Genomic DNA, 72089 nt, shown 5'->3' on the forward strand with positions numbered 1-72089 from the left:
ACAATAATAATAATAATTTATATATATATATACATATATATACATATATATATATATATATATATATATATATATATTCTTGTGACTGTAAAACCATTCTAAATAATAAACTAAAAAAATTTTAGGGGTGTCTTGGTGGCTCAGTAGGTTGAACACAGACTCTTGATTTCAGCTCAGGTCATGATCCCAGGGTGATGTGATCCAGCCCTGCGTAAGGCTCTGTGCTGACCATGAAGCCTGCTTAAGAGTCTCACTCTCTCTCTCTCCCTCTCTCTCTCTCTCCCCACCTCCCAGCCCCTCTCCCTGGCCTTTGTTTTCTCTCTCTCTCAAATTAAAAGAGAAATTATATATCTTTAAAATGTATGTATCTGTAGAAATTTTCATAATATGTTGATATATCTACAGATATACTTTAAAATTTATGTATCGGTAGAAATTTTCACAATATATTATTAGATGAATTAAAAACAAGTACCAAACATTATGTATGTTATGATCCCAACAGTATGAAATTAAAAATAGAGAGACAGAAAATATTATAAGGATACAATAACAGTAGCATTGTTTATTCATAGTGTTGCAAGTGCTTTGAGTTGTGTCACAGGACATCTGAACAACTCCATGAGGCAGATACTAAATCCCTAATCCCATTTGATTCGTGAGACTCAGGCTCATACACAGTAACTCATTTACCAAAGACCAGACAATTACTGTCATCTCTAAAACAAAATAAAATAATATATTGAGGATACTTTTCTCTTCCTAGCTTATATTACTAAACATTTCCAGCCTGTATTACTAAACTCACCAAAGAGAACTCGTATTGTTTTGACAATTAGGCAAAAACTGCTTTATAAATAAGCATATATGTTTTAAAAACTGATGTCTGGGGGCACCTGCATGGCTCACTTAGTTAAGTGTCTGACTCTTGATTTTGGCTCAGGTCATGATCTCACAGTTCGTGAGTTCAGACTCCACATCCGGCTTTCTGCTGACAGTGTGGGGCTTGCTTGGGTTTCTCCCTCTCTCTGCCCCCCCTCATACTCTCTCTCAAAAAATAAATAATCTTTAAAAAAAATAAGAAAACTGGTGTCTGACACTGGAAATGTGCAGGCATTTTCACAACACCAATTATCTTCACCTACAGATTTTCAATAGTGCTGGCATGTTAGCTAAATTTTCAAGGATATTATTATAAAATTGTGATTGTGCCTACTGTTAATAAAGAAAAGTTAAAGTTAAGAATATTTTTATTTTAATTAATAGTTGGATTCTTAGATATTTAATTAAGATGATTAGGGAGAACCATAACCTCGGAAATAAATGTATTTTTAAATATAAGTCATATTTCATACACATTGTAAAACTTTGTATCTGTCAAGTTAGTACTCTAAATATTTGCCACAGGCAACTACATTTATGCCCAGGGATAAATTCCAGGGTTTGGCTGATAGGCCTATACACCAGTTTCTACACATCAAGATAGCAAATCATAGAGAAGGTATTTGGGATAGGTGTTTAGGGTAAGTTTCAGAATCTTCCATTAAATATAAGTAGGGGGAAACCAACAATCAAAGACAAGATAAAAATCCATTTTGGGATGCTCAGTGGCTCAGTCGGGTTAAGACTTAGACTCTTGATTTTGGCTCAGGTCACGATCTCAAGGTTTGTGAGACAGAGCTCTGCCTAGACAGCGTGGAGCCTGCTTGGGATTCTCTCTCTCCCTCTCTTTGTCCCCCTTCTCCGCTTGTGCTCTCACTCTCTCAAAATAAATAATTTAATTTAAAAAAATTTGTTTTTCCTCTGAGAAGGGATCAGAGTTCTCTGTGGTCTTGATAATTTTCGTCTTTAAGAACAGATATAATTTTCAGTATTTTATATATTGTCTGTAGTCTTCATTAACTTTTAACCACAGGGAAGTGATTTTTAACTCTTCCCTGTCACAGTTTAGTACAAAATCATCCAAGAAACATCATCAATTCAGTGCACTGGAATGGTTCAATAATGTGTCAGGGAACAAATGGACCTGAAACAGCCCCCCCCCCAACTTTCCTATTTCAGAGTTTCTTTCCCAGCCTTCCTCCCTTCCCACCTCCCTCCTTTTATATTTTCTCCCTTTTCACTATAGTTAACCATTTTAATAGCACTGTTTATTATTCTAATGTTTCTGTTAAAAGTATCTTTTTAATTATGTATGTATTATGCCAATGTTAAATTCTTACTTTTGATAAGTATCCTATGACTATGAATGATATTAATGTTAGGAAAAGTTAGATGATACAGATACACATATATATACACAGTCTCTCTATATAGATATTATATACAATGTATAAAATATATATACATATATAAATACAAAATAAAGAGAAAACATGTCTGTTTCTTCAACTTTCTTGCCAGTGATCCAGCAAGGCTCAAAAAGCAACTAACTCCAGTTTTCTATCATCTACCTACCTACTGACCTACCTATGTAGTAAAGAGAAACTAAAGTTACTTTTTTCACTGGACAAAATTTTGGCAACCACTCCATATCACTACTTAGATGTATTTTCTATTTCTTTTTGTGTGTGTACATATGTGTCATTGTTAATTCAACCAATCTTTGATGCATATGTAAATTATTTCTAATATTTGCTATTATTTATCTGTTATTCATTGTACCTATCAATGAATGTACCTCAATGATGTACCTCACAGTATGCCCTATCAATATGTTTCTGAAATACAGGAAGTTTTCCTAATTTAGGCCTATATATTTATTCTGATTTTTTTTCACATTTAAGGGAAGGGAGGGTGGTTTATTGGGGCAGAGAGGTGGCTGGAATTAAACATATGCTAAATAACTTTACGTTTTTATATAATTTTCCTGTGAAATCTTTTCATTTTCTCTAGATGTCTAACTTGTTATTATTTTTCCACATGCTAGTGTCATTGTTTTTTACATTGCTTTCGGATGTTTGTTCTGTTGATTCTCGTTTAGTCTTCATTTCTGAATTTCTTTCTTTTTGAACACTTTTCTTGAGTTCTAATGTTCTTATTATTCTTATTCTTAACATTCTGTTACTGGTACCTTGTTCTGGGTGTATGTGATTTGTGCTGTTTTCCAAACTTTTATTTTCTTTATTAATTAATTTTATTCATTTAAAAATATTAGGGACTACAATTATCATGTGCTTTATAGTCATATTATAGAAATGCTTTCAATATGTCTAACAAAATTATTTGGCACATTGACATCTTTTTTCTTATAGTATCTGTATGGTGTTTGATTTCATTCCTTTTTGGAGTTTTTGTTTTGTTTTGTTTATGTTTGTTTGCTCAGTGTTTAAAAGAGTCTGGTTTTCCTGAAGAAACGAAGATTGTGGACCAGGCTAGTTTTCTTGTCTCATCTCTCTCCTCCCACTCCTCCTTCTCCACCTTCTCCTTCTCCCTTTCCTTCTTCAAAGATTTCTTCTTTTATTACCCTGAAGCCTTCTTTGTGTAGCCCCCACTCTCTTTCAGAGATAAACCTTGCAATTAGCCATCTGTCTTCAGCTTTATTACCTTCTGGTCTTGCCTTCCATATTAGTGTTTACACTTTCATACACTTTGTATTGTGATTACAGTTTTTTCTGGAATCTACATCTTCTGAGCCTCTTTCTGTTCCCTGCTATCTGAACTTTCTCTTCCTTATCCCTGGCTATCCTTCCATGCTCAATTGTGGTTCATTCGCCCAGGAGTTTTCTCACAACAGAAAGCTCTATCTTTCTGGAAGGAAATATTTGTTGAATATCTCTGAGATCCTCAAAGTTGTAGGCAACATCAATATTGTTTTATCCATCCATGGCCACTTAATAACAACAGACGTGGTTTGTGTGTGTGTGTGGGGGGGGAAGGGGGGTGGAGAGAGAGAGAGAGAGAGAGAGAGAGAGAGAGAGAGACTAATTCTCAAATCAGACCATGGAAGGATTTCTGTCAATGTTACCTATCATTCTAAGTTTAACCGAGTAAGTTTACCCACTCAGAATTGGGTCTTCTTCATTATAGATATTTGATGATAATATTGTAGTCTTTGTTTCATTGAATTTGTCAGTAATCTCTTTTAATGCCTCACTATTTTCATCACACAGATGCTGATCCTGAGTTAGTCCTACCCATACTGGTGTTTTGGTAACATCCACCCACATTCTCAGGTACCTGGGTATCATCTATCAGCTCACTTTGTCGATGATATGCTTACTTGGTTTTCCTCATTGAGTTACTTCTACAATTTTTTCAAGAAAAACTGGGCCACTGAAATTATCTTTTTGAAACTGGACTTCTATAGGTTGTATTATGGAACCCCTCTATTTTAAAAACTAATCAATTTTATGAGGATGCAATGTGGGTTCTTTTTTTTTTTTTAATCACTTTTGGGTATGTGACTCATTATTGAGAAACAGAATTCTCTTTTGAGTTACAGATAGTCAAGTCTTCAGGATTTTTAATGTCCCACTGAGAAAAATACACATATTACCCACAAATACCATTTTTTAGAAGAACTAGAACTTGTTCTTCCCTGTTTCTTTTTTTTTTTCTTTCCATTTGTTCCATTCTTCTCCTCCCATAGGGATCAATATTAGCTAACAGATTCTCATGGACTATGAAAATGCACGATTTCTCTCTTTTTTTCCCCCGAGGAGTTATCTTGCCTATCACAGATGCACTAAAGGTAACGAGGTCAACTTATTCCTATATAATAAGCACATTCTCAATCTTTGACACTTAAAATATATCTATTTTGTTTTGAAAATTGGAAAAATTCAAGTACAAAATCTTCACTTTAAGAATGTTTCTAGCGGTAACATAGCTAATATTCATTTTGATAAAGTTATAAAGGTTTTAGAGAACATATCATTTTGTCATGAAGCAAAAATGTGATTCAGCACAGGTCAACCTATCGCTCCACAGTCCCACTAAGACTGACGTTGTGCCAGACATAGACAGATTTAGATAATTTGAGACAGGTGCAAGAGTGTGTGTATAATAAATCTCTTCTATAGAGACAATGATGTGGATCGGATGAGCCAGGTGTCAAGAACAGAACAGCTAGCATCAACTAAGAAGACAGGTTTGGAGCTGATACTGTTTGAACAGGTGCAGGATATCTACAAGTATAAAAAATGTCCATCTATTGAATGGAACATGTCCAGTTGGAATCAGTACTGATTTGTAACAGATGAAGAAAATCTACCAAACACCTGTTAGGTTTTCAGGACTGAAAATATGTTGGTGGTGTTAACTAACTAGGTTGTCAGATGATTCTGAAAAACTATTATGAGACAACTGAAATTTAATTTTACTTTTGTCATAATGCATCACCACTCTGAACTAATTCCCCTGGAGACACGAGTGATACTAACTTGCCATCAGCAAAGAAATTTCTCTATGGGAAATGCTTGAGATAGAATTAAATGTAAATTGGAAACTTCAGATTTATAGGCAAAATCATAAATTATTTCACCAATACAGTTGAATTGACTGATTTGACTAAATTCTTATAACGACTATTCAATTTAACTGTAGAATTGATTTATCCCACCCACTTATGGAGGGATATAAATTGGATGTAATATTTTCATTTTAAACAAGATGTGTTGTTTGTTTTAGTCAGATCATTTGTCAATACAAGAGAAAGAGAGATAAATACTAGTTTTAGGTATCATAAGTCAAAACTATTCTAAAAATTGGAGAAAAAACATAATTATGCTTGGAGGTACTCTGAAATATTGTCAACTATGGAAACTGATGTTTAATTTGAAGATAATATCAAATGTTTTATATTCAATCTAATATATTATAATGTCTCAGTGTTATATGCATGTGATCTACAAAACAAAATATATAATACCTACCAATAAAGAACTCTTATTAGTGCTTATAGTGCACTAAAAAGTAGAAGACAGCACTCTCCCTCCAACATTATATGACAAATATGTATGCAATTATATTTGAAGTGATATTGAAAAATTTCCCAAAGCATTTCATTTACATTTTGCAAAAATGTAAAAATTTCTAGAATGTTATAATAGCAATGTGATTATTTAGAATCTTTATTCTAAAATAAACACTGAGATCATAACTTTTCAGAACTATATCAAATGTTTATAAGAATGTTTTAATTTTTTATTAAATATAATTTATTGTCAAATTGGTTTCCATACAACATCCAGTGCTCATCCCAACAGGTGCCGTCCTCAATACCCATCACCCACTTTCCCCTTTCCCCCACCCCCCATCAACGTTCAGTTTGTTCTAAGTATTTAAGAGTCTCTTATGGTTTGCTTCCTTCCCTCTCCGCAATTTTTTTTTCCCCTTCCCCTCCCCCCTGGTCTTCTATTAAGTTTCTCAGGATCCACATAAGAGTGAAAACATATGATATCTGTCTTTCTCTGCCTAACTTATTTCGTTTAACATAATACTCTCCAGTTCCATTCACGTTGCTACAAATGGCCAGATTTCATTCTTTCTCATTGCCAAGAAGGATTCCATTGTATATATAAACCGCATCTTCTTTTTTTTTTTCTTTTTTTTTTAACGTTTATTTATTTTTGAGACAGAGAGAGACAGAGCATGAATAGGGGAGGGTCAGAGAGAGGGAGACACAGAATCCGAAACAGGCTCCAGGCTCTGAGCTGTCAGCACAGAGCCTGACGCGGGGCTCGAACCCACGGACCGCGAGATCATGACCTGAGCCGAAGTCGGCTGCTCAACCGACTGAGCCACCCAGGCGCCCCTAAACCGCATCTTCTTTATCCATTCGTCAGTAGACAGACATTTAGGCTCTTTCCATAATTTGGCTATTCTTGAAAGTGCTGCTATAAACATTGGGGTACAAGTGCCCCTATGCATCAGCACTCCTGTATCCCTTGAGTAAATTCCTAGCAGTACTATTGCTGGGTCATAGGGTAGATCTATTTTTAATTTTTTGAGGAACCTCCACACTGTTTTCCTGAGTGGCTGCACCAGTTTGCATTCCCACCAACAGTGCAAGAGGGTTCCCGTTTCTCCACATCCTCTCCAGCATCTATAGTCTCTTGATCTGTTCATTTCAGCCACTCTGACCGGCATGAGGTGGTGTCTCAGTGTGGTTTTGATTTGTATTTCCCTGATGAGGAGTGATGTTGAACATCTTTTCGTGTGTCTGTTGGCCATCTGAATGTCTTCTTTAAAAAAGGGTCTATTCGGGGCGCCTGGGTGGCTCAGTTGGTTGAGTGTCCGACTTCAGCTCAGGTCATGATCTCACAGTCTGTGAGTTCGAGCCCCGCGTCGGGCTCTGTGCTGACAGCTCAGAGCCTGGAGCCTGTTTCAGATTCTATGTCTCCCTCTCTCTGTGACCCTCCCCCGTTCATGCTCTGTCTCTCTCTGTCTCAAAAATAAATAAAAACGTTTAAAAAAATTAAAAAAAAATAAAAATAAAAAAAATAATAAAAAAGGGTCTATTCATGTCTTCTGCCCATTTCTTCACTGTATTATTTGTTTTTCAGGTGTGGAGTTTGGTGAGTTCTTTATATATTTTGGAGACTAACCCTTTATCCGATATGTCATTTGCAAATATCTTTTCCTTTTCTGTCGGTTGCTTTTAGTTTTGTTGTTTCCTTTGCAGTACAGAAGGTTTTTATCTTGATGAAGTCCCAATAGTTCAGTTGTGCTTTTAATTCCCTTGCCTTTGGAGATGGGTCAAGTAAGAAATTGTTGTGGCTGAGGTCAAAGAGGTTTTTCCCTGCTTTCTCCTCTAGGGTTTTGATGGTTTCCTGTCTCACATTCAGGTCCTTCATCCATTTTGAGTGAATTTTTGTGAATATAAGAATTGTTTAATACTTGGCAGGCAAGGTTATGCCCACACTTAAAATAGACAATGTAATTAAATGCCTATGAAGTTATCATACACATCAATTTGTGACAGACATCTACAATATAATTTCTTTAACACATATAGTCTTCAAATCTTTTCCCCTCCAGAATTAATCACAAGGTCAACCAATTCAAGTCAAGTCATAACTCTTGCAAACATTAAAGACTATATCTATGGAAGAAAGTTTGGTATCTCAGAGTATCTTAGATGTAATTTTTCTTAAGCTAACCATCTTATGAATTGGTTATACAAATTAGAAGATGAAGATCAAAACTTTATAGGAAAGAAGTCAGAAATTTAGCACAGAACCAGGATTAGTAGCTAAAACATTGCATCACAGACCATTGCTTTTAGAAGTTTCAGAATATATCAAAGTAAAACAACAAACATAATTATAAATAAATTAGCAACAAAAACACAGACATAATAAGATGTTATATTTTTCGACATTTTAAAATCTGTACACAATTTCACATATATGCTTTATTTGCAGTTTGTTGGAAAATATGCATTTCTCAAGGAAGGAATAAAATATTCTGTTTTAAATACACTGAAAACTCTTTGAGATTTGTGGCCTTAACTTTATTTTGAATCTTCTATCTCTTTGTATTTGAACACCTACCACCAAACTATTGTTTCAAGCTACCTTTTTAGAAATGATTTACTCACTTAGCTAGCTACATTGAGTGCCTTAATTAATTTTTAAATGTTAATTATAAAGATTTCAATTTTCAGTCCCAAGAATTCTCAGAATAAGATGAGTTGGACAAAGACTATGGCCAGAGCTATTTATGAGATGGTCAGTGCCTAATACCTGCCTGATTTTCAAGAATATATTCAGCACAACAAATGTAAATGACACACTCACTTTATGCACATACATTCCCAAGCTAAGAGTATGACTTACTTCTAGAGACCATACTGACATTGAATATACATCACTTGGGCAAGGATTCCAGCAAATGGCTCTCCCTCCTCCTGTACCTAGAGACGAATAATAATTGGAGTCAGCCAATCAGAGTGATTTCATTCCCTTTGAGAGTGACTACTTAACATAGTCATTTATCCCTTCCTGACAATGGGGCATGAGATAAATTCTGTTGGGAGTCATGAGTAACATTTGCCTGTCTCATCAAAGAAAGAAATTAGAAGTAATTGACTGTCTTTGCTGCGTCACAGAATTGCACGGGATGCCCTGGGATTACTCAGCAATTCCTAACTATGAGGAGAGGCATGGAGGAGAAATTATTAATGCTTGTGGCAATGACAGAACTAGTTAATGAAAAGCACGAGGTACTCAATGATCTATATCATTAAGCCAGCAGCTCTCAAATTCCAAAGACTCAGGACTTCTTTATACTCTTAAAATTATTAAGGACTCCAAGGAGCTTTTGTTTATGTGGGCTATATCTACCAATATTTCCTGTATTAGAATTTTAAAATGAGAAGTTTTAAAAAATATATTAGTAATTAATTTTTTCAAAATGAATATAGTACAATCACTACATGTTACCACAAATAGCATGTTTTTATGTGTCATAACTGTATTTTCTAAAATAAAATAATTGTGTGAGAAATATCATTACTTTACATTTTTACAAATCTTGTCAGAATTTGCTTGATGGAAGATGGCTGAATTTTCATATATTTTTGTGCATTTGGCCTAGTTGTGATATCATACATAATGTAGACCCTGGTAAATTCATTCTCTTCTTGTGAGAGAAAGAGTGTGAAATAGGCAAATAATATCTGGGTATTATTACTAAAAATTTTAGATGTCATGGCTACCTGGACATTTTTCTGAGATTCCCAGGTATCTGTGATCCAGGCTAGGAGACTTGCTTTATCAAACTACTCCAAATTAAGCACTTTTAACTTAATATTGTGAAATAATATACCTTATATTATTTAAGATACTTTTAGTAGCCTTTTCTGTTATTTGTGGCTAAAATAAGTTTAAGTTAAACAATAGTCAATAATATTTCCAATCATGAGTTACGAGTGTCCAGGTTCTAAAAGTTACTAAAACTCTATGCCAAGAAGCCCCTAGGATTAAAAATAAAAGGTAAAATAATTTTATTACAAAATACCTATTAGCCCTTGAAGGAAAAGTTAGAATTGTAATCTAGAAGAGGATCAAAAAAGGCTTTAATCTGAATATGTAGCTCATATACATATTTATACATATATATGCCATTATTTAAGAATAATCATTATATAATATTTAAATTATCACATAATGATAATAATTATTAATGCACATGTTATAATATGGTTTAGCTGCTCAACTGGGGAAAATAAATTGTGCAGATAGAGATATCGAATCTCAATAAACCTCTAATGAAAGACAAACTTATGATATGTTTTCAAACTTTTATTTTTTATTTATTTATTTTTTAATTTTTTAAGTGTTTATTTATTTTAGAGACACAGAGACAGAGCACAAGCCGGGAAGGGCAGAGAGAGGCAGAGACAGAATCTGAAGCAGGCTGCAGGCTCTGAGCTGTCAGTACAGAGCCTGACGCGGGGCCTGAACTCATGAGCTGTGAGATCATGACCTGAGCCGAAGTCAGACACTTAACCAACTGAACCACCCAAGCACCCCAATATTTTCAAACTTTTAAAATAAATTATGCAAAAATAGGAGTTAAAAATTATTTACATGTGAATAAGCTCACTTAAATGAAAGATTCTAGTCTGAATTTTACTATTTTAAAAATTCGTATTAAAAACGCTAAATCGACACAGCAGACAGTAGAAAAACATGATTTGAAGTAGAAAGTGTGATTATCACACAAATTTTGTAGGTGAACTTTCCTAGTGTTAGAGTCCCTTATACTGCAACAGTAGGCTTACTGTTTTAAATTGTGTAAGGCTACATTTTAAAATAGTTTATTCATTATTGAATAATAAATTAAAGTTATACCCTGATGTAAGTATACAATCAGATTTCAGGACATGTAGTTTACTTTATTGGAATGGAGAACTCATAAAGAGGTAATGTTGAATATTTGTGGGGTCATAAAATTAATTACATTATAATTTGAAGTTCAACCTAGTCTTCCCAGGTTAAAAAAAAAGCCTTAGTTAAAATAAGAGAATAAATATTTGGATATCAGGGACATTAAATGCATTAGATTTATGATTATAATTTTTTTAAATTTATTTTTGAGAGAGAGACAGCATGGTGAGGGAGGGAAAGAGAGAGAGGGAGAGAGAGTGCAAAGCCCGATGTGGGGACACGGGGCTCAGACTCATGAACTGTGAGATCATGACCTGAGCAGAGTGGGATGCTTACCCCATTGTGCCACCCAGGCGCTCCTATGATTATGCATTTTAAATGGATTTGAGCTATACAAAAATGGTAGGTAACTTAGAGACACAATGTTGTTTAAATATCTCTTTGAAAGCGCCCTTTTTAGAAATACAAATTTAGTTTCTTATAAAAAAAAAAAAAATGAAACAGGGGAGCCTGGGTGGCTCAGTCGGTTGAGTGGCTGACTTCGGCTCAGGTCATGATCTCGTGGTCCGGGAGTTCCAGCCCCGCGTCGGGCTCTGTGCTGACAGCTCAGAGCCTGGAGCCTGTTTCAGATTCTGTGTCTCCCTCTCTTTGACCCTCCCCTGTTCATGCTCTGTCTCTCCCTGTCTCAAAAATAAATAAAAGGTTAAAAAAAAATTTTTTTTAAATGAAACATACATAGAAAATTGACCTCTGAAACATGTCTCTAGTATAATTTTGAAAATTTATGATGAGGTATATAATTAAAATACCACTACTGTTTCAAATTTTTGTGAAATTAATTCTGAATTATGGAAAAATCAATATTTTCTGTCTTTTCCTGATTTGACATGCAACAAATATAAACAAATGGAGAAAAATTGCTGGCAGCTGAAGTGAGCTTTAAACTGGTTTATCTTGAGTAGTGACAGCTCAGAAAATCATTGAAACATTTAATGAGTAACCAAAACAATTTTTACTCTATATTAAATAAAGTTTATTTTAAAAGTTAATTTATTTCCCAATAAAATTTTGGATTAAATATTTATGAAAAGATTTTAGTGGAAAGTCCATTTATATAGTCACAAAATATATGAAGGTTTACAATGCTCTGAAATTTGGGCTATTTTAAATTATTTCTATGATAAACTGTGATAATTATTTCTATGTAAAACTACATAATGATGATGGTTTTTTAAAACTTCACATGTTTGTTATGTTATCTCCTTTTATCTTGTCCTTGTATTGTGTGTTAAACTTCAGTCAGAATCGCCAAGTTTTTGTTTTTGCCATCTGCCCCGAAACTAAAATCCTGTTGCCAGATTTGGTGGCTGCTTCCCTAGTTTGGCCAAGTAGTATGTTCTATTTTCTGGAATGTTTTCATGTAGGACACAGGTTATTTGATTCCATTTAAAAGTACATTTTCCTCTTTACCTTTTTATATCCTTCCCCCACATCTATAACACCAAAACAACCTAAATGTTTAATAAGAAAATATTGAAAGAACCCTGAATGAAGAACATTCTACAAAACAAAACAAAACAAAACAGTACTGTTTGAAAGCGCTAAGGTCATGAATAAGGAGGAAAGACCAAGAAACTGTCACAGATTAGAGATGGTAAAGAGACATAATGAGTAAAATGCAATGTGCTATCCTGGATTAGATCTTGAAACAGAAAAAGGACATTAGTAGGAAAGCTGGTGGAACCATGGTTTTAGTTAATTGTATTGCATTAATGTTAAATTCTTACCATGATTATGGTTAGAGGAAGCTGAGTGAAGCATATACAGGAGGTCTGTAATATCTTTGCAACTCTTCTGTAAATATAAAATTATTTTAAAACAAAGGCATCCAAGTTCCTTATCCTTATAAAACTTATTCCAATAGAAGAAAGAGAAAAAAGGCAAATACACTGGTTTAAAAAAATATTACATAATACTATAAATCCTAGAAATAAAATGTAAAACATAGATTTTTTAAAAGCAATATGAGAGAACTAATGGGTCCTGTATCTAGATTCTGTGATCTTGTAGGGCAGCTAAGTTTTACACCTAAATAACAACAATGCAGAGAACTGTGATATGCAGAAGAACTCACAGAATGAAGAGAGTATTTTCCCCTAATAACATATTGCAAACATGATAGTCATTATACATGTTCTGATTTTAACAGTTCCATGGAATTTGAGTAGTATATACAAGCAGCAGGAATTCTGAGTCTGAAAAGAGTTTGGATAGAACAGAGAAATTGAAGAGAAGCAAGGGAAGATATTTTGGGTCCTTTGCAAACTTGCAAGAAGTTTTATACAGCAATTGGTCAACAAATATTGAACGAATAAATGAAAAAACATAGAATTACAAGTTTTGTATGTATATTAGCCTTTATTCTTCTTTTAAGCTTATTTATTTATTTTCAGAGAGCAGGAAAGAGTGTGTGAGCAGGGGAGGGGCAGAGAAGGAGAGAGAGAATCCCAAGCAGGCTCAGGGCTGTCAATGCAGAGGTCAACACAGAGGTCAACGTGGGCCTCAAACCCAAAAACCTGATCATGACCTGAATGAAAAGTCAGACGCTTAACTCACTGAGCCACCTAGGTGCTATTGTACGCTAGCCTTTAAAAGCAAAACTAAGGAACTGTGATTTTATTTATGTGTTGCATAAGGATAAAGGCAAATTTAAGTAATAGTTTGAAAAGATCAAGTTGAAAGTTGATAGTGTGGCTTCAAAAAAGAATGGAGACAGAAAGTTAATGGAATTTTCTTGAACCTAGATTTCATGTAGTTGTGAACATCAAAATTTCAAATACTTTATCCAACTAGGATTATGACTACAAAAAGAAGAGCAATTAATTTTCCAACTTGGAGTGGCTCTCCTCCATCATGCTTTCCAGTTTTGTCATGGGGAAATTTTTTCCACCTGGTCTTGTGACATTATTTCTACAGGAGCAATAATAACACATCTGCCACTCCTTTGATATTTTCAAAAACAAACAAACAAAAAAAAACAAAAAAATCTCCTCTCACTCTCCTGAAATAAGCCTCAAATTCTGTCTAATTTGCTATGTAATTCTTCGAGACAACTCATGACACCTTCCCTAGGGGATCCCCTCCATGATGTCTTTACCAGGGAATCCCTTTCTCAGATTCAGCAGTGCAACCATCAAAACATCTCTGACTAGATCAGATTTTTGGATTAAAAAAGGAAATTTGGAAAGATTCTACCTAATCTACAAAGATTAGGTAGAAGATAGATGATAGATGATAGACTAGATAGATATATAGATAGATAGACAGATAGATTGATGGATGGAGGGGCACATGAAGAGACAGATAAATCTGACTACTCTGAAATTGAGTTGAGTTTTCAAAGTATAAGAATCTATTACAGAATTGTTAGATTGTTGTGCAGCTCTTTTCAATGCAAGGCACAATGGGTAAAAAGAAACCAAAACACATCCACAGTGTACTAAAAACATTCAATTAGAAAAATGATGAGAAAGTCTCATTAAAAGTCAAAACACTCATCTAAATTATTTAGAACTGTAGAAGAATACACACCATTCTCTCTGTATTGACAGTGAGAAATCAAATCTTCCCTTGCGTTCATTAGGTTCTTGGAAAACCTTCCACAAATAGAGTATTGGTACAATAGTTATTGTTATTAATCATTACTAAAACTGCATGTCTGGAAAAATAGATGAAGGGGATTAAGTGGTACAATCTCTCAGTTATGAAATTTAGACATGCGAATGTAATGTACAGCATAGGGAATATACTCAATAATATTGTAACAACTTTGTATGGTAACTGATGGTAACAGATATTGTGTTAACCATTTCATAACATATCTAACTATTGAATCACTATGTTCCATACCTGACACTAATACAATATTGTAAGTCAATTATTCTTCAATTAGAAAAGTAAAATATAAAAAATAAAAAAGTAAATAAGATAATAAATGCAAAAAAGTGCATTTCTGAAATGCTCTTCAAATATGTCTCATATTTTAGGCAATTATATGATATATAACATAGCCACCCACATTTAGGCAAGCCATTTTAGTTATTTGAACCAAATACACACACACACACACACACACACACACACACACGAATAATCAGGTTTTCACCAACCAAACTTATTGGGCCCAAAGAAAGATTTAGTCTAAGAAGTGCCAGAACTTCTTATCTTAAACAAGTGCAAAATACATGAATCCTTGCAATTCTGCAAGGATTATTTGAATAAGAAGATTTTAATTTGGATCTCTCATCTCTGGCTTTTTTCTACCTAGTATTGTTTATATTAATGGTATTAGACAAAAAGAGAATCTATAAATAGAGTTTTGTAGGAGCCTTTCCACATTTATCAGAAATGATACAAAATTAAAGAAAATATAACAAATAAAGCCCACTTTCAATCACACCACACTAACACACAAATCATGATAATTGTGCTGAGTATCTGTCCTGTCATTTTGCCATGTGTATACTCTGGTGGTCTGACATAATCTCATCTATCACAATATCAATGCCCTTACACCCAGTAAAATTAGCATATTGTCTTTATGTTTTCCTGCTTCCAGTACTCACTTGACTCCAATCATGACAAGTAACAACTTGTAAAAGATTAAACACAAAGATACCTTTCATATGCTTACATTATAACTCTTTCACACACACATGCCCTCTGCACTTAGAAATATTTTTTAAAAATTTTTAATGTTTATTTATTTTTGAGAGACAGAGACAGAGCACAAGTCGGGAAGGAGTGGAGAGAGAGGGAGACACGGAATTGGAAGCTGTCAGCACAGAGCCTGACGCGGGGCTCAAACTCATGAACCACGAGATCGTGACCTGAGCCTAAGTCGGCGCTTAAACGACTGAGCCACCCAGGTGTCCCTGCACTTTGAAATATTGGTTAATTTCTTATTATGTTAGGAAATGAGCTCATATTATGTATAATTATCAGCATCTTGCTTTTTTTATCTATTAATACATTATGGAAATTCCTACACTCCAACTAGAATTAGTTCTAAGGAATAGCCACATAATATTTCATGATCTTAAAATATTTATAAAACCCTTCTATTACTTCCCTATTAACGGGTTTCCATTTTCTTTCTAGTTTGATTTTCATTTTATTTTGTTTTGCCTTTGTTACTACACATACTGCTTCAGAAGACATTTTAAAGAACAAATTGCTGAGAACAGAGCTTTCAACATGATATTCTTTTATTTTTTGGTATAGACTCTCAGGAATTGAATTGCTGAGACAATGAGTATGTGTTTAATACAATAGTTTTTAAAATATACTTTTATCTCTATAGTATGTAGTCCCAGAAATGAGATTGCTGAATCAATGGGTACATTTGTAATGCAATTGTTTTTGAAATATGCTTTTTATTTCTACAGTATAGAGTTCCAAGAATGAGATTGCTGAGTAAATGCGTACATTTTCACGTAATAATTTCCGAATGGCATTCTGTGAAAACCTAGATTTTTGGAGAAGGATTTTTGTTGTTAATGTTATTTGTTTCTGTGTTTTTTAAGGGACTGAAGAAATATCTACTGAGTGGTATATATGGCTCACTTGTGTTTCCACCAGAGCAGGTCTGCTTTTTATACATGTAGTATGATGCTACAGCAGCTGTTGTCTACTATTCACCAGAATCTTTCTCCTTTTGCCTAGGCACACATATCCTAGATTCCCTTGCGTTTCACAGGGCCACATGACAGGGATCTAGACAGTGGAATGAAAAGAGAATAAATGAAATAAGACACTTCTAATTCTGCCCCATAAAAGTCTCCCACATATGCTCCCTGACCTATTCACCTTCTGGCTGACCCAAAGGAGGCCTTCAAGGTAAAGTTCTGTGCTGAAGCTTGAAGACACTCTGTACGCTTAAGTGACTGTGGGAGATGAGTTCTCCTGTTGACCAGAAAAAAGCACCTTGGAATATTATTTTGCAAAAAACAACAACAAAAATATCTTATTATGTTTAAACCACTATACATTTTGCGATTAGTTTCTTCTAAGACCTCAGTAGAATAAACACTTTTTGACGTCAGGTACCCTGCCTATTTAATGCCTTATTCAATGTTTAATATAATATCTAAAAGGTGAATAATTCAAATTTCTGAAAATAGTGACAAAGATAAGGATTATAAAAATCAAGAGAAACAAGATGTTTTTAAAAGTGGATTATGACCCTCTAAGACAGAGATTTGGGGGTGACTGGGTGGCTCAGGTGGTTAAGCGTCCAACTTCAGCACCGGTCATAATCTCGCAGTTGGTGAGTTGAAGCCCCCCGTCAGGATTTGTCCTGACAGCTCAGAGCCTGGAGCCTGTTTCAGAGTCTGTGTTTCCCTCTCTCTCTGCTCCTCCCCTGCTTATGCTCTGTCTCTCTTTCAAAAATAAATAAAAATTAAAAAAAATTTTTAAAAGACAGAGTTTTGGTACACATGTCCAGCTTGAGGACATAAGAAAATAAAAATAAAACATAAATAGATTTTACTAACCATTATTTTGAGATATTATAACATCAAAATAATCAACATATAATTCTTGATAGATATGATAAAGTCAAGATTAAAATGTAATCACTGCTAATACCTCAACATCATAAAAGCTATATACGAAAGTCCCACAGCTAATATCATTCTCAATGGGGAAAACTTAGAGCTTTCCTCCTAAGGTTAGGAGCACGACAGCGATGTCCACTCTCAGCACTGTTGTTCAAAATAGTACTGGAAGTCCTAGCTTCAGCAATCAGATAACAAAATAATAATAATAATAATAATAAAAGACCTACAAGCTGGCAAACAAAAAGTCAAACTTTCACTCTTTACAGATGACATGATACTCTACGTGGAAAATCTGAAAGACTCCACTAAAAAACCACTAGAACCGATATGTGAATTCAACAAAGTCATGGTATATAAAATCAGTGTACAGAAATCAGTTGCATTTCTATACAGCTATAATTAAGCAACAGAAATCAAGGAATAGATTTACAATTTACAATTGCACCAAAAACCATAAGATACCTAGGAATAAAACTAATCAAAGAGGTAAAAGATCTGTACACTAAGAACTATAGAAAGTTTATGTAAGAAATTAAAGAATACACAAAGAAATTCCCTGCTAGTGGATTGGAAGAACAAATATTGTTAAAATGCCAATAATACTACCCAAAGCAATCTACACATTCAATGCAATCCCTACGAAAATAACACCAGCATTCTTCACAGAGCTACAACAAACAATTCTAAAATTTTCATGGAACCAGAAAAGACCCCGAATACCCAAAGTAATATTGGAAAAAGAAAACCAAAGCTGGGGGCATCACAATTCCGGACTGTAAGCTGTATTTCAAAGGTGTAATTATCAAGACAGTATGGTACTCGCACAAAAACAGACATATGGATCAATAGAACAGAACAGACAACCCTGAAATAGACCCACAAGTGTATGGCCAACTAATCTTTGACAAAGCAGGAAATAGTATCCAATGGAAAAGTGACAGTCTCTCCAGCAGATGGTTCTGGGAAATTGGACAGCCACATGCAGAAGAATCAAATTCGAAAATCAAATTTTCCTACGCAATACACAAAAATATATTCAAAATGGATGGAAGACCTAAATGTGAGACAGGAAAACACTGAAATCCTACAGAAGAAAACATGCAGCAACCTCTTAGACCTCAGCCGCAGCAACTTCTTACTTGACATGTCTCCGGAGGTAAAGGAAATAAAAGCAAAAATAGACTATTAGGACTTAATCAAGATAAAAATCTTCTGCACTGCTAAGGAAACAACCAACAAAACGAAAAGACAACTGATAAAATGGGAGAATATATTTACAAATGACATATCAGATAAAGGATTAGAATCCAAAATCTAAAGAACTAACCAAATTCAACACCCAAAAAACAAATAATCCAGTGAAGGATGGGCAGAAGACAAGAATAGACACTTCTCCAAAGACATCCAGATGGCTAACAGACACATGAAAAGATGCTCAACATCACTCACCATCAGGAAAATACAAATCAAAACTGCAATGAGATAGCACCTCACACTTGTCAGAATGGCTAAAATTAACAGCTCAGGAAACAGCAGATGTTGATGAGAATGCGGACAAAAGTGAACCCTTTTGCACTGCTGGTGGGAATGCAAACTGGTGCAGCTGCTCTGGAAAACAGTATGAAGGTTCCTCAAAAAATTAAAAATAGAACTACCCTATGACCCAGCAATTGCACTACTAGGTATGTATCCAAAGGACACAAAAATGCTGATTTGAAGGGGCACATTCACCCCAGTGTTTATAGCAAAACTATCAACAATAGCCAAACTATGGAAAGAGCCCAAATGTTATCCACTGACAAATGGATAAAGAAGATGTGGTATACATATACAATGGCTTACTACTCACCAATCAAAAAGAATGAAATCTTGCCATTTGCAACAACTTGGATCGAACTAGAGTGTATTATGCTAAGGGAAATAAGTCAGGCAGAGGGAAATAAAGTCAGGCAGAGATTTCACTCATATCTGGAATTTAAGAAACACAACAGATGAACATAAGGGAAGGGAAAGAAAAATAAGATGAAAACAAGAGGGAGGCAAACCATAAGAGACTCTTAAAATACAGAGAATAAACTGGGGATTGCTGGAGGGAAGGTCAGTGTGGAGATGGGATAAATGGGTGATGGGCATCAAAGAGAGCACTTTTTGTGACGAGCACTGGGTGTTATATGTAAGTCGTAAATCACTGGGTTCTACTCCTGGAACCAATACTACAGTGTATGTTAACTAACTTGAATTTAAATAGATAAATTTGAAAAAAAAATCATAAAAAATGTAATCACTGATAATCCTTGTGACTCCCCTTACCAGAAGCAAATGACAATATTACATAATAAAGATCAGAAGGAAGACCTTCTCTCTCTTCCTGAAATAAAAAAACAGATTATAGCAGTCTCTTTCTCTTTTTTTTCTTTTTGTCATTGATCTTGTCTTAAAGCAAAATTAGATTTGTTTCCCAAAACTTGCCCAAAGAAATATATGATTCCCCTTTGTTTCTGTCCTCCTTCCTTCCTTAATTTGATCAAAGAGCCATTAAAAGGACAAAAGCAAAGACAGAGGCCTCTTGAGGCTTGAGGCCCATGTGATGAAAGAAGCCAAATAGGGTGGGAGCTGTAGCTGTCAGATATTAGTTATACAAGAGGGAATAGAGAAAATAAATGAAATATATTGGATAATGCTAGACAGATTTTCCAATGTTAGCAAAGGAGTTACAAACATGAAAAGAGGGAAATCAGGAATGAAACTCGTGGTGATGGATTGGCATTCCTGTCAGTGTGAAATTACATATAGGTATATGGGTATGTGTGTGTGTGAAAGTATATGCACATTTATATATATACTTAAGTGTACACATATATTTGTCTATCTATGTATGTAGTTACATGTATGCACACACATGTGCTGGCACACAAACATACACACACACACACACACACACACACACACACACTTTGTTCTCATACTATCCACTGAAAAGGCCACAGAGCACCAAGCAGCAATAATCAAAATAAATGCTAAGATCTTGGTTTCTAAATTCATTTCCTACCTAAAAGAACCTGATCCCCTTGAAGGAATACCTATTTCTACAACCGTGACAGGAAAAGTACAATGTGAACCTGTAATATCTCATGTCAAAAAGAACAGAATACTCAAAGAAGAATTAAAATACATCAGAAAAGTGCACAAATGTCATCTTAAAAGGGTTACATTCAAAAAAAGAATATTGCACTTTAGAATTTAGAATAATAATATTTTATTTACAATATTTGTTTAGAATAATATTTTTAATCTACCTTTTTATGACTCAGAATAATCTATATATTGTGGTCTACATAAAAATTTAAAATAAGATGCAATAAACATTTATATTTTATGTTTTAAAAATTGTAAATTATCTATTATTATTAAATAATGGTTGTATTTTATAATATGAAGATATCAGCATACACTATTGTCATAACACTAAAACAATTTTGTATTAACTTAAAGATAGACAAAGTGGCCAGAGGAACAGAAGAGAGAGTCCAGAAACACATCCATATATACACTGTCACCTAATTTTATAACAAAGGTATGGTGTCAAAGTGAGTGGATGATATTTTTTATAAAGCCCTTTTGATATTTATAAAAAGATCCCCTACCTCATATCATACACAGAAATTATTTTCAGATGGATTGCAAATCTAAATAAAAGCTAAAACAATAAAACTTTTAGTGGAAAACATAAGAGAGCTTCTTTGTGACCTTAGAGTATGCAAAGATTGCTTTTTAAAAGGTCACAAAATTTATGATAATGAAAGAAAAAAGTTAAAATTTATTAAAATTAATTAGCTTACATTTAACAAAAGACACCAACAAGAAAATAGAAGAGCAATCCAGAGGCACCTGGGTGGCTCAGTCAGTTGAGCATCTGACTCTTGATTTCAGGTCAGGTTATGATCTCATGGTTCATGAGATGGAGCCCTGTGTTGGGCTCTGAGCTGATAGAGAAGAACCTGTTTAGGATTCTCTCTCCCTCTCTCTTCTCCTCCCCACTCACTCTTTCTTTCTCTCTCTCTCTCAGAATAAATAAAAAAAGCATTAAAAGAAAAAAAAAAGCATTCTGCCAAGTGGAAGAAAATATTAAAAACACATATATCCTCGAAGGACTCACCCAGAATATAACAGGAAGTATAAACCAATAAAAACAAAGAGATATCCCAGTAAAAAATCGACAAAATACTTGAACAGATGTTTTATCAAAGATTTCTAAATGCCCAATAAACATGAAAAATCAATCTTATTCATCACTGGAGATATACAAATTAAAGCACAACATAATACTACTACATGTGCTTCAGAATAATGAAAATACAGAAAATAGTAAGCAAAGCAACCAGCAACTGCCATGGGCTGCTGGTGAGAGCATAAACTGGTACAAGCACTTCAGAAAAGTATTTGGCAGGGCACCTGGGTGGCCGGTGGATTAAGCAACCGACTCTTGGTTTTGGCTGAGGTCACGAGCTCACAGTTCCTGAGTTTGAGCCCCACATCGGGTTCCATGCTGAGAGCATGGAGTCTGCTTAGGATTCTCTCTCTGTGTCTGTCTCCTCCTCGCACACATTCTCTCTCAAAATAAATAAATAAACTTAAAAAAATAAAATTATTAAGTTATATCTGTTGGCCATTAAGATATGCACACCATATGATCTAGCAGTCATCCCTAGGTCTATGCCCAATAGAAATCTCTATGTATCTTGACCAAAAGACATATATTATATATGCATAACAGCACAACTTTTAATAACCCTAAACTGTCCACTAACCATGTACTATCATTAGGAGAATGAATAAATAAGTTTTGATATATTGATAAAGTGGAATATTAGGCAGCAATAGATATAAATGGCATACTACTACATGCAGTAGTCAGATCTCATAAACATAAAATTGAACAAACTAAGCCAAACTGAAAAGAATGCACTGCACAATTCTATTTACTTAAAATACAAAATGGTCCAAACTAATCCATTGAGTAAAAGTCCGAAGAATGAATATCTTCAGTTAGAAAAGATTTATTGAATGGAAGAGGGCAATAGACCATCTAAGATAGAGCTAATTTTTTGCTTCTTAATCTGAGTGCTGGTTACCACAGGTGTCTTCATTTGAAAAAAATATATTGGGCTCTATACTTACATAGGTGTTCTTTCTATATGTACTTACATTTAAATAAACAGTTTTTGAAATGGAAGTTATTGAATGAGAAATAATTTTTATCACATACCAAACAGGGTCTAATATAAACAAGCATAAAAATACACAAACCCTATAAATTTGAGTTGTCTAAAAGTAATTGTTTTAATAACTTATTTAACAACATATTTCAACAAGTATGCCTTAGAGTAAAAGTCATATAATTAGATTTTGACCGTCAATACCTTTATTAAATGTTTATTGAATATCTGATTTTCTGTAGTTGTCACAAGGTAAACGTATGAAAATAAAGACTATTTTCATAGTAATTCTCATTACAACACTGTAGGCATTTTTGCGATAAAAAAGTTTTATTCATATAGTTTTGGTTTTGAATGTATCACATTGGATGTTTGAAAATCTAATGGAAAATATCACTTTACTTTTAGGAACTGGAATCATGACCTATTAACAAGTAATGCAGTGGACAAGTTTAGTGAAACATCTCTCAGACTCCATTTTTTTTTATGCTTTATGTCCTGTTTGTCTTTTTCTACTCAGAAGCTTTTTTCTGTCCAAAGAAGTTTTTATTTTTGTTTTAATTTTATTTTTTTTTAGAGAGAGAGGGAGAGACAAAGCATACATGAGCGAGGGAGAGACAGCAGAGGGAAAGAGAGAGAGAGAGAGAGAGAGAGAGAGAGAATCTTAAGCAGGCACCACACTCGGCACAAAGCCCTATGCTGAGCTTGATCTCATCACCATGAGATCATGACCTGAGTTGAAATTGAGGAAGATGTTTAACCAACTGAGCCACCCAGGTGCCCCAGGAAGTGCTTTTTTAAGAAAGTTAATTTCTTTCTCATTTTTAGAATCTTTGCTAGTGTTTGGCTCCATTATGACCAGTCCTACAACTTTGGGAATGGAGGTAAGGTGAAAGATATTTTTCAGTTTGATAGTAAGAAAAAGAATTCTCCTTGATCCCAGGTTGGACAAGTAAGCCTGTAAAAACAATGAATTGCAGATTGTAAAGGGAACAAATAAACAAACCCATTTACACTTCTGCGGCCCAAGCAACTTTGAGAATTATTCATTTGGAAAAACTAGAACCTAAGGAATATCTCTCTGGGAACTCAAGAGACATCCTGGATCAAATCTGACTCTAAACGAGAGGGGTTGACATCAGAATCAGTTTCACATGAGAGATGTACTCAGACTTTTGCCTGCATCTGGTCAAGCAAGGCAGGATAGCCTCAGATCTTGACTGTAGCAGCCGAAACCTAATGGTTCTATATCCTATAATTATAGTGTTCCCGGTCAGTCAAGAATAGGCACACTGAGTCCCAACCCATGCAAGATGACAAAGAAGAACCTAGTGTAGCAGGGGTCTTCAAGGGAAGTACAAGACAATCTCTTGTTTATTTATTTATTATTTTATTTGATGTTTATTTATTTTTGAGAGACAGAGACAGAATATGAGCAGGGGAAGGGCAGAGAGAGGGAGACACAGAATCTGCAGCAGGCTCCAGGCTCTGAGCTGTCAGCACAGAGCCTGACACAGGGCTCAAACCCATGAACTGAGATCATGACCTGAGTTGAAGTCAGAAACTTAACCTACTGAGCTACCCAGGCACACCAAGACAATCTCTTCTGATGTGAGAAGAAAATATTCTCCTTTTTTCTAAACTTTAAAACTTTCTTTTAAAATGTAAAAAAAAATAATACGACATATATAATTTACAAATAAATATATATTTATGTTAAACATACACAAATATATGTGTATTTATCCACATGTAATTATAAATATGTGCACATATACTTATACCCATTATGAAGACAGTGGAATGAGAGATGGAAGGTTTGACTGGATGTCTAAAATCATATTCATATGAAACCATGTTGTGACGACAATGAAAGTGATTTTTTTTTAGTGGAAACATATTCACATCAAATGTAATTAAAATTTACAGTCTAGTGGGGCACCTGGGTGGCTCAGTCAGTTAAGCGTTAAACTTCAGCTCAGGTCATGATCTCATGGTCCGAAGGTTTGAGCCCTGTGTTGGGCTTTGTGCTGACAGCTCAGAGCCTGGAGCCTGCTTCAGATTCTGTGTGTGTCTCTCTCTCTCAGTCCTTACCCCACTCACACTGTATCTCTCTATCTCTCAAAAAATGAATAAATGTTTAAAAAATTTTTAATAAAATTTAAAGTCTAGTGATAGATGTAGAAGGAATATTTATATGTAAACCTGTTTCTTATGTGAAAGTATTGTTTTTTTCATGAAATATTGTCCTAGAAGCTCTTTAATTGGAAGGTCAAACTTTATAGGACTTCGTGTATGATGTAAGAAGTCTTCACTCTAAGGAGTCTCAATAGTGGCTTTGAAGTATTCCAGAGTAATCTTTTCAAGGCATAAGGAGTCCATATAAATGGTGAAAGTAGGGTAGAAGAATGTAATGTGGTTATGCCACAAGGTTTGTCTCTTTTCCCATAATAAAGGTAAGTATTTTTATTTTAGTATTTAAAATACAATGTGAAAGTGACCTTCTGGTCATATTACCTATGGTAGGTAATACCAAGTCACATTTGAGCTAAAATTCAAATGTTCCATGATTACTTTGAGGTTTGTCACCTTATTCACGTTCATGCTTTGTCATTACGCTTCTCTACGCGCCTTAGACATTCAATTTCCTTTTGTCTTACTCTGTTAGCCATATCACCCTCTAAATTAGTAATGTAATTGGATAGAGTAATAACCAAGAGCATTTTGTTTTCTGAAATGAAGTTCTATAAATTGTATCTTTCTGGTTAGTTCTTTGTAAATTATGAACTTTATAGTCAAATAGCAAGTCCTCATACATTTGTAGCTTATTGCAATGTTTCTGAACTTTTTTGGGTCATGGTGCACTTAAAAAATGATTATATCTGCACAACATACTTGGATAAAATTGGAGTCTGCTTTCAAGGTAGGTGATACAGAAAATGGCTCCAGCTAAAAGAAGACCTACCTAACCACAGTGAGCACGGTGAGGGCTAAATCATGGCTGTCTTAAGCTGGGATCTCTATAAGTAGACCTTGAGAAACAGAGCTATAGGTAGTTTATTTGAGAAGTGACATTAGGGAGTAGGGCCCGGGGGGGTGGGGGGAATCAAAAGGGAAGAAAGAATGCAGTTCACCATGTTGGCCATATATATGAGCTATGGGGCTCAGTCACAAACTGACCACCTGGTGTACAAAGAAGAACAGTATTTGTTTGTTTATTGGCTTCTATTCCCCGCTGGTCAAGAATGATCCCATGGGCATCAGCAGCAACCACTTCTGCATTGCACATTCTGTGAGTACTCAGTGGGTTTCCAAATGTCTCAGGGGTATTTGAGAGCAGGTCTGTGATACGAAGTAAGAGGCACACAATTAGGGTCTGAGGCAAGGTTGCACCTGGGCAAAGTTGGATGAAATATTCATGGCACTTCTCACCACAACAGGACTGTCAAGAGCACTTGAAGTGGCATGCCGCAGGCATCTGCCAGCTTTGCACAGACAATAACCCATTGACAATGTATTGGCAGCCATGAACCTGTTTGGAGACCCTAGGCTATTGGAAATTTTAGCAAATCCCTGTACTCTAATCCCGAAGCAATGCATAAAAGCTGTGACAATCACATAAATGTGACTTAAAATTATTCCTCCATGGTTAACTTTTTATTCAGTTCCTACAAATATTGGGATTGTGATTGAAAGCCCTCTTGACTTCCCATGTGAGTCTCTCTGTCCAGTTTCATTCCTTTTACATTGGTAAATATACTTCTTCACTTTGATGTTGACTTGGCAACCACCTAGATCATGGTTTCCAGTCAGTGATCTTGAGTTTCATGCATGTTAAGGCAACCCCTCCCATACACCAATATTGAGAGAGAGAGAGAGAGAGAGAAATTGAGGGAGTGAGAATGAGAGGAAGAGATTGACAGGAAGAGAGAGTGTGTGTGTGTGTGAGAGACAGAGAGAGAGAGAGAGAGAGAGAGAGAGAGAGAGAGGGATGTGCCTCTGAAACAACAACAGGAAAATGAAATTTGAGAGAAAAACCTTCCTGACTGGGGAGTTAAGACACCATCAGGACACTTGTAATATATTCAAGTTAGACGTGTGGAATTCAGATAAGCCGCAGATGGAACCAAGTAGTTGAGTCGGCTTCAAGCTGTTACAAAAGCCACTTGATGAAAAGATTGAACATGATATCTAGCTCAAATGCAAAATCACTTGAAAGCCACTTTCCCCTTTAATAAACCAGTAAGCTTTGTGAAACCTTACTAGATAGCGAGTTAACCTTGTGTGATTTACATAGGCAGTCTACTGAGATTCCATCTGTGTTTGGTCTGGCAACCTTTACAACTAGATATTGAATGAACAGAATTTAACATGGTGCTAACATATTCTCTCCCTTTCATGTTTTGGTTTTGAGGAATTGTGATCTATTGTGCCTTCCTCACAATATCCATTGAGGAGATAGAATTTCCTTTCACACTCATGATTTTAATGGATACTGAAACCCCCTCCCATTGCCATGTAATCACTAGATGTTTTAACTCCTGAAAAGTTGCAGAACCCAGTCACTTGTAGTCTGCAAATCTTCCTCTTGAGCTGTGAAGTTCCTTATTACTTGATTATTGGCTTTTCATTTTTAGATCTTTGAGTGACAATACTTATTCATTAGTCATTGCCTCTTGCCTCATCTTCATCAAATAAAAATGTATTTATTGCAGCATATGCTTTTTTTTTTAAATGCAGTTACACCTAAATATTTACTTATTTGAGAGTTTATAGACTTGAGTCTATAGGTCATAAAAAATGTATTAGGTATAGTAGGAAAATGCTAATAAAAAAGGAAAGAGCACTAACCCAGGAGTCAGTAGTACAGTCCTGATTCTTTTGTCTACTAGAAGCCTTGAATAGGGCATATGGCTTGCCTTCTGCACAGCACCTCGTACACCACAAAATTGCAGAAGTAGGACACATGCTTTCTAAGGATTCAAATAGGTTTTGATTCATATATAGTAGCTCTTGATTATGTGTAAGCAACCAGAATTATCTATTCTTTGTTATCCACCTGCACATGAAAGTTATACTTAACTGTTTAGACACTGATATCATCATAAGCAAAATGGCCATTTTACATATATATTCAGAATATAATGTGTTACCTGATTACATTCTTATATGTATTCAGGCTTATTGAGTTCTTACCAAAACTGTAAAGACTTAGAATAGGAAAAGATTGAACATGATATCTAGCTCAAATGCAAAATCAATGAAAGAATTCTTTATACTTCATACCTCGATAGCAGTCATCCAATATTTCCTTTAATACCTCAAATGTTAAGAACTTCTAGCAGAAAGAAATCTCACTAACATGAGAGATAGCCCATCTGATTTTTGAGTCAATTAGCTATTCAATCAAATATATATGTATTGGTCATTTATAGAAATTCAAGTACTGTTTCAGGCACTTGTGATATTCTTCCATAAACTGAACTTAAACTATGCTTCAGTGTATTATTTTCCCCAATTGGATCATGTGATTAATGATTGAAATTGATATACCTTAAGACCATGATTAGTTTTTCAAGTAAATTAGAATGGTGACCTATATATCTTTGTTAGACTCTTCATTGATAATTTTCTATTCAGAGAGGTAATCTAATTCTGTCTAACTCTGCAGTGGCATATTCAGCATAAAGAAAAAAAATGACAAGAGTATAGATACATTCTCTGTACAGTTGTCTTTTCCTGCAATTTCTCAGTGTAGCTTTGACAGGTAATGTAAGTTTGCCCTATTCTATGGGTAGTTAGACGACATTTGCTTCATAAATTGTCAGCATGTTCTCTCTTCAAAGTTGTAAGGATGACCTTAAACAAAGACAAATGTCTTGTTAGAATACTAAATTTCTTCTTAAAAAGCTCTAGCCTTCAGAGGAAATATCAAGATCTTTTTTTAACAGAACATCCGGAACTTTGAAACACAAATGAAGTAACAATAGAACTAACTTAGTGATTTCCTGATCTTAGGTACATACATTGGAGTCTACTTAAGCTTCTCCAACTTATTACATTAGATAAAATGTTGTTTTATTACATTAGATAAAACTATATTAGATAAAACTATATGTGAAACCACAAGAAATTTTAGGCAGTGGAAATCCTTCAGTGCCTCTCTTTAATTCTCATCTACTGCCCCCAACCTTAAATCACTCAAGGACATACCATCCTTTGCGGCTACTCAGTGACATCATTTTTTGTCACTGCTGCTTTCCTTTTTATACCCAGACTAAAATTTATCTCAACTAAGGATTTCTATTTTCAAAATGGTTTTGCATTACTTCTATGTATAATGACACATGATAATTTGGATACAAAATACCAACTTGAAACCAACTCCACTCCTAGACAGTATCTGTGCAATTTATTGCTCAGTTCTGAAGACAGAGCTCTTTATTCTTTTATACAACACTCAAAGAGCGACATGTCCACTAAGAACTGAGCATATCAGTTATGTAAAAAGAAAGGACAGCATCATTGTTTTTCTTTATGTGATATGTCTTTATTCAGGATAGAGAAAGTTAGCAAGTCTTCAAATTATATTACATAATTACAAATCACAACATCAAAGGAGATGCATATTTAATAAAAAAGTAATCATAAAGTTGTTCACTTATCACTTCAGCTAATAATGAGTGCTACTATGTATAAGGCAGTTGGGATACAGAATTGGAAAAATGTTCTATTTTCAAGGAAATTTTCATTTATTATAAACACCAGTCGATACAGTAATTATCCTTAAAGTAAACCATGATTTCCTACCTATTGTAAGTTGGTAGCATATATAGTATTTGTCTAAACACTAAACAAAGTAGCAAGTACAGGAAAGGAAGACATCTTCTATAAATAGTCAGCATAATTCCAATTATAATAATCTTTGTTTATTAAGATAATTTATTCTTGGTTTAGAAAATGCATTTTAGACCGAAAAAACTTTTTTTTCTTTTATTTGCTTTTTCCCCTTGTTACATTCACCTATTGTCACTCTTACCTGAAGAGTAATTCAAAAACTCATTAGGTCTTAGAAGGCTCTGGTGCTGCATAAATGTTAGAGCGGCGATGATGCAAAACTCAAAGCCAGCCTTGTAGGACTTAGGCAACAAAGAAATTAAAAGAATTAGAATGTGGCAGAATAGAAGGTCATTTTCATATTTGAATCAGTTTTTCAAAGATATTGACGGTTTGGTAAGAGTATTTGTTTATCAGAGCCACTGTTTGACAAAGGTGGCTATTTCCAATTGAACGATTAGATGCCACGTGTATATTTGCACATTGTATGATAGCTGTAGGTTATGTGTGGACTGTAATAAACTTTGAATTATGATTTCTTTGATCCTTGTCATATAGCTGCATTTTCATTGTTATTGTTGTTATTTTCTTTTGTTTATTTTAACAGAAAGTCCAAAAGCTCCAAAAGAGGATTTTGCTCTTGAAGGAAGGAGACCGGTTTTTTAACAATGTTTTTTTCAAAGTAATAAAATACCGAGAATGTAGTCACTCTTTTTCTCCTTAAATAGAAGCGTGTGATATAGAGTAAGAATCTTTAAACCATGGCTTACTATCTGTTCCTGTCAATAAAGTTTTATTAGAACAGAGCCATGTCACTTATTTGCATACTGTCTGTGGCTAATTTTGCACTACAAAGGCAAAGTTGAATAAGTGTGACCAAGGCTATATGGCATGGTCTGCAAAATATAAAAAATTACTATCTGGCCCTTTACGGAAAGTGTTTCCTGACCCCTTCAATAGAGATTTTAAAAATATTTGTTTTCACAGAATGGGAATAGAAACCCATGTGCAGAATGTGCATTATTTAATAAGAGAAGGAGGAAGAAAGGGTGGAATGAAGAGAAGAAAAGCATAGAGATCAAAAAATACCAGAGAAAAGAAAATACATGTAAAAAATACTTACAAAAAATATGAAGCCATCGTAAAGGCCAACAAAATCTTGGTAACAATAGTTACAAATGCACATTCTTCTCTCATATACGGAGAATTAGAGATATTGTGAAGGCAATACATAACAGGTGAGAGGGAGGCAAGATCTGGGTCAGCATCTAAATAATCCTGGTATGATAAGGCTACTGTGCAACTGAGTTGGTCTTAGGAGAAGAGGATGAAAGAACTGTCTCTATTTTGTTCAGTCTTCCAGAACCACACTAGTCTCAAACATGAGGTGGAACTAAAGAGTTGAAGAAGAAATACCAAGAATTGAAAGCAATGTATTAGCTAACAGGTGTTAGGCAACACCTATTTGTGAAGTTTTACCCAGGATCCATCAGCCCACTGTCTGTTGGCCTGCTACAGAGAGGAATTAAATTCTGGGGAAATCTTAATCACAACAGTAGCCTCTTGCTAAGAACTGCAGCCCCAGAAGGAAGAAGGCAGTGTAACTTGGGAAGCAATTCAGGTGTCAACAGTGTCACTGGTACTGAAAGCATGCAAAGATGGACTAGAAAGCAATATGTGCCTCATGATGATGCAGCAGAGAACTTCTTTATTCTTGGAAGGAAAGCAGTGGAAGAATGTGACATCAGTTTTCGACTCACAAGCCTCTGCACAAGCTCATGTTGGTGGACTTTGTCATTCACCTCATGGAGGAGCTGGACAGGGAGATCAGGGACATGAGGCTGTTGGTCATTGCCAGAAGAGTGGATTGTGGCTGAGGAGTTCCTTAAGAAGGTTTAAACAATCTACACGGATCTCATGTCCTTCCTCCTCAATTTCCTCCATGCCTCTGTGAATGTGCCTTGTTAAACAGGTTTTTGTTTGTTTGTTTGTTTGTTTTTTCCTGGTACACAACCTAATTTGGGGATAATGAAATTAATGACTTCATCTCCATATTTTGGGAAAGAAAAGACACAAGGAGAAAGAGGAACAAGGCAATGCCTTCTTCACAGCTACAGTTTTGAAAATATTCCAAGAAGCTGACAACTATTTTTCATGCAGTAAATTAAGGAAAGACAATAGATCTTAAGGACAAGAAAGAAAGTCAATAAACATTTGCTTTAATTCCTCTGGCCAGTTCACTCAGAAATTATAATTTAAACAAATATATTATTTATGCTTAATTTGGTCAAATGTAACTTAGCTTTTGAGATTTATATTAATATTCAATTACTTTTTGTTGTAGAGTCTCAGCCTAAGAACTCTAAGAAAGACAGTGGTTGTATCTAATATTCTTGAAATTACTAGTATCCATTGATTTTTCCATTAAACTGGAGACAAGGCATGTTATGACCATACCTTGCCTACGTCCTTAACTACAGCAGGAGAACAAGAAGGGAAATAAAACAATATTAAAACTTTGTGGAAACAGATGATATATCTTAGGTTTGGTACTTATATTCAGAATGAAATGCTCTTAATTCTCTAATGTTTATTGACCCAGATTTTCATAGGAAGTAAATATTTTCCAGTCACAAGTAAGGCATTAGCTTCAGCAATGAACTGAGCAATGCTGAAACACTAAAGGTGTGTTTTGGAAGAACGCTTTAGTATTTCCAAAGAATAAATGCAACTTCCTAAAGAACCTAATGAGAAAACCAAGGATAAGGTTTGGCACAACATGATCTGTTTCACTGATGTTTCTTTGGATTAATAGCATCAAATTTAGGCATTCCAGATCAATGTTTCGTTTTATACTAAAAAAAGTAAAAGTCATCAATAAATTTGTTCTTGGTAATCATATAAATTCTGATATTTTAATTTTTTGATGTAATATATCAAAATATAGAAGTAATTTTCATATTCAATCATTTATAGGCATCAAAATTAAGAACAAATTATTACATTTGTCTGAAGTCTATTACATTATATCAAAAGCTGCCATTTATCTTCTGGAAATTTGCTTGCTCTGTTGATTCTGGTCACCCTAAAAACCTTCCCAATTTAGATACTTTTAAACTAATTCATATCCCTCATTTCCCAAAGACTGTGGTGCCATCTTTTACTTCCTATGAGTCTAAATATTATAATATGCATTTGGTTTTTCAGCATTGATCCATAAAAGCATAGTTTTGTTGGTTTTTTTTTTTTTTTTTGGTTTTTGTTTTTTTTTTACAACTACAACTACAACCAGCTCAGTAATGATTCTATATCATGACTCTGAAATTAGCACAGGCTAATTTCTTCTGGAATGATAAACTGAGAGGAAAAACATAATTGCTCAGGCATCACAAATTTTAAATAAAATAAAACATTTATTTTTAAGAGACAAGCATTAGTGAATTTCTGTAAAATACACATAAATATTATTTTAGTAGTAAAAAAAATTATTCACCTACTCAGAATTATTTTCCCCACTATATAATCCATGGGGCTTTAACCATCGCTAGCAATATACATCCCTAATCCATTTGCTTCTTTATGAACTCATCTATTTCAGTGTTTATCTCTTTTGATAACTGAGAACCTTAAAGTTAGGTACTATGTTCTTACTCATCTTTGCAGAATGCCTAGAATAGCTGAGGGTACTGAAGTGGTTGCAAACAAGTCACTACAAAACGTGCCATTTTAGCATGTGGATTATTTTGAGCTAAAGATAATTAAGACCCTGAGGGCTCAGGAGAAAGTTTTGCCCCATCCTTAACTAACAGAAGAATGTAAAGTGTCTTTTCCAGAATTGGAGCTATTACCAGAGATAAATCTTACCTGAATGACCCACCTATATCGCAGGGCAAACATCTAATTACCAAATACCTGCTTTTCTTGTTGCCCTGTGAACTGCCCTCCTCTCTCCAGAAGCTGCACACTCCTGTCCCTTTCCTTAGCTCAGGATGGCATTTATATCCATTTTGCCTTTCTGTCTTTGACCCCTCACATATGTGGCTTTCCCATAAGTACAAATATTAAATTTGATTTTCTCCTATAAGAAAAAATTGATTTTCTCCTGATAATCTGTTTATTGCCAATTTAATCCCCAGACCAGCCAGGAAAACCTTTGAAAGGCAGAGGAAAAACTTCTCCTCCAACAGTACACAATGAGGATTCAAGCATTATTTCTGGAAAAAAAAAAAAAAAAAAAAAAAAAAAAAAAAAGCATTAACGAAAGCATACAAAATTACAACTAGGTGAGGTTTCAAACTCTTAATTTCTATCTGTTGTCACTAACAAAGATCAGGTTGGCCGAAAGATATGTAGGACATTTGAGTGGTTGGAGAAGAAAATTGAGACTGTTTAGAAGCAGAGAAAATGAAACAAAAGAGTTACATTATAGATTACCGTTCATAGTTTCCTCAAAAAAGATCACTTCAATTGCTTTTGGTAAGGTTTTATACACACATGGATTTTAAAAAATTATTAAAAATCTTCTATCAGCATTTTGGCCAAGCTAAACCTTAACTATTTCTAAAAATTCAATTTTTGGCTAAGTCTATGATGACTGTAAATGAAATAAAATGCTTACTATTTCATGGAAGCCACTCTATATGAGTTTAACCCCTCAATTATTCAGAACGTCTTCTTTGGTTATATGGTAATGATAAGTTTATTATGTTATAAGTGTTTAAACATTTAAAAATGCCTTCTAGGTTAAGCAAGCAATGTCTACAGAAATGGTTTGGCAATTTGGGAGTAAGGAGTTAATTTTTTTTTAACAAAAATTCTTCAGCCATGGCAACACACAAATGATGGATATCCTTTGCATATTTAGATTTTTTAGATTTAGATTCTAATCTAAAAGTAGAGATGTTCTCACAAAATGGATGTCAGAAATTACAAGTTTTCATTAGAAAATGTGAGCATTTCAATTTAAAGGACAATATAAGTATTAGGATATGCTTTTAAAAAAAATTTTTTTAATGTTTATTTGTTTTTGAGAGAGAGATAGAGGCACAAAGCATGAGCAGGGGAGGGGCAGAGAGAGAGAGAGGGAGACACAGAATCATAAGCAGGCTCCAGGCTCTGAGCTGTCAGCACAGAACCTGACAAGTGGCTCGAACTCACAAACTGTGAGATCATGACCTGAGGTGAAGTCAGACGCTCAAATTACTGAGCCACCCAGGAGCCCCAGGATATGCTTAAAGCACAATGGAAGCTTCCTATTTATTGGTCGGAAGTTGAAATTCTATGCAAACATTTTCATAGTTAAAAACAAAGGTTCTGGAGAGAATATGCCAGTACTCAAAAGCAGTTTCCACTAATTCTTAGCTCTACAAACTTGTTTCATTTAACCTCTCAGCCATACATTCCTTGTCCTTAAAACTGGAAAATAATGATCTCACAAGATTGTTAAAAAGGAGTATGTGAAATATTTCTAAAAAAAAGTTATACTTAGTATTCTCTTAAAAATCATAGCTATTTTAGGAGCGCCTGGGTAGCTCAGTCAGTTAAGCATCCGACTTAGGCTGGGGTCATGATCTCGTGGTCCCTGAGTTCAAACCCTGCATTGGGCTCTGTGCTGACAGCTCAGAACTGGAGCCTGCTTTGGATTCTGTGTGTGTCTCCATTTCTCTCTGCCTCTCCCCTGCTTGCACTCTGTCTCTCTCTCAAAAATAAATAAAAACATTTAAAAAATGGTAGCTATTTTGTTATTGTTTAATTATTTTTGCAATTTTTAAATTTGAGTATAATTGACAGTATTACATTAGTTTCAGGTATATGACACAGTGACTGGACAACAGTGGCTATTTTTCTAACTATTACATCTTTATATTCTCTGGCTGTTCTGCTCCGTGTAAAATGCCAGTGTTTCTAGTTTCAGTTACAAAACTGACTAATACATATTCATTGGCTTAATCAAAGGTTAAAATGAGAAAAAAATAATTTCAGAATAAAAGTTTTAAAAATAATAAAAGCAGTAGGAATAGAAAGCAAACACTAGAAAAATCAAATGAATTTAATATTTCTTATATCACATACATTACAAAGTGAACTTCAGACAATGAATTGATTATTGAATTGGTGTTGAAAGGCTGACTTTTTTTAACAGTGGGGGGTAAAAAAGTAACCTAAGTGTCCATAGTGACACTTATTTCCAGACATAAATGACAAATTTGACTCTGTGTCCAATAGTTCTTGAAATGTTTGGGTATCCTTTTTTTCCCAAGGTACATAAATAAATGACCTTATGTCCCCTTGGTATGGATCATGAAACTCATTACCAAATAGACTTGTTTTGTTAATTGTGATGTTTTTCCTCCTGAGGACTTGTCTCTTGTTCAGTTGTTTGGAATCTATATAAGAAAATGAGCTTAGATTCAGAAACCAAGAAAACACTCATGACTTTTTATTGGGGTGAGTACCTTAAACCTCATGATCATCCCTCTTTGACTTCTGATGATACAAATTGATTTGCCCTTGTTATCCAATTTGCCTCTGTGTATGCTGTGGTCTATTACTATCTGTCAGATCACCTTGACTATCTCTCCAAACTTGTTACTTATTTCAAAGACTGAGCTTACATAACTTTGAGAATTGTATTGCTATCAGGCATTCATTAATTGTTTCAGGTTCCTATTATCCTTAGTGCTATTAATGAGTTTAGTTCTACAATGGCCTCTCCTACATTAGCCCTGGCTTTCAGGGGAGCCGCCACTGACTTCTTAGTGATGCCGGTGCCCGCCCCCCCTTCATCAATACATTTCTTATTGCTTTGGTAAATAATGTATCTTCCAGGCACTCTGGAATATAGTCATCCGGGTATTTTCTGGCCTCACATACTAGATGCAATCTATTATGCCCACCTCTTTGAGCCTTTTAATCCCTTCTTGCATCATTTACTTTTGTAATTTTGACATTTTACCTCCCTTAGGGTGGACAACTGCTTTTTCTTATGCATGTAGGAAACTTCTCAGAAGCATGTTCACACCATCTCTCAACATCTTTGCCAAGGTGTTAAGTCTCATATCCTGGAAGAGCTCTCCCACATCAATACAGACGGCCCAGACTTACAATGTTTCAACTTATGATTTTTAAATTTTATTTTTATTGCGATAGCAATATGAATTCCATAAAACCATACTTCAAATTTTGAATTTCGATCTTTTCTGGGGCTAGTGAGATGTGGTACGGTGCTCTTCCTGATGCTGGGCAAGGGCAGCGATCTGTAGCTCCCAGTAAGCGGTTCCAACACGAAGGGAACAAGCACTAACTTAACAACGATTCTGTACCCATACAACCATTCTGTTTTTCACTCTCAGTACTGTCTTCAATAAATTACATGTGATATTCAGCACTTTCTTGTAAATGAGGCTTTGTGTTAGATGATTTTGTCCAACTGTAAGCTAAGCTTTCTGAGAACATTTAAGCGAGGCTAAGCTACGATGTTGGGTCAGTTAGGTGTATTAAGTGCATTTTTTACTTAATGATATCTTTGATTTATAATGGGTTTATGAGATATAACCCCATCATAAGTTGAGGGAGATTAGTATATTATATTTTATCATAATTGGTATTCTGCCTTATTTAACACACTCTCCAGGGCCCTGCAAGTTCTCACAGCCTCTTCATTTTACCCACCCTTCACTCTCTTTGGGATCAGCATTCCTCTGTCTAGTTTCTGTTGTTACTTCACTAGGGTGAATGGCCTAATGTCCAGGAAGGAAGATGAAGGTAGATTATGAGGAAGAGCATATTGCCTTTCAGGAGAGAGTTTTCTTTATTGTCCATTAATGAAGAGTTGTAAGTAGATGGTTCAGGGGAATCTAGGGCTTCATGATTTGGACTCATCAATCCAGATGTTCCCATGCCTTGGTTCAGGATTCTGTTTTTCTTGACTAAGGCCCTTATTTTGGCAAAACAGCCCAACTTTTGCTAGACATTTAACCATCTTTGCAGCTTAGCTACTCTTAAAATAAATTCCTAGTCCTGATCCTCTCCTTTCTCTGCTTGGTAGCTGCAGGAGATAAGAACCTCTCTACATGAGACCAACGATGTCTTTCACAGTTCACTTTCAAGGAGCAATTTCTGCTTACTCTCCTCTTTTTTGTTATACTTTTCCCCAAACTCGATTGAGCTTAGAAATAGCCACTCAATTCTACTGTCCTTATAATTACATTTTCCTCTGCCCTACAATTCCCCAAATTCTGATACACACCATGGACTAGTGCAGTCCTTTCCACCAGGTGGGCCATCTCAGCTTACAACAGTGAAAGATTTAACAATTGCTTCTTTTGTGACAGGAGCTGTCTGTGTTCCAGCTACCACTAGAAATGTCATCCTCATGACAGAGGCAGGCCATGTGTCATCCTGGGCCAAAATCCCATCATAGCACTTGTTTTCTCTGACCACTTCTGATACCTAGTTGAGTTTTTTGAGAAACAGATGGGGAACTTTGAACTCTGTCTTATAGTGTTGCCCCAAATGGGGATGAGGGGATGAAGCCTTATACCACCACATTTCATTCAGTCTCTAGGCTAAGGTCCTTTGGAAGAGCAAGGTAGTTTTCCTTGTTGAGATAATTCCAAAAGAAATCTGATGAGGGCAATCTTCACAATAAGCAACTCAGGAGGGAAATTAGGACAGTGCCTCCTATGTCCACTGCTATAGTAATTAACAAGTTATTTAGATTTAACTTCATATAATCAAGATGACAAAACATAAATAAAACATAATACAAATGTCTTAAGCCTTGACAATGAAAAGATAAAGGTATCATAGAGAAAGATTGGGATACAGAAGAGGAGGCAAAGGGTGGAAAAAGGCATAAGATCTCATATTCTCACATTCCACAATGTGGAGTCATGATATGACTGTATGAAGATGTAGAATGTCAAATGTTTTTAAATGAACATAATAAAATAACAATATAATTATAAAAAAAGAAAGAAAGCTAAAAGGGAGTTGTGTAAGCAAGCAAAATTGTCATTTTTTTCAAATGGGGTATCAGTGTAAATGTTTTCTTAAGTAATAAAGCAAAATAGAGCCATCAGCATATGTTTTAGAGTTATGGAAATAATCAACACACGAACTTAAAATAGAAGCTTTTAAAAGAATTAGTTTTTGAGGAGTGACTGGAAGTGGAGATTGTTGGGACAGGAGATTGATTTTCCTCACACTTTCCACCTGCATCTATCTGTCTTGGTTCTGTTTTTAAAACAAAGTGTCCATCAATAGAGGAATGGATAAAGAAGGTGCAGTATGTATATATACTAAATATATAAATATTTTATATATAAATACTAAATAATATATAAATGGAATCTTATTTATATATTTATATATATAATTGGATATATTTATATTCGATTTACATATATAAAATGAATATATTGGAATATTATTCACCATGAGAGAGAAAAAAAATCCTGACATAACATGGATAGACCTTGAGGGCATTATACTAAGTGAAATAAGTTAGAAAAAGACAAGTACTGAATGATCTCATATGTGGCATCTAAAAAAGGCAAACACATAGAAACAGAGACCAGAATGGTGGTTATCAGGGACTGAAAGAGGTGGGGGAAATGAGGAAGTGTTGGTCAAAGAGACAAACTTTCAGTTATAAGATGAGTAAGTTCTAGAAATCCAAAGTACAGCATGGTGACTATAGTTAATAATATGGTATCATGTACTTGAAAGTTGCTGAAAGAGTAAATTTTAAATGTTCTCACCACAAAAAAGAAATGGCAATTCCATGATATGACAGAGGTGTTAGCTAACTATTGGGAATCATTTTGCAATATATCAGTGTATCAAATCAACACACTATACATTTTAAACTTACACAAGGTTACATGTAAATTATATCTCAATAAATCTGAAAAAATAAAATAATATATTAACATATGCATTAAAATGAAGAAAAATTCTGTTTTTTATAAAATACAGCATTAGTAATTGTGTGAAATAAATAACTTTATTTCAGATTTGGCATTTCATAACATTGCTACAGCCTATGAGGAATCTGGTTAACATACAAAACTAATTTATACTTATTTCTCTTTGTGTTGAATAGGTAATCTCAATCTTAAGAAGCAAATCAGAAAAAAAATTATATATACAAAACCACAAAACAGGAATTGTCTAATCTGTAGGAAATTATATTGATTCTTTCAGCCTTCATTTGCATCTCACCCTCTTCCTCAGGTGCCTCACTATGCACCTATCTCTTTTATTTCTCCTACTCCTTCACTTTTGAGTGGTTTAAAATTATATACAATTTAATGGGGGGCCTGGGTGGCTCAGTCGGTTGAGCATCCAACTTCGGCTCAGGTCATCATCTCGCGGTTTGTGAGTTCGAGACCCAGGTCGGGCTCTGTGCTGACAGCTCAGAGCCCGGATCCTGCTTCGGATTCTGTGTCTCCCTTTCTCTGCCCCTCCCATGCACATTCTCTGTCTCTCACTAATAAATAAACATTAAAAATATTTTTTAATTATGTATAATTTAAGTAACTCAATTTCCATAAGAGTCAACTCTAGTGAATAGGATGTATCTATTTCAATAAAAAGAATGTTAAAGGTCAGAAAACTTGTCACCTGAATCCTCACTAATTAAAAATAAAGATAAATGTAAACATTTTTTAGATATAAATTTAATCTTCTCTGCACTAGGAGGTTATCATTGCAGGGTTAATGGCTTTATTATAGTTGTTAAGCATCAGAGTTTTAACTTTTTTTTCCTTGAATTATTTCAATTGACATTAATTTCTTTTCATGTGAGTTTCAACAAATGATAATGTCACACAAAACTTTCTACTACATCTGAACTGATGCTAAGCAAATTGGGGGCAAAACGACAGAAAGTTAGAAAAAGCACACAAAATGGTCCACAAATGCTTTGTGAATAAAACTCTTCATCTTGGGTACTAACGGTACCATCTGTTCTCTACGTATACATTTTTTTCTCCTAAAAATATAAGTGATATGAATCCTCCTAATTAGAGAAGAATTATTAAGAAACCACACAAAGTAAGCAAGTTCTTTTTTATTCAAGATTTTTTTTTCCGGGAAAAATAGGGCAGAATGAGTTGATGACAGAATACAAAGTAAAAGGAAATAAAATAAAAGTGAATTCTGAAAGAGGCCAGAAATAGTGAACACCAATTCACTCAAATATGCCCTTGAATGTAAGAATAAATGAGATCAATGTTCAACTTAGATGCTTTATTGTAACAATAACACTGAAATAATAAAAAATCTTTATCTTGGGGAATGGACCATTGACCAATTACTTACGGAATGTGCCTTCTTTTTGTGCTTATGAGTAAACCCAATATATGTTTTTTTTTTTAACTACTTCTTAGAAAACCCCAGAAAAGTGCCACTGGATTGCTGGATTGCTAGCATAATGCCTACTCAAGAAATAAAATTAGCATGAAATGCACTAAGGATCATTCTATATGCTAGCTGGCAAAATTGCCAGCAGTGCATCAAACTCAAATAAGGTCCACATATCCAATCGAATCAAAATGACACATCTGTATTCTAGATCAACTTATAAAAAAAGTAGTCTTAAGATAGAAAAATAGACATTCCAACACTGTAAGGGATTTGTGGAAACACCAGATGACTGGATACCTCCAAAATAGCCTCTGTAGAACCACGAGACAATGAACTAGTGGCTTTATCATAATAATCATGAGTGTACCAAACGAATCCCGGACTCCTGTTGAATGTTATGTCTAAAAGGATATTATTTGGTGCATTAACATATTTCTTAGAAGACCAAAATATCATTATCATCTCCTCCAGAACATTCTGCTATGGATCAAAAAAGAGAAGCATGATTTCTGGAATAATTTGGAAACTATTAAATTTTAAAGTTTCAGTAGTTATGAATTGGAGACATATCCTCATCGTCATGCAATTCATCCACTGTGGAATTCACTGAGCAAAGTGTTTTGCCTACAATTTCTGAATTGACATTTACCCATTTATTAATCTGATGGAATCCTCATTCCTGTTATATCACAAAATAAGGGAGATATAGAGATACTTTTATTTATACATAAATTTGACTATGTAGATATTATTTTTTCTTCCCAGTTAATTCTTTAGCTTCCGTTTCAACATTACTATTTGCCTACATACATGTGTATGTAGATGCATATATACATACATATGGATGGATTCACTATTGTCCAATAAATGGAAAAACGCTTCCCCTAAGTGATGTGCATCATTTACACTGTTGCTATAATAATCATATTCTTAAACTATCTATACTCTGTCAAAGATAAAACTTCTCAGCGTTATGTTTAAAATATTAACAAATTTTATTTATTTAACTGACATTATAGAGAACAATTAGCAATCCTTCTGTTTTCCTGTACCACAGGTATTGAGCACCATGTCTGAACTCCTTTGTCTATAAATGACAGGTTCCAAGAAATAACAATTTGCCAAATGTCTCTGGAAGAAATAACAGATGCCAATATGCTTAAATTAAAAAATATATATATTGTTTGGATTGTATTAGTTTCATATTAGGTTATCCAAGGTTAAACACTAGAAGTATAAAAACTCAAAAACATGAAATTCAAAAATAGTCCACACCTACTTATTTTTCTCTGCAAATACTGATAGATTAACAGGAACAATGGCCACATGGTCTTCAGACCACCATTTATTTTACAATAACTTGCCAGCCCTCTGTCCAGTCCTTCAAGAGCTCATCTGTACTAGTTAAGTAGAATATTTTCACACAAAAAATATCAAAAAATGAATTAAACGGGAAATTTTTCTTTAATTTATGTTAAAGAAGTATGTTTAAATTAGGAGAATAAACTATGTGTTTTTGCAGGGAATTATTGCCATAGAGAATATGATTTAGAGGCATTTCCAAAATTTTTTTCTATAAAATCTGGAGATTTATTTGTTACTTTTTGGCTGATTTTTTTAGGAGATTTTGTAAATATTGTCAGTGAAAACACATCTGCGAAAAGAATCTCGTACTTTAAACAGGCTCTTAAATTTCTACTTGTTCAAGGAGTCACATTTTATTGCCAATCACCATAGCCGTGACTATTGGCACAGGTAAATATAATTAACGTGATATTTAGATCAGAAAAAAACACTTTCAAACTGTGTATTAATAACGGATTAAAATATTTGTGTTTAAATCTGGAAGGCAATTTATGCTTCCATTTAAATTCAATTTATGAGAATGGGACAAAAGTTATATGTGTACATTTGAATTTGTTTTGAAATATTTTACATGCATTATTATAGAACAATTTCAAGATATAGAATGTTGTAAACCACAAAATGTATGATACAGAACAAAACACTACAGAACACAGACAGTAAGAATACTAATTCTAATATTAGAGCACTTGCAAACCAATATGTGCTTGTTATTCTTAGGAAGATGAATCAATATGTTTTGCAAGACACTTAGCATAGAGACAAAGGGCATAGATTAAAATGATGAGTTTTTTATGAGCTAGAACTTACTGTTTGCCAGCAATGGCTAATACACCCATGCCAAAGACTGCGTCCAGTTTCTCGGCTGCAAGAGGTTATTCATACAGAAAACACAAAGACATTTATGTCATCAACATACACGTCATGAGGGACAGAATGCGTCTCATCATTAATAACTACAGAAGGAATTTAATCTCTCAACATTTCAATTTAACATCGATAGTTGGTTTGTATGGAAGTTCTAGGGGAAACACAGATGATCAGCATCTGTCCACAGTTGTACATTTTAGTGGAGAATACCCAATATCAGATTATCTTGTTAGGCAACTATTCATAACATATTCAGCTAAATGAGTATTTATGCTTTTTATGGAATTGTGATAGACACTAGGGCATTGAAATGTAACCTAAGTCGCCATCCTGACATTGACTTGCATGGAATATAAGAACAGAAACAGTATCAATAAGGGTGTGAGGGTAGATTGATTAATTATCGAAAGTAAACAGGACATACATAAAATATAGCAGGGCACAAGGAGGAAGGAATGAACATGAACTAGAGTGGTACTTACAAATGTGCTGTTTTTCACCAACAATCTTCAGAGGTTTGTCATATGTGCATACTACCTGTTCTCTTAAGTTCTTTAAATTTACCTTCTTTAAATCTTTAATCTATTCAACTTTAAGTTATATGCATTTACTTAAAAGACCACTTTATGAACCATCTTTACTTTTTTTTTTTTTAGAATTATGTACACATGTTTTGAGACATTGCTAGTGTTAAAAGGAGGAGAATTCACAGGCTGACTTCTGTTCACAGAAACATACAAACACTCCTTAAGATGGAAACCAATCATCAGCAGGAAGCTAAAGTACTAAGTGTAGGCAATGAGAAGATTGCCTCAGTGGCAGATGTCAACAACATCCCTACTATCAGATACTCAGCCCTGTAAATTACAAAGTGGAAACAGAGCATGAGACTTTTGCAGACTCTCAAGAGGCACTGATCTGAGATTGGTGCTACCAGCAAATGCAAAAACATATCTCCAGAGAAAACTTCCCTCATTTAGGTCTACATGATCTCACAGGTCATGAAAAAGCAATAAATTGAAAATCATAAATATAATGCATTATTTGTGTTCTTTAGCAAAACAACAACAACAAAAAACCCAACAAAACAAAAAACAGCAAAAACAATAGTTTTAGTTTCTCCCAACTAGCTGCATTTTTTTTGGAATTATCAGATGTACCTTTTGAATATATGAAATATTTAAATATATAAAGCACACAGTTGCTAAGTGATTATGAGACATTACTACAAATTAATAGGTAGATTTAAATATGCAACCATGAGAAATAAAATTGTTGAAATTGTTTTAAAAAGTATGAATTAAACATTAAATAAATTGACTTGAGAAAAATAATGAAGTGGAATATAAATCTAAAGAATATACCTAGGGGCTCCTGGGCAGCTCAGTCAGTTAAGCACCCAACTCTTGATTTTGGCTCAGATTGTGATCACACAATTGGAGGGATTGAGCCCGGCATCAGGCTCTGTGCTGACAACACTGAGCCTTTTTGGAACTCTCTTTCTCTCTCTCTCAAAACAGGTAAATAAGCATAAAAAAAAAAGAATATCTCAGGGCGCCTGGGTGGCTCAGTTGGTTGAGCATCCGACTTCGGCTTGGGTAATGATCTCATGGTTCATGGGTTTAGGCCCTGCGACAGGCTATGTGCTGGCAGCTCAGAGCCTGGGGCCTGTCTTGGATTCTGTGTCTCATGTTCTGTCTCTCTCTGTGTCTCAAAAAATAAATAAACGTTAAAAAATTTAAAGAAAAGAATATACATAGAACATAGCATGAAAGAGATAGGCTGGAAAAGATTAAAAAGAATTAAAAAAAACACAGATATGAGTCCTCAAGAAAAAACAGAAAGTAGTGGAGGTAGGATTTAACAAATAATAAATATTCTTTTAGAATTTGTTTGGTATATGAATCTATAGATCAAGGATGCACTCTACGTAAAAAATAATAACATATTGTGATGTATGGACACAGTGGAACACCAAAGACAAAGCAACTATTTTTAAACAGCCAGGAAAAGAGGATATAAACTATAAAGAAAGATGATTAGAATAATAGCAGACTTCTTGACTGTGACAAGGGATGTCAAAAGACAAAAACATTTCCACTTAGTGAGCCTTGAAGCAGCCCAACTCAAGAGCAACTTAACATATCTACTGTCAGATCTTAGTTTCTAAATACTGTTTTCTACTAAAAGGAACCAAGGATACCTAGAGAAGCAGTAGATCCTAGGGCTAAAACAATTAAAGTAGCAAATGACCCTGGAACATCTTATTACACCAGAAAATAAGGAAATGTTCAAAATACAATGGGGACATGTCAAAAGGACATAAAACTCAGCACGACAGATTCCTACCAGCCAAATCTGGGACATACGAACATCAAAAGAAATTATAATAGTGTGGTAGATTAAATAGTGTCCCCCCGTACCTCAAATGTATGTCTTCCCAGAACCTCAGATTGTTGACCCTATTTGGATACAGGCTTTGCACATATAATTAGGTTAAGATGAGCTTATACTGGATCAAGGTGGGTCCTAAATCCAATGACTAGTGTCCTTATGGGAAGAGGACACACAGAGTTACAATGAAGAAGGCCATGTAAAGATAGAGGCAGAAATTGGAAGGGTGTACCTAAAAGCTTCAGAATTGTCAGGAGCAAACACAAATTACGAAGGAGCAAGAAAGGTATTTCCCTAAAGCCTTCAGGTGGAGCATGACCTGGTAACAGCTTGATATTGCACTTCTAACCTCCAAATCTGTGAGAGAAAAAATTTCTCTTGTTTTAAGCCACCTTAGTTTTGGTACTTTTTTTTTTTTTTTTTAACAATAGCCCTCAGAAACTAATACAGATAGGAACAGATTATAACTCTTAAAACAAAACAGGAAATCATGACTCCATGATGATGTAAATAAATATACATATAAATTTAAATTTGAAAAGAAATAGAATATTTATGTAGTCTCCAATTACCTGCCCATGTATTATTAATTAATTGCAGAAGGAAAATGTAATATTACAAAAGAGAAGTCTGGTAGATATCACCTTAATCAAGTGATTAAATTTAACATTGGTAATCAGATTAATCTAAATCATGTTCCTATAGATAGAATGCAATGAGAAAAATCCCAAATTAACGGACATTCTACAAAATAATTTGCCTGTAATCTTTGAGTATCAGTATCATGAATGTTAAGAACAGGCAGATCAAAAGAAGTTAAAGAGACATTTTAACAAAATGTTAGCACATTGTCCTAAGCTGGATTCTTGAGCAATACAGAACAATGCAGGGACAACCAGTAAAAGTTGAATGGAGTCAGAGAATTAGATATTAGTAATATAATATATCAGTGTTAATTTTCTTTTTTTTAATAAATTTTTCCCATTTATTGATTTATTTTCAGAAAGAGAGAGCACAAGAAGGAGAGGGATAGAGAGAGAGGGAGGGAGAGAATCAGAAACAGACTCTGAACGGTCAGCGTGGATGGAGCCCGACACCAGGCTCAACCTCACAAACTGTGAGATCATGACCTGAGCCAAAACCAAGAAAGAGCCAGATGCTCAACTGACTGAGTCACCTACATGCCCCTATAAATGTTACTTCTCAAAGTTCGATCGCTTATATTGTGACAATGTAGGAGAATGTCATTGTAGAAAATATGTACTAAATTATTCAGGACTGATAGGGCCTTAGGTCAGCAACTTACTCTCAAATGGTTCAGGGATAAAATATGCTTTGTACTATACTTGAAGCTTTCTAAATTTAAGACTGACAAATTAAAGGGTATTCATGTTGTTTCATTCCTATTTTTTTCTCTGTGTAATGCTGCAATACATAACTTTATACATCTATTACTTTGCAATACATAACTTTATACATCTATCTATTAGTTCTATAGAATTAATCCTATGAGACAGATTTGCAGAAGTGGGAATGAGAGCTCAGAGTCTATACGCATTTTTATTTTTTAATAGAAGTCATCATTTTGCTTCTGAGATTTCCACAATTATTTACATTGCCATCAGTTGTATATAAGATAGATTTTTTCTGATTCTTCATCTAAAACAGGTATTATCTCAATTTTTAAAATAGCCTGTCTTACAGGTATAGAATGTTGCCCAATGTTACTTTAATTTGCATTTGTTGACTACTAATTAGTTTGAGTGCCTTTTCATATGCTTATTCACCATTTGCTTTTGTTCCTCTGTGAATTGCCACATCAGATCATTTCCACATTTTCCTATTGTGTTTTTTTGCCCCTGACTTATCAGACTATTTTTCTCTTGTGCTTTGAGATGTTTCCTTTAATTTGATATTTTAGACCAAATATTCTAGTCTCAACAGTGCTTATGTCTTCCTCAATTCATTTCCTAAACTGTTCATAGGGAAATACAATTTTTCGTATATTTCCTAGTTCTAAAATAAGTGCTCTCCATGTGTGTATGCTGCATTCAAATCTCCTGGTGTTTTGTCATTATTCAAGCTGCTGCTTGTCAACACACCAGTAACTCTGCTTTTCCTGCCTTGTATTAATATTGTTTTAACTTCAGCTTCTACCTCGTTATCTAGGCCCCCTGGGTTTGTTGTTATTATCATATGTTATGGCTGGTTTTTGAGTTACAGGCCCGGTTGGTGCAGCATCATCGAACTGGGAGCAAAAGGCATGAAAAGCATTCTCAACTTCTGTGGGGTTGCAGTGCCGGAGGCACTAGAACTGTGTACCTGGGTCTCCTTACTCTTAGGCCTCAGGATTGAGGAGCGCCCAGCCCACTTACTTATGTCTCCACCGTCCTCACTGTGTTAACATTTCACATATAAGTCAAAAGATCTGAGGACCAAGATTTCTCTTGGATACGCTGATTCGAATATTCACCCAGAGTTGTTAGCTCATCCCGTAGTATCGTGGGATATCCACCAGTTCTGGATAGGCAGAGAAATTGCGAAGTTCAGAAGGAAACAGAAGTCAAACTCAGCTCCAATCTTTTCAGGATTCTGTATTTTCTTTCCATGATTAAATATGCAGTTATTTAGAGTAGCTCATAGGCACGTGAATATATTGATGTCTTTAAAATATTTCATTTAAAATTGCTTTCAGCGTATAAATACAAAGTGAGAATAATCGACTTTAAGATAGATTACTAGTAGAGTTAAAATAGGTAAATGCTACTTAGTCTCAATGAAATGCAAATGTCTTTTTAATCCTTTTCATCTCTGTGTATTCTGATATTGTATTCTAACTTGTCAATCATAAAGGTAAAATGCAAAAGGAGAATAAAGAAGTGAGATGAAATAAACCTTTTTACATAACTTTCATTTTATTATACATAACTTTCAGCAAGCAAAAGCCCAACAGCATTGAAGTTCTTAAAATATAACCTGTCTTGAGAATTCACACACTAGGAAAAACTCTGTAAGTGATTTATTGTGTTTCACTCTCACGACAGATTGATAAGTGGTGTAAGTGATCCACACTCTCCAAATGTTAACAAATCCTTATCTTTAGAATGTATATTTCTCTTTTTTTAAATTTATATTATACCAGTTTTTCAAAATTCAGAGTTGTCTAACAAATCAGAACATCATCTACTTTTTATTCTTACAGAAGTCCTTTAAAGAGAATGACGAAAATTTTTACTTTTCTTTGAGGTAGGGGTGCCTGTGTGGCTCAGCTGGTTGAGCATCTGACTTTGGCTAGGATCATGATCTCAAGGTTTGTGAGATGAGCCCCTCATCAGGCTCTCTACTGTCAAAACAGAGCCCACTTCGGATCCTTTGGACACCGCTTTCTCTCTGCCCCTCCCTACCTCTCTCTCTCTTTCTCTCTTTCTCTCAAAATAAATAAATAAACTTAAAAAAAAAAAACCTTTGAGGTAGAATTGAAAATGCATAATCATAATTCACATTTCATTTATGCCTACTTTTTCTTAGACTAGCAGTTTTCAAAGTATCAATGCTGTGCTTTTAATACTATATATTAATGGTATGCTAGTAGGTTGGTGGGCAGCATTCTTGTTACAAATAATCCATTTCATAATAGTCTATGGATTGTCTTATGCTGTGTCTAAGTCACATATTGTAGGCTGATTGTTCCAAGAACCAGGGACTACCTATCTAAAACTTTACTGTAACTAAATTAGCTTCAAGATAATATCTACATTAATAACATAGTAAGGAAAATACAGTGGCCACTTAGAAAATCAGATGCCATATTAAAAGTTAAAATGAATTATGATATTACACACGATAGCCTGATATAAAACTTGACAAATTGTTCTTTCTGCTTAAAATAAACAAACCAGGTGACTATGAAAAAATTAAACACTTTATAAAGATATGTGGGTAGGAAATTAAATAATAGCAATGACATTCAATAATTCAGTAATGTGATAATAGCAATATTTTGTCTATGCAATATCCTGACAGGTAGTGGATTTATAATCCAAAAACTTGAGTTTAGCTTTACCTCTAGTCTTTGAAAAATGGATTTAAAAACTTTTGGAAAATTATTTTATAGACTTTGGATTCTCATTCTCCTTATGTGTCACAGGGGAAATAGGATTATAATAAAATAGATGTAAGACATAGTCTATATTTCTTTTAACAAAATGAGAGAAAGAAGAAAGTGGGGGAACAGAGGAAGAGGAAGAGGAACAGGAAGAATAAGCAGAAGAGGAGGAGGGTGGAAGGGGGTTGGAAGAAAGAAAGGAAGACATAAAAAACAAAATGAATACTTTTGCCTGGGTGGCTCAGTTGCTTATGCAGCCAACTCTTGATTTTGGCTTAGGTCCTGATCTCACAGTTCCTGAGTCTGAGCACCACATCGGGCTCTGTGCTGACAGCGTGGAGCCTGCTTGAGATTCTCTCTCTGCCCCTCCCCCTGGCTCTGTCTCAAAATAAATAAATACAAGTGAAACAAATAAAAATTAAAAACCAAAAAACCTTTCAGACTAATGCTTTACAAATCTACATACTGCTTACATTTTTTTTTACATAGAAAATAAGAAGATGCTAACTCATCACACTGAGGACAAAATTCAAAAAAAACAAATATTTTAGTTTCAACAGTTTTTAACACAAATATTCAGTGTTTTAAAAGTTTCACATTTTAGCATTCATATTGTATCAAAAATAGTATCTGAATCATCAGTAACTATTTTTGCATTGTGCTGTCATTTGGGAGGACAGTAAGGGATTCATTCTTTAGCCACAGATTTTTATAGGTGTTTTGCATTTTATCTCAGTTAATGTTGGCAATCACTCAATTACATAGGATTTCCATTTCATGTAAGAGGAGAGTTCAAAGTACACTTTTAACAGTATACGTTTAGGAAGAGGTGAACCTGTTATTTGAAATCCCAATATTACTGAGTCCAAAGACATTTTTATTTCATTATACCATTTCCCTTTTGCATATGCTCATATTTTCTTAATAAATAGGTAAGAAATTGAAGGGAAGTTAGGTTAATTTGGATAGTATTAGACATGTAATTTAACAAGTACAAGATTAACATCATTTAGGCAATATTTACAACACTAGTAAATGAAGAGAAAACAAAATCAGCAAGATCAGTAGTCTAATCTAACTTCAATATAACCTTTTAGATTATTTTCTATCATTTGATCAAATGAGCATGATTGCCCTTAATTTGAATGTGGATATATTTTTATAAAAAATAAAGATTTTTTACTGATTATTAAATTCACAAGAAAGGCACAATGTAAAATTTTCTGCTATAACATTTTTTCCTTTGGAAATTGATAATAATCTTACTGAAATCATAACCTATTTTTCAAGAAATTAAAAATTTTCACTGATTGAGAAGGTGGAAGTTGCACAAACCTTAATTTTTGAAACTCTTCAGTTTGTGGGAAATTATCATCATCTGTGTTTGGAAGATCATACTCTTGAATTTATTTTATTTTATCTTTCTCCTTAATCTACATTCCACAGTCACATCTAATGCTTCATAAAATTCACAATAGGCACCAAGGTTTGCTTCATAAAGTCCACAACAGGCACCAAGCTTTGATGTAGGTCCTTAGATAGTGACATGTCCTGTTAAAGTAATATTTTCTTATTTGTCTCAAATTTAAAGTTATAATAAGTGTGCTATGTGTTCTGTTTGTCTGTTTCCTACTTTTTATTTGTAAAACTATATTTTAATATTTATTTGTTGTTTTAGGTACATTATGTGTGTTTTTTCAATACATGGCATTGGAGAGAATTCTATCTACAATTTTAATTTATTTATTACCCTGGAGATGAAGGCATAGGTTGCCTCCAACTCTTAACTACCACAAATATAGTCAATAAACAAATGTTACATGGTCCCTAATGGACCTATTATGCAAACCAGAGAAATTTTCTGGTACATATAAACAAGGCATGAAATTGCTGGATTAAAGGGAATACACATATCCAATTCTGCTAAATACTGTCAGATTGCTTTTTAGAATGGTTAATGTTTCACTTTCATCTTCAAGTGGCAGGTTGGTTGTACATAATATTTGTGGAGATAATTAGTCTTTTTTTTTTTTAGTGTAGTTGACACACAATGTTACATTAGTTTCAGGTGTACAGCATAGTGATTCAACTTCTCTATATGTTATGCTGTGTTCACCACAAGTGTCACTACCATCGGCCACCATACGACACTATTACAATATCATTGACTATATCTCCTATGCTGTGATTTTATTCCCATAACTTATTCATTGCATGACTGGAGGCTGTATCTCCCCCTCCCCTTACCCATTTTGCCCATCCGGCCACCACCCTTCCCCTCTGGCAACCATCAGTTTGTTCTCTGTATTTATAGGTCTGATTCTGGTTTTTGTTTGCTTTCTTATTCATTTGTTTTGTTTTTTCGATTCCACACATGACTGAAATCATATGGTATTTGTCTTTCTCAGTCTGCCTTATTTCACTTAGCAATATACCCTCTATGTCCATCTATGTTGTCACAAATGGCAAGATCTTATCCCTTTTGTGGCTAGGCAATCAATATTCCAGTGTGTGTGTGTGTGTGTGTGTGTGCGCATCACATCTTCCTTATCCATTTGTCTATTGGACACTGAAGTTGTTTCCATATCTTAGCTATTGTAAATAATGCTGCAATAAACATAGGAGTGCACAAAGCTTTTTGAATTCGTGTTTTTGCTTTCTTTGGGTGAAGTAGTGCAATTATTCAATCAAATGGTATTTCTGTTTTTAATTTCTTGAGGAACCTCCATACTGTTTTCCACAGTGGCTCTACCAATTTATATTCCCACCAACAGTGCACAGTGTTCATTTTTCTCCACATTTTGCCAACATTTGCTATTTCTTATCTTTTTTATGTGAGTCATTCTGACAGGGGTAAGGTAATACTTCATTGTGGGTCTTATTTGCATTTCCCTGATTACAGTGATGTTAAGCATCTTTTCATGTGTTTGTTGTCCATCTGTATGTCGTCTTTGGAAAATGTCTATTCAAGTCCTCTGTCCATTTTTTAAGCAGATTGTTTGTTTATTTTGTTTGTATGTTTGTTTGTTTGTTTGTTTTGGTGTTGAGTTGCATAAATAAAAATCCCTTTGCACAGCAAAGGAAACCATCAACAAAACCAAAAGGCCCCCTACTGAATGGGAGAAGATATTTACAAACCATATATTTAATAAGGGGTTAGTATCCAAATTTTATAAAGAGATAAACATTCTTAGTTCCCTAATATCTTGGAAGCTGCTTGACCAGAAACTGGCTGGATCTAGGCCTTGTCTTCACCGCAAGGACAGAGGATATACCCAATCACAACTTCTTTTGGTACTCATGACTCCTTCCCAAAAACAGGAAGATCTACTTTCCATAGGTTCTGATGCTCTCCAGAGGCAACTTTTCCCAGTGAATGCTTTAAATGGCTGTCATCTTATGTCAAGCAGTCTCCCATACAAAGAGACAACAGTAGGAGATGGAATCCAGTGCATTCACATCAGCTTTAGACCAACTTATTCAAAAGTTATCGGCAAATCAGAGAATATGTACCTGCTCTCTTATACCTCTGAGTTGTAGCAAGCACCAAGCAATGAAGCTGGTGTTGACTCTGAGACTGGGACACATAAGTAGTTTTTTTTCAACACCTATAAAATATTACTCCATTGCCTGCTTACAATCAATGTCCTTGGAGGATTATTTGATCATAATTCAATTCTTGTTTGTTTCGAGGTTATCAGCTTTTTCTCTCTGTAAGCTTTTATGATATTCTATTTCGTTTGTTTTTCTAAAATTTCATGAAATGTAGACGTATTTAGAATCTTCTTTTTTTTTGTTCATGGTTTTGTTAAATTTCATTTTAAGATCACTTTTAGGTATTCATCCTGTTTGCTATTCTATGATATATTTCCAACAGCTGTTTCTCATCTTCATTTTAGGAACTTCTTGGTCACTATATTTTCAAATATTTCCCCAATTCCAATGATTTTTCTTTTCTTTCTTTCTGGTAATACTATAAAATGGTCGGGGCGCCTGGGTGGCTCAGTCAGTTAAGTGTCTGACTCTTGATTTCAGCTCAGGTCATGATCTCACAGTTTTGTGGGTTCCAGCCCTGAATCGGGCTCTGTGCTGAGAGTGCAGAGCCTGCTTAGAATTCTCTCTCTCCCTCTATCTCTCTCTGCCCCTCCCCTGCTTGTGCTGTCTCTGTCTCTCTCAAAATAAATAAATTAATTAAATGCATAAATAAAAACTGTTAAAAAATGCTCTGTGTTATACGTTATTAATATAGCTACTCCTGAACTTTTTATTGATTGTATAGTATATTTTTCCATCCTTTTACTTTCAGTTTACCTATGTCTTTAAGCTTGAAGTGAGGTTCTTAAAAGGAGAATGAAATGGATCATTTTATTTTTAATCCACTCTGCCAACTGATGTCTTCTGATTGGTGTATTTAGACCATTTACACTTAAGGTAGTTACTGATATCTTAATGTGTAATTCGGCCTCTTTATTATTGGCTTTCTACTTGTTTCCTCCGATTCTTACTCTTCTGTTTCACTTTTATTACTCTCTCAGCTTGCTCGAATATTTTTTAGGATTACATGTGGATTCATTTATACTTTTTGAGTATATCTCTTTGAAGAGTTGTTATAGTAGTTGCTCTGGGTGTTACAATATGCATACATGACTTTAACAGGTCTCCTGATATCAACATTTTACTATGTGAAGTGTGGAAATGTTTCTTGCATTTAGTTTCCTTTTTTTCCCCACTTTTAAATATCATTGTCTTGTCCATCAAATGGTGCTATAATTTCTATTTCTATCACCAAATATGATGCTAAAACTCATGAAGAACAGGATAATCTATTGTATATACCCATATCTCTCTCTTTCTGGTCTTCCTTCTTCTTATCTGATGTTCCAAGGTTCCTTGTTTTATTATTTTCTTTCTATTTCAAAGAAATTATAGCTAATTTTTAATGGTAGATCTCTTTCAAAAAATTATTTGAGTTTTCCTTCCACTAGTTTTTCCCCTTTAATTCCTAAAGGGTTTCACCAGATAGAGAATTCACTGTGAATATTTTCTTTTTCTGTCTTTGAAAGATACTATTCCATGGTTTCAGTTGAGGTATCTTCTGTGATTTGAATTGTTGTTTCCCAACAGGGAATGCATCATTTCTCTCTTGCTTCTTTGGAGGTTTTCTTTTTCCTTTGTCTTTACTTTTTGGAAGTTTAGTTACAATTTTGTGTTTGAGTGTAGGTTTATCCTGTTTGAAAGTTGCTTGGCTTCTTGGATCTGTAGGTTTTTGTCTCTCACCATATTTGGGAAGTTTTCAACCATAATTTTCCTGAAATATTCTTTCAGCTCCGTGCTTTTTCTTTTCTCTTTCTGGGACTCTGACCATCCAAATGCTGGACCTTTTGCTATTTTATTGAGGCAAGTTCTTTTTTTTTTCAGTCTATGTTTTCTTTATTGTTAACATTGGGAAAGTACTGTTTTTCTTCCTTCCAGTTCAATATTCTATTTTTTGTCCCTTATCCTATTATTGAAACTATCCAATGATTTTTTTTAAAAAAAGGTAATGTATTTTAAATTTTATAATTTTCATTTGGTTATTTATTGTGACTTCTATGTGTTTGTTGAGAGTTTCTATGTCTGCATTTGTTTCAAGATAATATTTTCTTTTTTCATAGTAAAAAATATGTATATTTCACAATATAATGGATATTGTTGCACCCTCACTAGTAATTAATAAGAGTGTTTACCTTATCTTTACTAGCATTATATTGTATTAATTTTTTGGAGGTTTGTTAGGGTTTTCTAATCTGAAAGATATGCTAATTATCACTGTATTTTTCATTTCTCTGAATAGTAATCAGGGCAAATACCATCTAATCATTTAAAAGTATTTTGATTTTGCTCATATGTGAATTACCCATTCTTTCTCTTTGCCCATTTAATTGTTTTTGTATTATCCAAGTAACTACTTTTTTTTCTAATATAATCTTTTTTACGATTGTTTTTATTTTTTCCACATATGTAGCTTCATCTCCTTGGTCAATCCTAAAAATGTATAATTTTATTTCCTCTTTTTTCCTTAATTAGACTTTCTCGGGATTAATTAACCTTGTTAGTTGTTTCCAAGGAAGCTTTTTCTTTACTTTAGTATTTGTTTGGTTGTCACTGCAGGATGATACTACTTTTGGCAGTAAAACAGATATAGTTAAAGAAGTGTTTCAAGAGAATTTATAATTGATTGCTGAAGCATTTTTATGATGAGTGCTTTAAAGTCCTTATCAGATTCACTCTAATGTTGGTGTCAGTCTTCTGTCAAGTTGTGATTTTCTTGGTTCTCAGTATGACAGGTGACTTGTTTATTATATTCTGGACATTTTCTTGAATATGTAGGCAGACTCCAGATCCAAACCATTTTATCTATTTAGGTTTGGCATAGTTTTGTGGGCTGTGGTTCAAATGGTAGTTTAGTTCTCTGAGCCTTTTTAGGGCTGTGTTGGCTTGCTCAGTTTTGTTGACTCTGTGGGTTCCCACTGTTCTCTGCTGATGCTGCCTTAGAAGAGGAAAGAAGTTTTCCCAGACCAGGCGTTCTGTGTCTCTTGTTGAAGGGTGTGGTGGGACCCAATACTGGTGTCATTCCACTGCACTAGTGTCTCTGAACAGAGAAGAGTCTAGATCCTATGAGAACAAAGAGGCTTCCTGGACCAAGCCATTTGTTGTGGTTGTGTCCCTTTTGCTAGTTCCACCTGCTTGCTCACGTGTCTCTGAGTTTGGGTGGAGAATCTCAGGCTCACTGGGATAGATTAAAAAGGCTTATTGGGCCTGGCCAGATTCTTATGAACCTGGATCTCTCCTTCAGTTCTACTGAAATATAGTGAAAGTCTCAGGCCCAGTAGGGAAGGAGAATGCCTCTCCTACTTGCTTATTTCTCTCAGGACTTCAAATCAATCCTCCTTCCCAGTTGTGCCAGCTTACCTGATGATCCAGAGGAATTCTTATTTGAAAGGGAGAGGAATCAGCCTATGTGAACTATCTTTTGCTGCTAGGTTGGTGATCCATAAATGCTGGGTTTAGGGTGTCTTTCCTGGGGAAGAGGTCCCAAGAAGCCCTGCTATTGTGCTATGTTTTAAATGTTTGTTTATAATTTAGTGTTACTTTTATGTAAGATAAAAGCTGTTAGTGACAAAGAGTAGAAGGAGTTCACTTAAACATGGTTGATTCAGACACAGACATTAAACTTTGCTTTCACCCAAAACACCACTAAGATGACTGCAAAATAATACAATAATATAAATCCATGAAGACAAAGATATATGGAAAAAAGAGGAAAAGAGAATAAAGGCTGTCAATAAAATTTTGGTATCTAGGTTAATAGAAAACTGATCATTAAATTGCACAGGCAGAGTTGAATTTGAGACCATTAATGTGATTATACATATGGTGGTGGTGGTGAGGTCAACAAGTATTATAATTATTTGATTTTTGAACTCCATGTCAAACAATCCTAAAATTAAAGAAACAAGATATTACTTGGAACAGGAATGGAACAGGGTATTACTTGGAGACACTGAAAGTAGAAAAATTTTTAATCATTTGCATAATGAGAACATAGCGTCTCAGACACTAGCCTCCACCTCACACATCGAAGCAACAGTCTACCATTCATTCCAAGAGCAAAATGTTTCTTTCTGAACAGGCCGACTAAGAAAAGTGCTGAATTTTTTGATCACCAAGCAGAGCCGAAGATGGATATGAAGTGTCTGACTGAAACAGAGAGATGACATACAACTCTGCAAACAGGAAAAGGAGGCTTTCGTGGTTTTCTGTGAGTCATCTTTCACTGTGCTATCTTATAGGTTTCACAACATTGGAAAGAGATTGAACCATTTTGTTCTGGGAAACTGACTTGACCATTATGACAAAATACCTACAGATGCAGACATTTGGAAGGACCGCAGTGAAGAAGCCAGTTCCTTGCCATATCTTGTGATAGCAATTCCGCTTTTGGCAAATTGTGTCCACTTACAACTGAGCTTTGGCACCAAAGATGATTAGATATTTAAGGGAAGACATACAGAAGAAAGAGTTAAAATAAGTAATGTGATAACTTCTTGGATTCTGAAATCAGGCATATCCTGGGGATAGACCTTTTACTGGAGTATCACAAGATACCAAATAAAGTGAAAAAAGGGAGAGAGAGGAGATGAAAATAATAGTTCTGTGTTAAAAGTACAGGAAATGAAAGAGTAAATAAGTACGAAAGCAGAATAAAGAGAGTGATAGTCCTGAATAATTGACTTCCAAAGATTTTGTTTGGTATGTTTTTCCCTATCAAAATAACACATTGTTGTAACTTGTCCCAATGTACCATAACATAGCTTTTATGGTAGCCAACAGCCACAGGCAGCTGTTTACATGTATGTTTAAGTTAACAAAATTAAAATAAAATTAAAAATTCAGTTTCTCAGTCACACTATAGCATTGCATTCTCAGTGGCATTCTCAATGGCATATCAACACAATCCTAAATAAAGGTTCTAAAGATTTGTGGTGTGATGATTTGAAATAAGCTCAACAATTTATTTTTCAGGTATGGTAGACTGGGCAAAAACTAGATTGATGAAGAAGTTTTGGAATACATGGAAAGGTAAAGTCATAATATCCCTGTTGCTAGAGAAGCACTAAATCAACCTGTTTAATCTCCAAGAAGGCAGTTAGAAGACACTTCCATAAGGAAATAGTTTAAGTGAATTTGTCTCAATAATTGTTAAGGGCATAAACCTCCACCCTGCCTACAAGCTATTAAGTTGCCACGGTTTCTGTAGGCTAGCAGAAGACAGGATGCTCCTGGGTCAAAGACAAAGGATTTCATTACTCACAGCACAACATGAAGATAAACTTCACATTTCTATCAATTCTTCTTGCACCCACGGGCTACAGGAGTGACAAAAGAGGGTCAAGGTATATGTTGCATACATGGTGACTTCACATCACAGTGAGGAACCCTGAGCCTAAGAAACACCAAATCTTTAAAAGAGGCTCCAAGCAAATCTGTTCCACCTTCCCTCTGAGGTAAACATCATCTTTATTATACTAGTTAGCAAATAAATCTTTCCTCTGTCCTCGATGGAGACTGTATTCCAGGGCTATTGAAATATCCTTGAAAGGTAGTCCAAAACAAAAACTGTAAATACCTCTGTTCACAAAACATGCAGAAATGTGAAATATCCATATAAAAATCTCACAATCATCTTTACACTGAAATTATATACATTTTTCTATAAAATACCATGATAAGGAGTTCACTGTGTTATCGGCATTTGCCAAAACAGTGAAACTATAGGGGCACTTGGGTGGCTCAGTCAGGTGAGTGCCTGACTCTTGATTTTGGCTCAGGTCATGAGCCCAGGGTCATGGGAAAGAGTCCTTTTGGGGTCCACGCTAGGTATGGAGCCTGCTTGAGATTCTCTTTCTCCCTCTCCCTCTGCCCCTCCCCTGCTGATGCACACATTCATGTTCTCTCTCTCTAAAATAAAAAAAAAAATTAATTAAAAAAAGAAAGTGAAGCTATAACTTTAAAAGTCATGATACTCATACATATGGGAAAATATCTAATGATTACCACTAGAAAACATATTTTATGAGTAAACATTGTATTTGACATGACAAAATTTAGTCACATAAAACCACATTTTTAGTGTAGTAACAAGTAGGAAAATGAATTTTAATTTGTAAATAAGATAGCTTTTTAAAAGTCAGCTCTAGAGTAAGAGTAAAAATAAACAGGTTAGTTGCTATTTTCACTAAAGCAAAAAACATTCAATGTGGTGGAAATCTATAATAGATGAAGTTGTCAATAAATAACCACTCATGAAGCAGTCCAATAACAGAAAACAAATTCTTAGTGGAAAAATTATGATTTTCAATTGAATGTAATATACTTTCTCCACTTGTTTTGAACTAGCCTTTTATTTAGTATACATATTTCATGACTATGATTTTTAATGTAATTTCACCAGCTGTATGTTCCCTTTTGTCCTTCATTTAGTCAGTGATTATTTTCCCATTTCATGTATGAAAAATTAAGTTCTATGTAAAGTGAAGAGATATACAAACATATAATCATATTCACACCATACATTTTCAAGAAAGATAATTGATATTATGTTACCTGCTTTTTCTGAAACAGAAGTGAATGTTGTCTAACATTAAGTTAATTACATGGACTAAAATTACAGTGGATATAATGTCATTCATATAAACAATATATTTTTAATATAAGCTATTTATAGCAGTATTTACTATAGCAAAATAACTGAACATAATTTCCAAGTGAAAAATATAATTACTAAAATTACATGGCTTACAGACATTTCATTACGTCTATAATTCCTCAGAGAGGCTTTCACGGTCTCTTCAATGCAAATATGGAGGAGATTCTTCAGTGTTGCCACAGAAAGGAATGCCCCCTCCTCCAATCTAAAAGCTACTGCTATATGTTACTAGTTAGGAAAAAAGTTGGTTCCACCATATTGAGTTGGCCCCTTATGGTTTGCTTTGTTTTGTCCCTTCAACAGGTAGCAAAATAACTTACTGCAAATAGTTCTTGGGGTTTGAACACTGGTAACCAATGGTCAGCCCTCAAATGAGTTTCACAAACGCTCTCCTACCTGTCAAAATGTGTACCTTCATCTCAATATCACAAGATTTGTCTGCTCTTTGAGATTAAAACCGTTCTTTAATTGGGGAGCCTGAGTGGCTCTGTCGGTTAAGCATCCGGCTCTCGATTTCAACTCAGGTTATGCTCTCACTGTTTGTGAGATCAAGCCCCAGCCCGGGCTCTGTGTTGACAGTGTGGAGCCTGCTTATGATTCTCTCTCCTTCTCTCTCTGCTCCTGCCTTGCTCACTCTTTCTCTGTCAAAATAAAGAAATAAACACTAAAAAGTTGTTCTTAAAAGAGCCATGCACTTTATCTTATACAAAAGAATGCCCATGATTTGAGAGTCAAGGAAAGATGTGAGAACATTCCCAGTTGTTAGATGTTCGGTACTTCCTTTTTTTGCTCCATAAGATACTTTCATAAATGTGAATGTTACATTTAAATTTGGAGGCTGTGCCATGTTTGCAGCAACAGTACAAACTTATGTGAGAAACAGCACCATATCCATAGTAACAAAGTATTAAGCCAAGCTTTTCTTATCAGTTATCCATTTAACAGAAGAATAGGAGGCACTCAGATGTTTCAACAAAATCTAATTCAGTCAAAATTGTAAAATAGGAAAATTCTACATTTCTCTTTTCAACTCTTTTCTTTCAGAGAATGCTAACTTCTGTTTTCAACTTGCAGATATTCCGTGAAAGTATCCTGTTTGTTGAGGTATTCAAATATCGGCCCAGGACCAGAAACACTGGCATAAGCTCAGAGCTTTGGAGAAAGCAAAATTTCAGATTCTACTCCAGACCCACTCAATCAGAATCTACAGGTTAATAAATTCCCTAGTGGTTTACATGTATGTTGAAGTTTGAGAAGAACTGGTCAATACCAAGGAGCTGTACCCCCTTGTAACACCAAACCATAACTTCATTTCAGTCCTAAAATGTGCTGTTTAATGTTTGATGACAACTGATGAATATAATTCGTAAATCTACTCATGTGTCTATAGCTGTTTATGATCTTTATGTTGTTCATCTACATAAAATTATTATGTCCTCATTTTTAAGTGTGGAATTCAATAAACACAAGGGTCACCCCCCCATACCCTAACGTCAACGATGGGAATTTAAGGCAATGTTGCTGGTCAGTAGAAACTTTTGGCTCCTTATGCAGTTAGATGGCTTCCAACCATATTCCCAGGGTGATTCATAACTTTATTATAGAATTTCCGTTCTGTATTTTAACCATTTTCATGTGCTTACCTTCCATGAGTAGAGGTAGCCGTGTCTTAGCCATGTTGTATTTCCAGCGTAAATGCCTCTCATTGTCTCTATGCTTGTCCTTCTCAACAGCCCAAATCACTTGCCATTTTTTATAGGTACCACATGTGTATACGCATGATCTTGTGATGCAGATAATTCTTACATTTAGCCCTCCTATTATGCCAGCTTTTGTGATGATTCTTACTGTCAAGGACCCCTGTGTCCATGGGGTGATCCCAGGGAACACAATTTCCATTCGGAATCAAACTTTTCAATAACTCACATTAGACTCACCCCTCACAAGATCTGTTTTAGATGCTTCAGCTAACCTACCTAACACCAGTTCCCCTCCTCCTCCTTTTTCTTCTCCTTCTCTTCTTCCTCCTCCTCCCCCTCCTCCTCCTCCTCTTTCTTCTTCTTCTTCTTCTTCTTCTTCTTCTTCTTCTTTATATATTTCTGAATTCTTGACTTAAACTGTACTCTTGACATATTCCTGCTAGTGAAATCCAGACTTTCCCAATTTCCTGAATTCTGAGCCACTGTTGTGATCCTTTTGTGAACAAGCGTCTTGCTGCCTGCCTGAGCTGGAGCACTGCAAGCATGTTATGGATATTTGTGTACAAATTTTTGTGTAAAGTGGCAGACATATTTCATTATTTCTTTTGGCTAAATACTTAGGAGTTGAAAACATGAGTGAATATTTAACTGTATAGGAAACCATCAGGCAATTCTCCAAAGTGATTATACAAATTTACCTGCCAACCAACCAAGTAAGGGAGTTTTGTTTGCTGAAAATTCTTGCAAATATTTGATATTATCTGCAGTTATTTTAACCATTCCAGTATACGTTTAGTGGCATCTCATTGTGCTTTTAACTTAAAATTTTTAATGTGTAATGATATTAATCATCCCTTTTCATTGGTTTATTCATCATTCCATGCCTTTGTCTGTAAATTATCTGTTCAAAACTGGCTCATATTTTTCCTTTTTTTTTTAAATGTTTATTTTTGAGAGAGAGACAGAGAGAGAGACAGAGCATGAGAGGGAGTCACAGAATCTGAAACAGGCTCCAGGCTCTGAGCTGTCAGCACAGAGCCCGATGCAGGGCTCAAACTCTCGAACTGTCAGATCATGACAAGAGCCAAAGTCAGCTGCCTAACCGACAGAACCACCCAGGCGCCCCATGGCTCATTTTTTTTCTGAGATTGCTTTTAGTATTTTACTCATTAACCTTCTCATAGCAACTTCACAATTTTTCAAGTTCCATAAAATAACCTTGATATTTTGATTTTCATGTCATTCATGAAACAGTTTTCATGTATATATTTATTAATTTTGAAAAATTGAGCAGGAGCAGGGGAGGGGCAGAAAGAGGTGGACAGAGGATCCAAAGCAGGCTCTGCACTGACAGCAGAGACCTCCATCTGGGGTTTCAACTCAAAAACTGTGAGATCATGACCCAAGCCAAAGTCACATGCTTAACCGACTGAGCCACCCAGGCTTTGCTCATTCATGAAACAGTTTTCAAAACTATTTATGTGCTTACTATATTCCAGGCACTGCTCAAAGACTGGATAGCCCACTGAATTAAGCTGACACACTCCTTTGTTTTTTTGGGTATTATATTCTAGTAGTGGAAGAACTAATTAAGTAAAGATAGCTTAGATAAATAGATACATACATATGTACATGCATGCATACATTAATAGTGATAATACTGCAAGACAAGTAGTGTCACCATGGATTTCACTTAAATAGTGTCATCATGGATTTCATCTTTTAGAAAGTGAAATTTGAACATAGGCCAGGATGAAGTTGGGTTTTAAGCTCGGTTAATAATCAAACAAAAATAAAAACAAACAAACAAAAAAAGAGGTTCAAGCAAAGGGGAGAACAAGTGCCAGAGGCCCTGATATGGGTGCATGTTCGATGTTTCTAGTAACATTGAGAAGGCCAGTGTAGGTGAATAGAAATGAGCAAGAGGAAGATGACAGAAAAACCAATACGGATGGATTTAATGATCTTAAAAGACCCACACTAAGGCTCTGTGGAGCACAGGTTCATGGGGTTGAGGCAGACTAGGTAAGAGGCTATTTCAATAATTTCTGATGTAGGTGGCAAGAAGTCTTCAGGTTTTGCATATTTTTGGAATACAGAAGCTAAAGAAATGTGTGATGGCCAGACATAAGATGATAGAAAGAAGCATTTGTCAAAATCTATAGACACACAACACCAAGAGTGAACTTGAATGTAGAACATGGAATTTGGGTGACAATGATGTGTCAGTATAAATTCATCAATTATATCATATCTACCACTCTGGTGCAGGACGGTGATAGTGGGGGAGGTTGTGTCTGTATGGGGACAAGCGAGTGTATGGGAATACTGTACTTTCTGCTCACTTTTGCTGTGAACCTAAAACTATTCTAAAAAATAAAGTTTATTAATAAAAAGTAAATAAAGGTTAACATGTGTCAAAAGTAGTTAGAAAAATAGAGTTGCCATTTATGAAGATAAAGAACCCGAGAGGAAAAATTTGTTGCTAGGTTGAGAATTGTGAGTTTAATTTTGCACAAGCTAAGTGTGGCCTGCCTATTAGATTTGCAAGTGGCACTAATACATAGGTACTTTGAAGCACAACTCGAAAGTTCAGAAACAAGGTCTAGGCTGGAAATAAAAATATTAAAAATGCAAGTGTACTGATTATTTTTACATTTATGGAGATGTCGTCACTTAAAAACTGAGTAGAAATAGAAACTGCAATTAGTAGAGGTCAGAGGTGAGAAGAAACCACCCAAAGGAGATGGAAAAGGAGCTTCCAGGGAGGAAGGAGGACCAAAAATTAGACACAACAACTGATCATCGGCTTCAGCCATTTGAAAGCCATTGATACTATAGAAAATGGAATTTTTTAAGAGGTGGGAATGAAAGTCTAATTGGTTTGGGTTCAAGAGAGAATTAGAGAAAGATTGCAGGGTTTATATAGAATAAAACTGGATAAATCCATTTGTTTCAGCATATCTTCCAAATGCACATGCACCAATAAAGAAAACTACCAATACAACCTATAATCCACAATTAATAGTATCATAAAATATAAATTAGGGAGAGAGAATGCAACAAACTTTAATTTAATGTGAAAAATGAAGAAATAAACTTCTGAAACCAGAAGAACGAACTAACATACCCGAGCACAGAACTGGGAGAAAACTAGGCAGGGCAGAGAAGAGACCTTTCCTAAATTGAACATACTTTAATACAGATTATGCTTTTTCTAGGGGCTACTTAGAGATACCTTTTTATTTCATAATTCTTGTATGGGTGCCACCTCACCAAAGTTGTTACATAAATAACCTTTTTATGTGTATGTTCTTGCTGAGACTTGCTACTGATGAAATATTTGTTATTCCATATAGATGATATTAAAATATTAGCCACTGAAGACTGATTTCTTTTGATATTCCTCAAAATTAGTGGTTGATTTCTACAAACATATTTTCTTTTTTTTAAAAAGTTTTTATTTATTTTTGAGACAGAGAGAGACAGAGCATGAGCAGGGGAGGGGCAGAGAGAGAGGGAGACACAGAATCTGAAGCAAGCTCCAGGCTCTGAGCGGTCAGCACAGAGCCTGACGTGGGGCTTGAACTCACAGACTGTGCGATAATGACCTGAGCTGAAGTCGGATGCTTAACCAACTGAGCCACCCAGGCGCCCCTACAAACATATTTTCAAAAGCCCATTTCTCAAATCTATCTATGGGAAACTAAATAGATGATTTAACTAAATTAAATTTTCTATTGTGTTAGTCTCACATGTTTATGCAAAAATTATAATTTCCAATTACATAACTCGTAAGGAGAATTTAAGATCATTTGACAATTATGCTACACAACCTGAAATACTTAGAAAAACATTGCATAAGTATATATGTAATTTGAGAATTTGTTTCCAAATAACATGTAAATAATATAGCAATTGTTCCAGAGAAGATTAGCTTATTGTTTCATTAATCTGCTTAGATACTGAAATTTTATTAATGACTAGCATATATTCAATCTTCCATGATGATATTCAATTTACAAGATGAGAAAGATTAATTATGTTTTAAGAAGCTAAAACTATGTATATACACAAACTATAGGCAAAAAAAAAAAAAATTAAAATAGCTCTTTCATCACACAGAGAAGGAACCAGTGCTTTGTATTTCTTATTGAACTTAACTAATCAAAATCATACACTAAAATAAAATATCTTCTGTGAATATAAACATTGGCAAAAAACAATCCACATGTTGCCAAAGAAATGAAATTTCAAAACTAACAATTAGGGACTATGTGAATTGAGGGGAGAGAGGCAGACATATCTGAATTGGGAATTATTAGGCTGTATTCCCTTGATAGCAGATCATTTCCTCTCCTTACTGAACTCACAAAGGTGTGTAATAATTGCATTAAAGAATGTGTGGTAGAATACTTTAAAAAAGTACAAGACCATAAAAATATTTATCAGATATCACTAACTTTTACATAGTAATATATATGATTGATTGATTTTTTGAGAGATAGCATGAATGCAAATAGAGGAGGGACAGAGGGAGAGGGAGAGAGAGAATCTTAAGCAGGCTTCACACCCAGCACAGAGCCCACATGGGGCTCGATCCCATGGCTGTGAAACCATGACCTGAGCTGAAAGCAAGAGTCAGATGCTTAACCAACTGAGCCACCAGGTGTCCTGATAATAATATATGTGATTTTTATGTATCAAATGCATCACAGATCAGACACACAAAAAGATACAAATAATACAAAGCTGTAAAGTTAACATTTGCACATCCAAGTCTCATTAAATAAAATTTTGAATGTAATTATTTATGTTGCCACATATGTTATAATTAATATATATTGCTTTTAATGCAACGAACAATCCTATTTCTTGATTTTTTTTTCCCTCAAAAATAGAATAAGCACTGAGCTCAGAATAAAACACAAGTAGACCTCAGTCAGAGGGGCTGGCCACCTGGTAACAAAGAAACAATGCACTGCAGTGACTCCATCTCAAATAGTTCCATTAATAAAGTCCATAGATTTCAGCATTTCAGTGATATCATAACCAGGAATATGATAATATAAGAGGCTTAGAGATTTGTTCTAACGATGCAATGTAGGTAGGCAGTGAATTATAGTACTGCAATATTGTTAAATTGAGGGGGAAAGGAAAATATACTTTCAAAACTCTGCCCAAATTACTGCTTTGGGGAGGGGAATGTGACACAAACTCTACCCGTAGGATGAAATTCATGTGAAAAACAAGCAGAGGCCTTCAACACCAGTAGTTACTCCTTTTTAGCCCGTCATCATTTATGTCGCATGCCTTCCAATCCTTGCTTACACCTCCCTTCCCCTAACACGATCAAAACCCCTCCAGATTCTCTCAAAAACGGTTACATTCCATTTGCCTGAGGCTTAGTCTTGATTTGATTCCACAAGAACTCCCTACACCAGCCCCCACACATAACAAATGTGTGTCTATCAGCGTTCCTTTTATTTGAGGCCAAGCTTTCCATTTATTTTACAGCGATATGAGGCATAAATGTATATGTTAACTCCCAGATGCTCATTTCTCTTAAAGAGTAATAAAAAATGTCAAGTGTAAAAGACTATAACAAGAGGATTTTTGTTTTGTTTTCTTTCTATGTTAATAGGGATAATCCTTAAAAAAGGTAACCATCATTCTGGATCTGAGCAGAGAAGGGGCTTGCGGCTGCCTGAGGCAAGAGCAAGCAATGAAAGTTTCAGAAAAAGTAGTTTCAAAACAAGGGATTTTTACAAACTTCAACATTTTTTAAGTTAGATTTACTTTCAGCTGAGAGAGAACAAATAGAAGTTATAAGCCTCAAAGCTCATCTTTATGAGGTTATCTTTTTCCATTTAAAAGAGCTGAATTCTTTATAAGTACAGTAAGTCTTGGTTCACGAGTACAATTCATTGCAAAAAAAAAAAGCTTGTGATCCAAAGCACTTGCATATCAAAGCGAATTTCAAGAATCATTGGCTCAGTTGTGATCATGGGGCATTCGGAGTCACGTACTACTCACATTGCAAGACATCCCTCGTTTATCAAGTTAAAATTTATTAGGAATGTTTGTTCATCTTGCAGAACACTCGCAGACTAGATTTTACTGTATTTTATTCCTAGAAGATTCATTAGTCCAGGCATTAAGGTACACAAGATAGTACTTCCTAAACTCTACTGTACATAAAAATAGCCCAGATGTCTCTTTTAAAAAATACTGAGTTTTTTTGGCCCATTCTCAGAGATTCAGTAAGTCAGGGCTAAAGAAAAGTAGACCTTGTGATTCTGATGAAAAACACTCTTAGTGGATGTTGTTTACTGATGATTCTATAAAAAGCCACTTCTTAGCCATGAGCACGTAGAACTTTCACTTCACAATATTCTCTGCCATAAGCTTCATTAATAATAATAAACATTTTTCCTAGGTATGCTATCTTGTTGAAGCCTCACAACTATCCTGTGATAAAGACATTATCTTTATCACCATTTCCAGGGAACTGAAACTGGGGCAGTTTAGGTAATAGACTCTTATTCACATTCGTTCAGTAAATAACAAATCACATGCCTCTTATGAGGTCAGGCATTTTTCTTGATGGTTAGCAAACTGCAGTGAACAAAACGTATCCAATCCTTGTCTTTCATTAAGGTGGAACAGAGTTGTAGATGGAGAAAATAAAATATAAACAAATAAATGCGAGAATGAGATAATGTCAGTAGTTTGCAGAAAACATCATAAGGCAATATAATTTAAATTAGGTGTTCAAAGGACAAGCTGAGAAGTTCTTCTTAGAGTGATACCTGAGTGACAAGAACCCCCGCCATGAAAACAAGCTGATAGATAATTTCAGACACAGAAAACAGCAAATGTAAAGGCCGAAGGCATTTTTGTTAAAGGCTACCATTGTAACCCTTTGAGCTGGATTTTTTTTTTATAATAGCTGACTATTTTATTTTTGTTCTTTCCTCAAACAAGAGTGTACACCTGGAGGGATACATCTTGAGTTTGTAACAGAACAGGACTCTCATACTAATTGTCAACACAAATATATTTTCTCTTGGCAAGCTGAATAGAGTGCGCTTTAATCAGATGGCAGCGAGGCCATATAAGTCACAAGTGAGTGTGGCTTGAGCAATCACTATTTTGTTTGTGCAATACTGTAAGTTAAGGAAGTATGGACAGAAAAAGATGAAAAGCAAATGCTGTGAACATGGATAAGGTGAGTGGATTCAACAACCAGACAGTCTGGATAAACATATTTGGCTAACAAAGATTAGGGGGAGGGGCACCTGGGTGGCTCAGTCGGTTAAGCATCTGACTCTTGGTTTTGGATCAAGTCATGACCAAGCTGGGCACTGTGTCCATAGGGCAGAACTTGCTGGAGATTCTCTCCCTCCCTCTCTCTCCCTCTCTCTGCCCCTCCCCTGCTTGTGTGCTCTCCCGTGCTCTCTCTCTCTTAAAATAAACAAATAAACATTAAAAAAAAAAAAAAAAGATTAGAGGGAAAAATTACCAAAACTAGAATTTTGAACTCTGGGCTTCTGACAAAATGCTCATCTAAGCAGCCTGTAATCAAAACAAAAACAAAAATAAAAAACAAACCCTTTATCTAAATGTATATGGTTTCTAGAATCCATGGAAGTCCTATTATATTAAGTATATATCCTTGAAGTAAAAGTGTTAAATATCGTATTGTAAACTTGAGTTAAAGTAAAGATGGTTGCTTCATTACGTGGCAAAAAAAAAAAAAAAAAAAAAAAAGTGATTTATTTATGGAGCGTTAGGTGGCTCAGTCAGTGAAGCATCCAACTTCAGCTGGGGTCTAGACCTCACAGTCCATGAGTTCAAGACCTACATTGGGCTCTGTACTGACAGTTCAGAGCCTGGACCCTGCTTCAGATTTTGTGTCTCCTTCTCTCTCTGCCCCTCCCCTACTCATGCTCCGTCTCTCTCTGTCTCTCAAAAATGAATAAATGTTGGAAAAAAATAAAAAATAACAGTGATTTGTTTAAAAGTCTTTCAATGGAAACACTAGTTAAACTAGCTACTAATTAAGGGCAAGTTAAGTGCTCCTTTCTATGATTTTTTTTTGTCTTCATCTTTTATGTACTAATACATAAAGCTAAAGCCAATTACAAGGAAGAAAATATCTATTGCTACTTCGGAGAATTAAAAACACAAAATTGACTTGGAGTGTGATGGATTCTTAATGCTTCTACTTGAATACTTAAAATAAAAACTGCTCCAAAATGGTAATACCTTATGATTTATTCATATGTGGAATAATTTCAATTAATCTAGAAATTTTTCCTGAACTAATAATAACAATCTTACATTAAAAATGAAAATACTATAAGCAAGGTATTTTCAAAATGAAAAGTGATCTGGGTCCTGAGAAAATCCCAAATTTTATCTTGTTTGGAAATTGAAAAATAGATGAGAAATTAAAGTCAAAACCTGAAAAATATTTCAGGGTTTCTTACTCTATCAACTTTTATTAGACGATTCCCAATATCCTAACTGAAGTCATTTAGCCATCTACGGGCCTAGGTCTTAATCTGATTACTAGCAAGTGATGCCATGAATCAAAGTAGTTCAAGGCTTGGCCTCAGATACGCCCCACTGCCTCTAGCAATATGCTTATTTTCATTTTTTTCCTTATTCTTCATAGCCACCTCATTGACTTCTCTCTCTGTTATGATCACTGAGAACCTTTGCTATACACAATTACCAGTTTTCTTAATTCAACCTTATTTTCTGGCTTTGGGTTCTAGTCCTGGAACCTGGTCCCCAAATGAGTCTCCTCTACTTTTATCACATCCAAGGGTCACCCTCTACTATCATTCAACTTTCTACATCCATAAGTCAAAATATATCCAGTTCCTGACAGCTTTGGGATTACCTGGCACAGAGGCAAGTTTTCATTCTAGATGGCATTTGTCTTCTAAGAGTGTACTTCTTAAACCTGACAACACATAATCATAAGAGGGGTTGAAAAAACTATAATTTTTGAAGCAGGTATTCCAAGCCTATTGAATTAGAAACCAATCTACAGCACAAAAATCAATATTTTGGAGCTCTGTCTCTTCCCGCCTGCACCCCGCCGCACACACACATACCCTGTGATTTTCTATATTGCAAATTTTAGCAGGTCTGGATATATTTTAGAATTACCTGAGAAGCTTAAAAAAAAATCCATTCCTGGACTCCACCCAGATATATTTAATCAGAATCTTGGAAGTGAATCCAGGTTTGAGTAGCATTTCTAAGTTTGCCAGGTGATTCTAATGTGTAATCAAAGTTGAAGAGCATTTTATCATAACCAAGTCATTTGGCGCTGTTCCAAGACACCTTCTAGTCATCTACTGCAGACTTTTCTAAATGCTGACTACATTCCCCTCTGGATGGCCTCGTATTATTTTCTGTTTATGTATTTATTAATTTTGTTCATTTCCTCATCATATATATTTTTTTAGTGCTGAAAGGTAGCAAGCATAATGCTAGGCTCCACTGCCTGCCCAATCTTGATAAATTGCTATAGACTCTGGGCTGTGGTTGTTCTGGAAAGGAAAAAATATATATATATCAGTAAACCTTACAGGGAGTTATTTTAAAAAATAATAAACTCCTGAGATCCTATAGCCAAGGAGTAGTTTTGCACACGCACACATGTGTATGTATGTGTGGAACACCATGGTTTCAGTAATTCAAAAGCAACAATTTTGCAAATAATATAAGCCTAAAAGTGTGTCTTTTCTTAAAAAAAAGAACCAAAAAGAAAAATAAGAAATGTCCACAATTCATAGGGGAGAAAGAGAAGGGGAAAGGAGAGGAAAGGAGAGGAAAGAAAGATAATTTAGCGATAAGTGATAGGGGAGAAGCTATTCCTTGGTAACTGGAATATGCATTTTTTTTCAGGGTATGATTGATCCAAGAGAAATTTCTTAGGCTCAGTGTGCATGGGCCTTCTATTTCAGCACTTTTTTTTTTCAACCCCCAGAGGGCATTGGCAATGGCTGGGAACATTTTGGGTCGTCACAACTTAGGGTAGGTGCTACTAGGATCTAGTGGGTAGATCTAGTGGGATCCAGTGGTACTTCTAAACATCCTAATAATGTAAGAACAGCACCCCCACACATGCAAACACAACAAAAATTAGCCAGCCTACAATACCAATAGTGCTGAAGTTGAGAAACCTTGAACTATAACTATAATAGAAAATCAGAAAGAATCAGATATAAGGCTGAACAAACAGATTGTTGAGCAATTGGAATCAGAAATATAGAAATTTAAGTTTATGTAAAAGTCTTGTCACAAGGAGCTTTATATTCCAGTAAGATGGACGCCAGCTGTGGAACAAAGGAAGAAAATGGAAAAAAGATAGTAAGTAGGAAAGGATCCATATAAAACTGTGACAGACACAGCTAATGGTTTCACCGAGCAGCATTGTCTGCAGTCATGAGAGAATCCTATTTCTGCACTGTCCAAAACCATAGCGACTCATGGTTAT

This window comes from Panthera tigris, chromosome C2 (assembly GCF_018350195.1).
Source record: "Panthera tigris isolate Pti1 chromosome C2, P.tigris_Pti1_mat1.1, whole genome shotgun sequence".
Taxonomy (NCBI): Eukaryota; Metazoa; Chordata; class Mammalia; order Carnivora; family Felidae; genus Panthera; species Panthera tigris.